Below are 72,089 nucleotides of genomic sequence, written 5' to 3'. Positions count from 1 at the left end.
TTGAGATAGGCCCGTAAGGTGGTAATCTCCTCCTGTGAGTCAGTGCACACAGGTTTTCCTCAGTGTGTTGAGCCTCAGACTCTGACCTGGCTTTTGGAGTCTGTGAGATGAGGTACTGAAGGGATACACTATTTCACAGCGTATGCTGCAAACATTGGCAGAAATGTAATTGACTCTTCCCATGTGGCTGCATCACAAGCAGATAAAAAATGAGAAAACAAATCCAAGTGCTGGAACCCCTGTGGCTGTACCTTCACATGTATGTCTGAGGTGACCACTGTGCTATGTATTGACCTCCTGCAAGCAGCTGCTCTAAGAATCACTCCTGTTCTCTGTGCTCACCATACTATAGCCCCACACTAAGAAAACAAGCTGTCAATCTTTTGGGCTTGTGTTGACACCTGCAGGTTCAGAGACTTATTATTTGTTTGTTTGTTTTCCTTGTTCTCAATGCATACCTGGCCACATTGCATTCATGTTTTCTCTTCCTTACAGCTTTCTACGAGGCATTAGTCACAACTGGAGACTGGACTAATTTGCTGATGTTGTACGAGGAATTGTGTCTACCAGGGATCTGGCTGATGTGATCAGAACTCACAAATGGTATCGGACCAAAGGTCCATTCAGGCAAGTGGTTCTCTTTATTTTGGCTCAGGACATTGCTGTTCCCTTTTCCTTGTCATGTCTTCTGCCTCCCTTGCCATGCACATCTTTTTTCCTCTATCTTTTGAGTTGTTGGCTCCTTGCCCGCAGATCTAGGATGGCATGCCTTTCACGCATCAGCTCCACAGTTTGAGGGGTGTGGGTGAAGAGGGTCATATTAACTTGTATCTAATATGCTGTCATGATTTGCTTTCCTTTTCTGCTACCTCCTTTCGACAACAGCTACACCTTGGAGGCCAAGCAAAGAAACAAGTCCAAGTGGATTGCTTTGCTCACCCTCCCTTTCTGGTTAAAGATATTGTGAGGGGTTGCATGTGGACTCTTGTTTTTCATAGCCACTGGTGGTTCCACCATCTGTGAAATTGTCTTATCCCAATAGAAGTTATTGACCTTGACTTAAAATTATTCCCTGCTCCGTTTGTAATGGCTGCTGGCAAAGCTGCTCTTCTCCTGATGGATTTTGTTGGGTCTAAGTTTGATAGTTTACTTATGACAAAGGCCAGTAATCTGTTAAAACAGAATCATCTCTACATTTAATCCTTCTCTGCCCTCAAACCTCATTTATTCTAAGTATTAAACATAATTCACAATGTTGTAAAAAGCATTTGCTGTTTGCAATATTAGGAGGAAAAAGTCATAGGAAATAATGGATAAAAAGGAAGTACCAAACATCAGCATCTGTGGTTGTTGTATATTGATAAAGGATAAAATAACTGCTGTCTCATGCCCTCCTCCTGAAGCTTTCCCTTCTTGAAAAAGTGGCATATAGGATGGTGAATTTCTATCGTCCGTATCTTATCTGTGGACCTACAGATTTCTTGTATTTGTGCTGTTATTTACAAGTAAAATGTTTCCAGGTGTTATTCTTGGCCTTTCCCTGTATTGAGTGTATCTTCTTCTGTCGTTTATCGGTACTCTGGATTTTCCAAAAGCTGGTGCCCCCAGGGTAAACCTTTAAACAATGTCCTACTCTGACAAAATCCTGCTTGATCAGCAAACCATGTTGTGCATATTTCTGTCATTGTTTTGCAAATTGAAATTACAAAGTAGTTTTGCATTTAAACAGGATCCCTCTGACCTGAGAGACAGTAAAATTTATGTTGAGGAGGGCACAGTAACTTGATGCTCTGACCTACCCTAAATAGCTGGAATTGTTTCACTTGGGCAAATTATATATTTATAACAACCTATTATGTCATCAGAATAATTCAGCAGAGATGCTGCAGCTCCAACTTACATGAATATTCTTTTGAAGGGCTAATCAGAAGAGATATACCATCAAGATTACACGCCTTAAAAATACAGTTCTAGACAGCACTGTCCAAACTGGGCAGCAATAATTAACCAGTTCTAAATTACTCAGATCATATAGATCCTTGCTACTCACCAGTTCTCCATGATCTTGGTTCAGATTAAAGTTTAGGCTGGAGAGCTTAATTTTGTGCTGGTGTTTGAAAATCAAAATCCTTTCTCCAGGTCATATAAAATTGATGCTCATGAAGTGCCTTACTTACTGAAAGCACTAGGATATACTTGAGGATTTCAGCTTAAGTACCTTCTTTAAGTATCTTCCCCAGGCCCTTCCTCCCTATGTGCCCATATGTAGCTAACAAGCTACATAAGAATATCTCATTTTCATTAAGTAGTCTTTATGCTTCAGGGACCAGGTAGTGATCTCCTAAGTGTCCAGGAGATGAACCAAATAGATTTTGAAAATAAAACCAGCTCCATGTGCTACAGTCAGGGGAGAAGGCAATGGCAGTATATGGTGACTGCTGTTCTGAGTTACTCCTGCCTCTTTCCATTGAGCAAGACGACAGCTGAAATTCTTTGGTGGGCTGGAAGTGGAGGTTCAGGGACAACATACTGTATCATGAAACAGGAAGATTCAGTGCAACCTGTCTTGTTGGGTGAAGGTATAGGAGGTTGTAGAAACTGCATGTTGCATGTAACTAAGCAGAGATTAATTTCCATGAGGGTTTATTCAGATACTTTCATGGTTGTTGAGATAAAATGTAAATCAAGAGAACAGATGACTTAGAAGAAAATAAAATATTTTAAAAATCAGAGGTGCTCCTCAATGCTTTTCAAGGGAAATGCCTGGTGATGCATTCCACAGTAGTATGGCAACTGTAGGCATTACTCTGTAGCTTCTGCTCTAGAAGAGATAAATGGTACGTGCTGACGCAATAGGGCAGGAAGGTGTATGCCAGCGTATCTGCATGCTAAGTATCTTCCGATCTTTCCCTCTCATTTTGCAGTCAGTGTGTGAGGAAACGCCCCTTCAGTGGGAAGTCTGTCTGGAGAAGGCACATATGCACTGAACTATGTTCATTTGTCTGTCTGCTCAGTTAAATGGGGCTAGAGCCATTGCTGTTTTGAATCTCTTTGCTTGGCTATTTGTACTTTTGGAAAACAAGGGGAGAAATAGCTTTAATGCTTGTTTCTTCTTTTCCTAGAGCCATGTTTCCATGACCAGATTTGCAATCAGAGTCCAGTGTGTTCCAGATTTCCTTTGATAACTTAGCAGAACAGCATGGTGCACAATTTTACCTTTCCCTCTTTTTCCCTTTTAACAGTCTTTAGTGCCTCATTGTATGTTAGGAACATCTCTCATTAGGATTAAAGTAACCTGGTCCCTCTGTTTGCTTTGGTTATGCAGGTGGCACTTCCTGAACCTCAGCAATTCTCTTTCTGAAATTCTGCTAATGAAAAGCTGGTCATAGAAGGAGGTATTTTATACTTGTAAATCCATGGCACAGGGAGGATATTACTGTATTTCTTCCCTTCTGCTGTCACTGAGGTCACTGTTCTGGCACAGAGTGAGACATGAACAGCTGCAGAAATCCAGTGATGGCCCTGCTATTGCTTTCTGGAGGGATGCATGTGGAAATAAATGTCAGGAAAAGGAAATTGCTAGCCATGTTCTCTGTCCCAACCACTTGCTTGTGAGAAAGGGCTGGCAGGTGGCCCCCATTTCTTTCATGGAGGGTGCAATTATATATAGATTTTTTTTTTTTTCTATATGTTAAGCCTCTGCCCAGACAAAACTGCCATAAAATACTTTCACACATTATTACTGACCCCACCCTCGCTCAGGTCTGACCTTTTTCCCACTCCATGGTCCTGTGAAGGCTGCAAATTTTGAGGACTTCCTCCAGAAGCTGCACCCAGAAACCTTTTCTGCCCCTTTTGCTAATGAGTGAAGGCTGCTTTACAAACCAGAACCATCTGGCTTGGCCCTAATGATGTCCCGTGTTCACTGTGCAGCTAAATGCATGTGCTAATGTTCATATTATGTAGAGGAGTTACGAATGTGAGGGACAGGCGTGGTTCATGACCTGAGAAACAGTATATACATGTGTGAGGGAATTTGTTCTGTGTACTGTGTGCACTCCCTGTGTGGGGCACTGACTCTCTGGTAAACTTCTGTTGGCAAAATGGTCTTCAAAGAACAGTTAAAAGCCAGCACGTTATGACAGGCTTCATGGAGAGGGTGAAGGTGACTGCCCATCACCAGCTGCTCTGATGGAAGTGAGTCACAGCAGAGAGCTGGGGCCAGGAGGGACAGCACTTGCCTGTTGGCCACTGGAAAGACTGATTTTTCAGAGCTGTGTCTTTAGACCTTTACAATCCAAGTAAAGTGAAGAAATATATCATTGTGTACAGTTGTCATCTTTCCCCTCCAAGCACCAGCCAAAGAGTTTAAATATAGCTAAACCACTGTATTTCCTCAGAATAAACACTCAAATACTCAAAATAAATTCCTAGGTCCTGGTATTACAGGAAAGATTTATAAACCAATTATACTGGGAATTTTATTCTCCATTGTAACACTGATAGGTTATGGGTCAATTAGGTGGTTTACCCCTGTAGGGACACATCCTCATTCTGCCATAAAATGTCTGAACTTGGCATACTAGCATTGGTTCTGTCCATCTTGCAAAACACCTCCATCTTGTGGAAAAACTATTTGAATCATTCTGCCAAGGGGCCAGGTCTGTAATTTTTACTCTATTTTGTCTCTGTTTACTGCTGAGGGCATTAGCAGGAATGCAGAGAGTTTCTTTCTGCTAAATAATCTTTCTTCATGCAATCTTGACCTCTTTGGTCTTCTCATCAGTCTTGAGATGTGCAGATGATGATCATGGTGCAGCTGAGTCTGCAAGTAATTAGCCATTGAAGAATGGTATCTTTGAGCCTTCAGAATAGCTTGACAGCACTGGTACTGGGTCTGAGGAGCAGCAGCTATGGACTGTCCCCAAAGAAATCTATCTATAAAGCGTGAGTGGATGGAAATCGTAGGAACATAAGATTAGCAATACCGGTACAGAGCATCTAGGACAGTACCCTGTCTCCAGCAGGGGCATTAAGCAGACACCCGGTGAAGAATAAGAATAGGTCAAACATGTTTAATCTTCCTCCATAACATTTTCTACTCTCTGAGTATATTCAGCTCAGAATTTCCCAAGATTGATGGGATTCTCAGTAAGCCACACTGGGTTTCTCTTGCATCTGCTTATCCAATCTGTCCTTGAACATCAACAATTCTAGCATCATTCTGAACCAAGCACATTATCTTGTACAGCAAAACCTGTTATCCTCTACAGTGGTGCAAAACCACAGTTCCTCTAAAGCCTTTAGCTGTCATTTTTTATTGATGAAATCTAAAAAAAAAAAAAAAGATAATTTGATTGAGACAGTTAATAAGTATAAAAGAGAAAATTTAGGGGGGAACCAGTTTTATAATTATGTCTTTAATATCCTGCACCACTTTAGCAATGCAAATTGATTAGTGCATTTTAATTCTCTTGTTAAAATGGACTTTTCCACTCCTGCATGTTATTTATGTCAATATAAGCCAGAAAGGACATCCAGCCCAAGGGTTTTGTATCATCTTTGAATCTGCTTCTCCTCCTTTTTTGCAAATTAGAATAACAATGTCAGAGTCTTGAATAACATTGTATTTTTCTACTCTTATAAGCTACAGTCATCTTTTCGAGCCATAGGGAGACTGAAGCTAAAAGAGAAACAAAATCCAATCCCACTTTTCTACTATGGTGATGTAAGACTTGAGGCAGATGGTTTTGGTATTCTGATGCCCAGTCTTTTTTATTTCCTGGCTGTGGCTCAGCATCCTGGAGTTGCTTACATTAAGTTGTGTACATTGAGCAAGCCTTTTCCTCAGAATGCCTGATTCTCCTTGTTGCTTTTCTTTCCATATTTTGATTACCTAACATATGAGTACAAAAACATTGCAATAATTAGGACATCATATGGCATTCAGAAATTATTATGGAGCAATTCCAGAATTGATGGGATGGATAAGTAGTCTGAAAGAATAAAATAAGCAATGCTACTTGTGTGAGCTGAAGGTCACTAAAGTCAGTGTACTCACATAAAAAATAAACACCAAGTGTATGTACATGCTGGACTTTGAGAACTTTTTTAGCTTTGTTTTCATTCAATGGCACCACAGGTTAGAACGCTGCATTGAACTCATCTACAGAGATGGATGCCCTTCATGGTATATTTCTCTGAAGATGATCTTTATTACATTTGGCTTCTCTCAGTTGGGCTAGAAGTTGTCTAATATTTGCCTGCCTAGTATTGTAATGCCATTTACTAGTTATAATGAGTATATTTGGTGTTTTCAATTATTTAATGCTTCACTGAAAACACAACAGTCGTTTGAGGCATTAAGGGATTCTTAGTCAATTCACTAAATAATAAAAAGAAACAGAGAGCATGTATAAACTATGAGATTTTGCTGGCCTGGCTGTCAGCTGGGAATGTGAGAAAATCATACCCACTAGCCGTCATAGTCACGCTAGCAAAAGCTTTGAGACACATGCAAAAATGCAGATAATCAAAACGTTTGGGTAGTGTCTCTGGAGAAATATTATAGCTGGGCTTGGAGAAGAGTCTTCTGGTGATGTAAACTGCATGTCCTTTATGGATGGTTACTCATATACACAGCGTCAAGAATTTTAGTGTAGACAACCCCATTTAGTATTTTCTCCCTGATAATATGTTTCCTTCCAAATTAAATACTTGAAAATTGTCTTTCGGACTAAATATCTGGCTTCATATTTTCACTAAACATTTTTAAATGATGTGGAATAGGCACGATGGAGGCCACAGAAGGAAGAACAAGTTATGCAGAGAAGGTTAATGCGTGACCTCCCAGGATGTCAGCTTCTCCACAAGAAGCCCCAGGACACCTTTTTCTTTGTTTCTACAGAGCAAATGCAAAGCAACGAACCCCTTTCTTTCCTGAGGACAAATCACTTCCAAGTACATCTGGGTGAGCATGAAGAATGAGGATATGAATACAGACAATTATGATGGAGCAGAGGCCTTGTAAATTTATACCCAAACTTACCCCCTGGTAACTCATTCATCTGCAGGTCTTGACAGGATGCATGTGAAATAGTGGGACAATAAAAGCTTTTGTTATGCTGAAAGATGTTAATAGCTGGCCTCAGGGTGAGCTGGGTTTCCAAGACAATCACAGACAACACAGATGACACAGAAACTCTGTAGTCTCAGGAGAATGAACACTCAAGCCTTTATTTTGTAAAATAACAGAGACATGGGCTATCTCAGAGTGAGGCTTGTCTAAAGGTATAGATTTGACAGGATCTTATTTTCATGGAAAAGTACTTCGTGGGACAGCGGGGTACCTGAACTGCTGGTTACTCACATGGAAACAGCCATCAAATATAATGATAGAGGACTATTCCTCAGCAGGTGAGGGTCTAGAGAGGGCACTGGGTATCAGAGGGCACTGGGCATTGGCCCCTTCTGCACCTTCTGCAATTCAGTCTTCAGCCTGTCTGCCAGGCTACAGCACCACGCTGGGAACAAAAGGAGATGCCTGACAAAGAAATTTCACATGTAACTACTTTGGTATCTTTTGGATGGTTAGATGGGTAGAGATGATTCAAAAAAGCTTGCTTAGAATTCAGTCTTTCAGAAAGGGAGTTCACAATACAGATCCGTCCTCATCAAGGAACAGTGAAAGTCCTTTTCTGCCTCCTTTCTGTCTCTTTTTGCTGATTGTCTCTACACAATCTGCTGTCTCACAGGGAAGACAGTATCGTAATCACAGAACTAGCTGGGAGCATATGTTCTTAGGGCTGTGGGTGTTTTCTGATAGTTCCTGAGTCTAAATCTGGATCAGCTTGGTTTGTCTGAAAATAATGTCCTTTCCAAGGTGATGCTTTTGTGAAAAGACTTGGGAATAAACAACTAGAATGGATCCACTCCAATGTGCACAGGCAAACATACAAAGATGTTCTGAGTGTATTCCACTTAGTCTAAATGTAACTGTCTAAAAGTTGGTTTTTAGTCTAAACAAGTGTATAGATTTGCTCTGTAGTTATAGCAATGGAAAGACCCTTTCAGAAACTAATCCCATTTCTCTTGGGCAATCATTTTAGGATGTGACAAATGGGCCTTGGGAAGTGTTTCTCTCTCCAGTGACTACAATAGAAACCAATATATCTTGCAGGTCAGCTGCCTAACTAAGCTCAGTAGAGAAGAATTCCATCCAGAGTTCAGCAGCACTGACAGAAGGTTTGCTCCATGTTCCCTTATATACTTACAAGCTAAAAAATCTTTCCAGAGCCTACACCACAGCTGTAAAGCACAAACCCCACAACTACTCTCTGCCAGAAGAAGAAAAAAAGGATATCCTGAGAGAAAATATGTAAAGGATCCTAAGAAATGCTTACTTGTGCTCAGTTTGGACATATGACTAGTGGCAAAATCACAGGTGTGCAAACAAGAAACATGAACTTTCTAAGGCAGTGCTAGTTGTCATAGCTGAGACCCACTGATGTGATGAGGCAAACTGGTAACAACGTATCAGAAAATCTGAAGGGATAAACACACTTCAGAAATGCCAGTCCCAAAAGTTGCACAAGTGACTAACAAATGTGGAACAGTACATATTTTGGTCTTGGCATCCATAAGTAGAGCCATTTATTTATTTTAGCTTTCATGTTCTTGCCCTTCTGTCCTCAAGATAGCTTAGATCAAGTCACTTAAATCCATGCTGAAACAAAACGTGCTTTTGTGATTAATACCTCATATTGACATGGTAATAAAATTGTAAAGGTTCCGGTTGCTTCAGGGAAATCCAGTTGCATTCACTTTCTTGTCAGAGTAATGAGGTCTTTGTTTTGTGGTTAATGCATTTGATGCAGGTAGAATGATTTTCAAGTCATAGGGATGTCTTTGGAAAGAGACAAGAAGTAAAAGGTTTTTTTAAAATTTCTGGTTCTTATATACCCACATGACACACCATTATGGATTAAGTGTCCATAAAATGTTGATGCTTTGTAATTCCATATTATGCTCGAGAGATAGCAAAACATTCCATGGCACAGCCCTAAGACCATTGTTCCTTTATAGTTACCCTGGATAGCACATGCAATTTTCTGTAACATAGGTTCAGAGAGCAGTTGAGTGCATATGTTCTTTGAATGTTGATCCCACTGACGTTAATAGATACATCATTAGTGACATTAACTTCAAGGATTTGGGTTTTATGTACTTTGTGATTTTGGCTTCAGTTTTCATTGTCTAATGACTATGAACAGAGGGAAAAGTTATTTGTAATGAAATATCAGAAATATCTTAGCTGATGTAGGGGTCAGAGAAAGCTTCCACTCTCCTTATCATTACACTTTTTGTTCATACTGAGCACATTACATCACCATCACATTATATTGACTGATTCCTGATGGTGAGTTGCTGGGACTGACTGTTGCTGTTTTGGAAGAGAACATATTCACATTTTTGGACAAAGCAGAGATGAAGCTGGATAAACATAAATGTACTGAGGGCTGATGTTTCAGATGAGGTGAAGGATTTCAGGAAATTCACTGAATGTTCCTTGTGCTTCAGTTCACCCAGAGGGAAAACTTAAGCAAAAAGTAGCAGTCACACTGAGAAACAGATGCCAGCTTTTGTAGCAGGGCAAGCAAAGGACAACAAATACAAAATGATGTGAGACAGAGAGCATCTAATGGGTGATGGACAGTTGCTTTGAGGATGGCCGAGCATGTTGTGTTTCTAAAGTAGTACTTAGTCTTGAGTGGTCTCTTCCCATTACTGAGCAAAGTGAGCATGAGTTCTGCCATGCTCTGTCATCCAAGGAGGAAGACATTATAATATTCAACCATCTGAAACAGCAAACATGAGATGTATTGCAAGATCATTGAGTTCTAGTCAGATTGTTGAATATGCAGCAATTTACACTGTAGAGTGAAGTGCTGTTGTATCCCTGTATATGAGCTGAGGGGAGATAGGTCCCCGTGGCAAAACTGGGGGCCCTTTAGTTCTTTCCCACCCCGAATCTCTACTCCCTCCTTCCCTGAGCACTCACTGTCAGAGCTGAAGCAACGAGAACTTTCCACTGAGTTAGGAGAGGGATTAATCTCTTTACAGACAGTAGGAGAATCATAGTAGGAATGGCAGAAAGAAAGGAGAAGGGTGCAAGGTGTGTGGATCCCACTGAGTAGAGATTGACAGGTATCAACAGACTGCAGAATTTAAGATCATGGTACTGAGATTGATCTCACCTCATTTCAGGTATCTAATCATCTGTCCTGATTTAGATTTTTACTTTAGGGTAAGATGAATCACAGTCTAGAAACATCCTTTTTTCTCCACTGACTCCAGCCGGTGTCTGGTGCAGATGAAGTTGTCTGCACTGTAGCTATCATTGTCTAGTGAGCTGGAGCTGGCCCCATATGAGTGAGAGTAAATTTGCCTGTGCAAATCCCAGTTTGAGCATTTGAGTATTTCTTCCTCTTTCAGTGCAACCTGCCTGCATAGTCATTTCTACACTCCCAGCTGACTAATTATTACAAAAATTCTCTGTCATTGCTTTGCAACGGTCCATAGCTTAACTAATTTAAAAATGCAAATGAATGCTAAATTGCAGTTGAATCTGAACCATCTCCTTCTTTCTATCTCTTCCCTCTCTTTCTTTCATTCTTCTTTTTTTTTTTTTTTTTTTTTGTCTGTGCTGGAAAAAGAAAGATACAGCAGACATTAAATGCTGATGGTGAAATCAATCTTTCAGATTTGAGGTAATTTTGAATTAAGTCTCAGTGCCAGGGATAGTGACATCACCAGAGCTGCTCAATTGATCCATGATTTGAAGAGAAACAGTTTGGACTTAATCCTCCCTTTGTCCTTACAGAGAGACAGAAATGTTGCAGTCTTCAGCTCTTTCCACTGTTAAACTTCCATACTCAAATGATCTCAAATGTTGAGGTGTTCAGAAAGAACATAAGCAAATGCACGAGCTGAAACACATCCCTTTGTACTGCCACTGTGCTGATGTGTAAAGCTAGAGCTCTGGTTTGCAATCATGTGTGAGTGAAGTGCCCAGGTGGTTGTGAAGAATCAGCTGAAGGGGTGTTATCTTTTTAGCCTCTGTAACTAGCTGGTTAACGCTAGTTAAGCTGTTGGTAATTCAGACGCTATAGCACCCATCAAGGTTGTCTCATCATCTCATGGTCCCCATCTATCTTTACCTACTGAAATTAACTTTTCTCTGAGATAATAACTTCTTTGAGGAAGAGGCTATGCCATAGCTACGTGTTTGAGGGGGACATGAACAATGTCTAGCACCGTGATTTGTGGTCTTCAGCTGCAGGATCATGTGCATAACAGTAATGACCATTCATAGACACTCTTGTTGCTTTCCTAATGCCAGCACTGCACTGTAGCTTCATCACTGAGATGGTGTTCAGAATAGTACTCTTGACAATTTAGAGAGCCACTGATAGGCTCAAAGTGAGATACTGAGACTGCTTTCCTCCATGGATGGCATATGGCATGAGAGTTTGATAATCCAAACCACTTACCACTCTCTTGACCATGGATCCTCTTGTGGTGTAGCTGAGTTAGGTACCTAGAGGAGGATACCTGAAACTCCAATCCCACTATGTCCACTGGTTTTGTGCAGTCCCATGACATTTGCTGGGCTGATGTTGATAAGAGGAAAACATGGTTCTTTGGAGTTGTGAACCTCCTTGTCACCATAAGCAGATGCTCACAGACACACACTTCTCCTCTTCCAGATCACAGACCAGCACAACGTGTGGGAAGGACCAGCTATCAATTAGGATTCAAACATCACAATGATAGAGTCCTCCTAATCCTTCTACAAAGGTGCGTGTGGTTAATCAAATGGTAATGACTCAGGCTCTGGGTAGTTTTATTTACCATGAGCTTAGTGACAAATCTCCTGGGACGTGTTCACCCGTTCAGGATGTGCAGCATGCTTCCAGCACTCCAGGGGCTGTTCTTGGCTGTACAGCAGATGTAGCTGTTGTGTTGCCTAATGTGGCCTCTTGATAGCTGCTGAGAGGAAGAGGAGCCCTTGGACTTCTCTTCTGTGCAGAAGAGCATTAACCATATTGGTCTGGGAGCAGACGTGCTTGTGAGAAATCACAAACCATTGTCTACGTGGAACAACTGCATTCAAAGAGGGAGAGAGGGGGAAAGGGGAACACGAAAGATTTTTGCTTTCCTGCATTTGCCTGGAGGGAGGTGGTTCTTCTACCCTGGGTTACCCCAGGGATTATAGCTAGGTGGTAGTTGTGCCAGCCTAAGGTTTGCTGGCTTTCTGTTTTCTGGGAGCATGTCAGCGCACATTTACAGAAACTATTGTCTAGTCAGGTTTTGTTTTAGTCATGCTCTATTTTCCTGTGTTCTTGAGGGAGAGGAGAGTAATTGTTCAAAAGCCTGGGTCTCTCTAGCAACAGGCTGGCAGTTTTTGTAACCTAAGCAAGAACCTTTCTGACGTTTTCCTGTATATGTCTGTTGAAGCCCTCAGGAGAATTGCGGCGACTGGGGATCACCAGCACATGGTGAAGGCATGGCCTTGTGAATTTTTCTAGACGCTCCTCTGACCTCGTGTGCAGATGTAAGGTGACAGAGGAGCTGTTATCCAGGCTGCAGAAGTTCTAATGGCCAGTCATGCTTGTTGTTGTAGAGATTTGCATTATCAGAGATGCTTTTGCAGGAGCCTTTATAGCCATATATGGCAGTCTTAATTTTGGATGCATATACAAGGTCTAATCCTGATTTAGATGACACTAGTATAAAACTGAAATTTATTATTATATTCATTTCCAAGTAAGCTCTAGGCCGTAGTAATGAGAACAGAATCTGACCAAAGATCCCCTTCTGGGTGGAGGGAGAAAATGTATTCTTTGCAGTGGAAGGGTATGAGGAGGAAAACCGCGTATCCTACCACAGTCCCTCAGTGTGTGGCCCAGAGTGCTGCAGGTCTGTGTGTATTTTCTTCACGTGTGCTTATGTTTGTGCTTGTGAGAGACAGTCTGTCTCCATGAGTCACAACAACTTCTCACTACATGCACGGCTCTGTCTCTTCAGTCTAGATAGATAGCTGTGCCTAAAGCTGTGTGCAAGTGTGCCTGTGTGGACCATAACAACCCGTCAGCATGCACTGAATCCATCCCTTGAGCATGAAAGCTTATGTCCCTTATGCCTCAGAGTGTTTGGGGTTGAAAGACTGAAATAGATTTTTCTCTGTGGGCATGTGTCAGAATACCATAGATATGTGTTTGCATAAACACACACACACACATATATATATATATATATATATTTGTGTTTCCAGATTATCTGAGGGTGGTTTTTCTGTGATTCTGGGCTAGTAGACCCAAAAGCAGTACTGAAGATTAATTCAATTTAATTTTAGCTATAAAGAACATTGAGTCACAAGAGGTTTGCCATCAGTGTTGGAGGACATTAAGTATTTGGGGTTTTTTAGTTGCAAGATAATAATGCTCTGGTGTAAATGTTTTATAATTATCTCATGAATTATTCACAGTTAACTTGATAAACTGATGTTTTATGGGATATTGTCTCTAGAGAGCAAGGAGGGAGGGAAAATTTAAAAATAAATAAATGTGAAGACAGGACCCAGCTGCAACAATGAAAAAGCACTGATTTATTTTCTGTCTGCACTGAAGAGTGGTTTCATTCTTTTATTTATACTTTTGTGGTGATGAGCCACAGTATGTGAGTAATTGGATGAGGTTATTTTCTATATATATAGAAGAAAAAGAAAAACTGGGAAAGAAATCAAACTCCCTTCACTGTTTTTTAATCTGAAAGTGGTGCTTGAATTATTTCACCTATTGTTCTGCAGCTCAGAGGTTCTGTTATTGTTGATGCCATTTTCATCTGCTGAAGCATTAGTGAAAACCAGTGTGGATTATTCTTTATGCATATTTCTGGGCCTTTTTAATCCCTTTCCCTTCCCTTCCCCTTCCCATTATCCCCTCCTTTTTCATCCTAATTTGCATTACATTTCTTTATTAATTCCCCCCCCCCCCCCCCCCCCCCCTTCAATTCTTGTCTCTCTTCCTCTGGGTTTGTCTTTTTTTCCCTCACTTCTCTCTGATTCTTTCACCACTTCTCATCTTTCCATGTTTTTTTTCTGTCTTCACTTCCCTCTTTGTTCTCTCTATTGCTCACAGGATCTGAATGCTATCTGCTGAAGTTCATGAGCCTTAACCCAAATCAACTGAATGAAGAATCAGACCCAAAGAAGAGTTCGTGCAATTTAGTGAAACATGGTGACAGCTTCTGGAAGAAGTGTTGAAACTTACATCTGGACACCCAGTCCGAATGTCTGTCAGCCTTGATAACCAAAATGGTCTGGAAAGAAATGCAGTAACTTCCATGCCATATCCCAGAGATCAATGGCACAAAACACCTGAAGAAGTTTCCCAGATTGCCAGATATCTGTGAATCCAAATAGAAAAGAGCACATGGCACATGGGGCTTAATCCCAGTGTGAGCAAAGGCTGCCCTCGTACCCAGAGAAACAACGGATAGTTAATATGGGACTGAGACCTCCCGGGAGCTTCCAGGAGGAATGTCTCCTCTGTGGAAGACAAAAGCTTGGGACAAACTCCAAGGTCTTCTCTGGGCAGCGGGAAGGGAACAGTGTAATGTTTAGGACCACCTGAATTAGCTGGCATCCAGGTGCTTTGCTGTGTTGAGGTTTATTGCACTGGAGTTTTCCATAAAGTTTTCATCCATCAGGAATGCACGTACTTTTTCAGAGAAACTCAGGGATTCTGCAGAGCCTGAAGGATACGCTTATAAATTTAAAAGTGGCAATTTGAAGGGCAATTTGGAGGGTAGCTGGCAAGACAAGAGCTATTGTAGAAAGATGAATTCACAGGCAGGACTTTTTAGAGAATGAAAGAGTGATTTCACCAACACGCTTCATTCATTTATTTAAATTTATGCTATGAAATGAACAACAGAGGCAAGCCAAACCTTGCACTGATGATTTTTCTTTTTTTTTTCTTTTTTTTTTTTTTCCCCCAAACTTCTTTTATTTATTAAACTGCTTCATACACCTTTCAAAAGACTTTTGTGGTGTTTGGGTTTTTTTTTTTTTTTTTGGCTCACTGTTTGTTATAGCTTCATCAGCCTTGAAATGGGAGCAGCAGGCAGCTTGATAAATGGATTGAAAAGCTGCTTCTGCCAGAATCAAACTAACAAAACCCCCTCAATATCCATAAACCCTTTTGGTTTAGCATTTCTAAAACAAACACTATTTTCCTCAGAGCATCACTGAGGAGTGACACACCAGTATCCCTCAGTGTTTCAGGAAAGGGATTTCTTTATCCCGTTGTACCCAGGGCAGAATTTTGTCACTAGGTCATGAACAGGACCTGCAGCATTGGAGAGCAAGGGCAGCTGGGGTATGGTAGAGGGAGAGAGAGAGACAGTCCTAGGAATGCTGGGCGAATCTTTGCTGGGCAAATCAATGGACTGAACAAGCCAAGATGTATGAAGTTGGGTCCTGCTCCCAAAGACTAGCAGCTGCCCTCCTTCCATACAGCTATTTTTTACCTACATGCTTTCTAAACTCTCCCTTTCCTTCCAATCCTTCTTTAAATATGGACAGCTAAATATGTTAATGGTTCAAACCTTTTGTTTTCAGCATGCTTACTAAGTTCCACAGTTGGACTAGCCTGGCAGTAAACTGAGGCTTAAGCTACTGTGATTTATTGATAGAGGTAAGTGGATCGGTTCCATCTGTGAAGTATAAAATGTTCATAAGAAAATAAAGACCCCATAAGAAAGCGGTAATGGACCATCAGTTGCAAAGCTCTCAAACAGCCAGGTGAAGATATGTTATGTTTCCTGCTGTAATAAATATCACAGACGTTGCAGCAAAAGATGAGGGGGAAAAAAAAAAAGAAACACCAAAACAACAAAAAGAACCCTAAAACACAAAAAGGAATGAAAATGTCTGACTTCTGAGAAGAGGAAGGACCAGTGGTGAATCCTGAGGGCAAAATGACACTAATCTTGTTTCACCTCTACATGCAAAGCTGATTAATATGCAAAGCAAAGGATGCAAATGTCCCCTTGACCTAAGCACATTGGTATGTAATTTGCCAGTATGGGTCACTGAGCACAGTTCATCCTGTGCTCCTAACATTTTCCAATATGCAGCAAGATGGCAGCACCCAAAGGCTGCTGCAGGCATGTCTGATATAAAAATGGGCTCTGCCAAAAGCAGCAGTTGTCTTGTCTCTGTTCCTACCCATTGCTTGCCTGTTTTCTGACTGTCTGTGTCATCACTGGGCTGCCAAGCTCCTGGGCTAGTTAGGGTCATGTCTTCCAAGTAATGACTCCAGTGCCATGGCCATACAGTGGGCTTGTTTCCAAATTATGGAGAGCCAATATTACTGAGTTATTGCAGTGGCCCCACCCTGTCTCCTTTTTCCATCTGTTCCAGTCCCTTTTAAGAACTGTCTGGCTTCAGAAAAAACTTTGCTGTTTCTTAAGGCAGGAGGTGAGTACCAGCGGAGGACAGAGAGATGGAGACTGCCTTTCTCTTGCTGGACAGATGTGACGTGCACAAGGCCATGCAGACAGGAATACTGGTGGGAATAGGAGGTAAGAGATCAGAGGTGCCTTGACCTGTGGGATTCTCTGGTTGTTTAGAATGTATAATTGCCGTTTATTTAACACCAAAGGATAACTGATCATTCACAGGAAAGAAGCCAACGGTGGGGATCAGTATTTCTATTGTTGTGGTAGAAAAATAGCAGAACATGATCGGCTCTTTATCTATTACAGCAAAGCAGAGGAAATAGATACTTACGGTTTCTTGTAGAAGGGGCCAACAGAGAGTTTATTCAATGCTGGCTGTCATTTGAGTCTGGAGCATCAGTGAATTTGTGTGAATGATATGTATCCTGCACTTCAGATGTGGCCTGACTGGAGGCAGAGCATAGGACACGTCTGCCATCCTTGATCTAGAGAGAAAAATTAAGTCACCATGAAGGTGAAATAAGGAATACCTGGGCCCACAGACGGAAGTGTGGAATAGTAACCTGAGAAGATCGCAACTGAGCACTTCAATCTCCATTTTTATATAGATGTATAAGTTGCCAAGAGCTGACTTCACTTGGCAGAGTCAGAGTGGAGTTTGCACTGGCACCTGTGGGATCCTGCATAAAACCACAGATTTTTTTCTTCAGGGGAAAAAACCCTGTTTTATCAAAATGTTTAGTTGAAGGATATTGTTTCCCATCAAATACTTGTTGAGCCCCTCTTGGAGGGTCTCATAGACGGAGTGGTAGGAGGTAGGATTAAATGTAGAAAATCTGAATTATTGGCACACTGGCAAGGAATTTGGCTCTGATTTAGTGTATCTGGACTTCTATTGTGTTGGTCATGCATCAATATCCTGATCTCTCATCCACAGGGTGCAATCTGTAAATAATTAATGATGCCACTCCCCTGTGAAACAAAACCAAAAGACTAAGAATTGCCCTGAAACAAGCATATTTTTCAGGCCAGCTTGGATGAGCAGGCCCAGCCTGACTCACCAGCTATGTGGTGCCACCGCACACATTTGCTTGGACCTGTGGAGCATCCTGGTTTTCTGTGATCCTGCACTCTGCTGATTGAACAGCATCTCCCTTGCTAAGCTTCTTCAGCAACAGACCCCTGGATACTTTTGAGCAAGGAAAAAAAGAAATAAAACCATGAAAAATCTGTAAATCATAAATCAACACTGAGGGAACGGGAACAGATTCTCTCTTGGGGCATCTTGTACACTGCACACGCTGGCCTAGAGCCCAGGGCTGCTGGACACCACAGAGCACCCCACTACCTGCCTCCCCACACAGGTTTTCATGGCACAAGACTGACCTCCAGTGGACATTGACTAGTGTCGTTGGTCTGTAAATCTGGGGAAGATGCGTACAAATGATCTTTAGAGGCCACACGTTCGGATTTCAGGGCAGATATTTGCTCCTTGGCTTCTTCAGGCCTTTTTGGTCTAAAAACAAAACTTAGGAACAGTCTCCTGCTGAGATGATAAATACAACGTGGTTACACTGAGATGGGTAATTCTGAAAATGTCTTAGTGAAGCCGGGAGGAATTATCCTACCTATGACCTGTCTCCCTACAGAGCAGAGAGGAACACAGCAAAGTGATGAGCAAGCAAGAGGCAACAGAGAAAGGGAAGACCCTGGAGCTTCTGGGGCAGGAAGAGTTTAATTCTGAATGAGGCTCTATCCAGGACTAGGACCTGACTGCAGTTCAGGTGGTACAGTCTCCTCACAGTATTTTGCGTTGTTCCCATAAACTGCATTGGCCAGTCAGCAGAGCCTCAGGAAGGCTGTTTTCTAGCTGCACTGCTACCAGTGTTTAAGTTAGTTAACTCAAGTATACGTGCATGATTTGCAACTCTACCTTTGTAGGATGAGGGGACACACATTCCAGTTTAACCTAACAAAGAGCTGGACAGAAGTGCTTATCTAAATGAGGAGGAACCATCTTGCATAAAGAATCAGCAGAGTTCTCCTTTCCCAGAGACCTTTCCCAGGTGTAGTCTTCCAACAGTAGAACTACAGCTCTCTGATTCGTCTTATAACTGCCACAAAACCCTCTCTGCCTTTTATGTCTCTGGTGGGAGGTTTTTTCTCCTTTCTCTACACCATTAAATGGCTTCATAGTATTTCACATGCCCTCAACACAAGTCTGTTGGTTTCTATGTCAGAGCTCTTCCCTCACTGTATGAAATCAGATCCTCTCTTCATTATTCTCAAAGCAGCATCCTGTTCCTACCAGTGAGGAATCACTGACACCATGACAAAACTTGATAGACTTAGGAAGAGTTGCCCTGGCTGGGTAATAGTTATTTGAGCTCCAGCAGAAAGAAGAAAAAATTTCTTCTGCCAGTGGAGAACTTTTGTGAACGGTAAGCTACAGCAGTGCAACCTTACCTACTAGAAGCTGGGAAGCCCATCAACTGCTGGAGATAGATCCTGCTCCTTTTTTTTTTTTTCCCAAGAAAAGCTGTTATCACCAGCTAGGGAGAGGGTGAGGTATGAGGGGCTGCCCTGCATCTAGTCCACTTAGTGTGTTTTTATCTCGGAGGGAGATTTTCAAGGCGAGAGCTATCATCAGTAAATGAGTTTTAGGCAACCAGAGCTGCATTAATCAAGAGAGATCTTTGTCCTACCAAATGTACCAGTAATAGGAGGTCAACCTGGACTGAGTACATCCAGTGTTCATACCCTATGAGTCGGGTTTAGCTCAGATTTGCAGCCATGGCAGATTCCAATAGGCACAGACTTTGAACCCAGGCCCTTTCCACCTATCTGAATATGGTGGAAAGATCTCAGTGCCCTTGGCATCTGCAGGAGAGAAGCATTCACCTGTCAGTTTACACAGATGTCTACTATGGAGCTCAGTGGTTGTGATGAACTTGAGTAGGCTGTAAAATGGATAGAGGAAATGCCTCACTTAAAAGCAGCTCAAAGGAACAGCAGAAGCTCCGAGCAATTTAGAGACATCTCTGGAGGGAGCAGGACAGACACAGCTGAGCTGCCTTTCCCAGAGCCTACTTAACATAGGCCAAGGCCCTCATTTACTATTGACTGGAGGGATGTTTTACAAGTGCCCCTTCTGGGTAGAGAGATATGAAATCTGTCTGTAATTAAGTTAATATGGAGTTGAACATGGACAAAGACAATGAGCTGGAAATAACAGAAGAAAAGTAAGAAAGAGGAGAAGGAGTTGATAAGAAACAGATCTATTGCACTAAATCATGCCCCCCCCCCCAATCAAATAAACCATTTTTAGGATGGCTGAGTGATGGGGCAGACAGAGGACAGGCATGGAAATGACTGCAGTATCAAGAGTTCTAAAGAATGAAGGAGTTGGGAGAATGATGACTTGGAGAACCAAGAAAGCCAAAAAGAGAGAGGAAAACGTTTTCTTTTGCAGGTGGCAACTGTGGCCAGTATAGTGGCGGAGCAGTGGCTTTGGGATCAGCAGGGTGATGTCCTGTGCCTGACTTGCATTCCTGGTCTGAGAGAACCCTTTCAATGCTCTGAGCCTCCCCTGGGAAGTGCTCTGGGACTGGCTACCACTATGTCTTCTTATCAAAAAGCAGCAAATAGCCCCTCTCCAAGCACAAGGCTTTTACCTTCTCCAGTATTTGACTCTGGTGAGAGCTCTCACTGCAGTCAAGCACCAGAGTGAAGACTTAAGACTGTTTCTCCACAGCTTTTAGAAATGATATAAAAAGTAGCGCGTTCAATCCAAAAGGAGGATGGAAAATAGGTCTGCAGAAAGGACCAGAATACTTAGCAGTCAGCAAAGCATAAGTAAATAGGCAAGTTATGATCAATGAGTTTGTTTGAATTTGACAGAGCTTTCCTGCAAACATGGGGGGGGAGGAGGGTGAAGCATTCCCCGTCAGTGTAAGATGTAATAAAGGACCTGCTATTTTCTGATTCTCACTCTCTGTGAAAATTGAAAAGGTTAGCCAGGTAATTGAAATCGGGACTGGAATACAAATACGATGTGAAAACCCTACAGCTGGCAAATAAAGTTGCAGGGAAAAGACTCAATCCTCAGTGGAATTTCTCAGCAGTGAAAAGACAAGGGTGGATGGGGAGGAGAGATGATTCTTCACTATACCTGTTCCTTATGGGAGGGGAGATAGGGGAAGAAATGAGACCTGAAGCAACCAGACTGAGGCTAATGTATGAGTGCTCCTTGTTGTCAGTGTGAGAGACACAGTAAAAAAGTGGAGAGTGCTAAGGCTGAATCATGTGTGGCAGTCATTGCTGCCTCTTGGAGTAACGTAGCAGGTTTACTGGGAATTGGGAGGTTGCCATGTGAGTCCCAACTCTGGGACTATTTCTTGTTATATGCAGAAAGAGAGAGCCCCACACAACTCCGCTCCTTGTCTGGGGGCTGAGATACATAGGCAAACTAGATGCAAGTGGACTGATGTCAACTGCCTCTTCATCTTCATTGTATGCAGGAACACAAACTGATTTGCATTACTTTAGGCTAAGAGCATGGAAATAGATGGGTACTGTGAACCAGCTAAGGAACGGTCCTTGTTACCCCACCGTGTTCTCTGTGTGTCTCAGTCCCAGTGGAGGGTCCTGTCTTCGCTACCGTAATGTAAATTTTTATGTGTTGCTGTATCTGTGGTCTGTTTTTCTGCAGGAACAGGTAACTTGAGCTGGGAGGAAATAGTGGTGCAGGGCTTGGGGGAAGCTGGGGTTTGTGGTATTAACCAGGTTCATTCACGTTCAAAAAACCCCTCTGCGTGTAGTATTCCCCTAGCACCAAGCCAACTAACAGAAACTCCAGTCTGTACATCGTTAAATAAACAATAACTATACCTCCAAGTTCCTGTGTTAGTGTTTTATTTCCTTCCTCATGGAAAGGCTGGGGAGTTCTATTTCCCAAAACTGTGATGCTTGTAGTTTTTTGCTGCAGTTGCTTAGTGCTGCCCAACCCACCTGCACTGCAGTCACAGCAGCATGAAAATACTTCCCTTTGGAGCCCTTCCATTGAGTTTAGGCAGCTATTTAGCACATTCTGTGGCAGGACAAATATCTTTCCTGCACTCACCAGCTCCTGTAGAAGTAAGGGAAGGAAAACCACAAGCTTGTAAATAAATGCTGCCAACCCCACAAGTGGCAGAGCTTTGTCTGAATTTCCCCAGCTTGTGAGAGCATTGTCCAGGTGTTGCAGAGGCACCAGCCCCAGAACAAAATGGTAGGTGAGCCCCTGAGGATGCTGTTCTCCAAGTGTTTTGTGGTGTGTTACAGTTGTTAGCCATTTGTTTTGCTCACTTGGAGCATGATGTTCCTACTGAGTCATTTCTAAGGGGGGTCTCCTGGGTTCTAAAGAAATGAAAAAATTGAAAGGGACTGACAAACATACCTGCTCTGCAACAAGGAACAGACAGTGTTTCAAGATGACCTGTACTTAGCTACCTAGCTTTGTTTTTCAGTTGTAGAAGATATGCATAAAAAGTACCTATAAAACACCTAAGGTAGATGACTGAAATAGGTCAGATAAATTGATTTTAGCACAGCTTTTTTTCCCCCCTTCAGCTATAAAAGGAATCTAGATTTCCTCTGATGGAGCTCTTCATATTGTAGAAGTTTGGATCTAAGGGTCTTTTGAAAAACCCACTCCTAGTCAAAAAAAGCAGACAAAACCCTTTTCCTCTGGGAAGGAACTTTACTGCATTTCACAACATGGCATAAGCTGAAAAAAGTTATTTGGGCTTTTACAATAGACTTCTGTATTTCATTCATGAATTAGCTATCCTAGTGGGAAGCAAATTATTCCAACAGCTCCCATACTCCTAAAATTAAATCTTCTTTAAAAATTAAGTGGATTTAAGATAATTTGCCTTTAAAACAACAGCTGCAACTTTTCACAAAGTCTACACGGTAACAAAAGGTCTTCTACTTCTGGTGGCAAGTGAGCTTAGCTCTGCCTCTGTGTCTGGGGTATGACCAAAGCAGGCTGTTGACTAGCCAAAATGTGAAATGGGAAGAAGTGTGGAAGAAAATCAGCAGCCTCCAGGTGAGGTACTTACATTATGGCCCATGCCTATTTTACACATGGCAAATTCCTTTTCTGAAGTCAGGGAAACCAGCCCTGAACCACGTGCAAGATGGTCACTGTCTTTTGGTGCATGAGCCCTTATGGCTTGTGATCTAACCTAACAACTTCCGAAGTGTTTATTTCCCTGAGCAGGGAAATCTGCAAGGCCCAAATTGGGCAATTCTCTGCTGTTTCTTTTTAAACTCTTTTATCCCCCAGCTCATTCTGAAGAACATTTGCCACCATTGCATCAGCTTGGACCAAATTTTAAAACCATCATTTAATCCTTGCGAGAGTTCCTGGTTGTTTGATTTCTTGTCCTTTCCCCTTATTATTCCTCAGTTTATTATAGAAAGAAGTCCAGATTATTATTCTGTTTTCATTACCATATTTTTCCTTACTTTAATATCCATTTGATATGGAAATGCTACAGCTCAGCAATTTGCTGTAGATTTGCTAGTCTGTAGAACAAGAAACCTCAGTGGGGAAAAACCTAGCAAGTGTCATAATGAACAGCAGAGAAAATGAGGCAAAAGATTGCAGGAAAACAGGGAGGGAGAGCAGATGTGGCTGTTACGCAGACTGGGAAGCAGCACTTTTTGCTTTGGGATCTTCTCCTGGTTATGACAACCAACGCTGCCCAGTTTTTAGCCTCCTCCCCTGAAGAAGCACTCTTGCACAGCACTTGGATGCAACAAACCACACTGGGGTTAGTGCTGTATTTTCATGCATATATACCAGCTGAATTAATCAGCTTTTTTTTTAAAAAAAAAAAAAGTACTGTGATGTGTAGTAAGTCCTTAGTGTCCTGCACTTGGTGTTGGCTGAATATCCAGGGAATTTCCATCTTCTGCTATTCATGTGACATAAGAGGGAGAAACAGAAAACACAAAGGTTGCTGGAGGATGGACCAGACATAGGAAGAGACACTCTAATATATTTATTTTCATGTTACACACAGATACATATAACCAGCTCTGCAGCTGAGTGTATGTTTAGTTTTGCTGATAAGCCATGGTTTAAACACTTCAAAACACAGCACTGTCCAAAACTTCATCATCTAAACGTAACAGAATTGTCCACTTGCCGTCATGATGTTTTTTCTAATACTTAACCTGGGATTAGATCTGAGTATCACTCATTGGCAATGCAAACAATTCTTCTCTCCTTTAAGTGCTTCCTTGCAGCACATTTCAAACTGCCCATGTTTTGTTCACAGTGCTGGAGCATTGCCCCTGCTCTCCACACATTCTGCTCACACACTTGCATGTTTCCCAGAAGGAAACAGAAGCAGAGAAATAAATCAATAGACAGTTCTGTCTAGGAAGTCATGCTTGATTTCAAATGAATATATTTTTATCACACAAGACCACTTTGGGGGAAAATGAGCTGTTCTGTTTTCTTGCAACAGGAGTTTTTCTCAGCCGGTTGCCAACATTTTTCAGCGCTTGGCTATGAAAGCTGCTAAATGTATAAACAAAGGAATATCATCGGCTCTCATGACATCTCTATCCATCTTCCTTGTATTTTCATGTTTGGATCCAGCTTCCAACGTTCAGCCAGGTAAATATCAGAGCAGAGGGATAAATAACTCAAGCACTGACCTTATAGGAAGAAAAGTGTCCAGTGGACAGTGACTACTTTCTAGCGATTCCTCCTCAGGAACGAGGGGGTCCTGAGCTGGGCTGTCACAGGTAACTTAACTCAGAGTACCCAACCTCAAGCCAGCCCACATTTGTTTCACTGCATTTATTTTATTTTTAACAGAATTTAGAAGAATTTTGACATGTCTCCCCCATTAACACTTTCACAAAAGGTTTGACTTGGTGCAAGACTAAATGTTTTCAGCTTTGCTTTTGATGTTTGACAAAAAAAAAGCCCAGGAATTTTTGGTTATGAGTGCCCCTTCTTTTGACTGATGCCAAACTAAATGTGAGGAAAACTGCTTTAAGACAAAAAATGTTGTTAGTTCAGAACTGGAGACTAGTTCCTGGTCATTCCTGGTCACTATTTCTCTTCTAAAATTTCCCCATCCATGCATACTTTTTCCCTCCACCACTTCGCCTTCCTCAGAAAACACTTTGTCTTCCCTAGGAACAAAAATTTGGCCATTTTGTTTAAGATCACACAAAATCTTCACCCTACAGCTTCACACCCCAACCTTGAGTGCAAGTCTGTGTGCTCATCTGCAAGCCAAGAGATGCATTTAACAACTCCAGCTTTGCTGCCAAGGTTGCAATTCTCTCATGAAGGGAGGAGAAGAGAGCGACATCACCCATGGATGGCTCTGTCTGTGCACCAGCACAAGATGCTGTCTGATCCTAAATGTATAAAATGCATTCAAAGAACCACAAAAACATGCAGAGGAATGTCTCCATCATATGGTGGATGTGTGAGTGTGTCAAACTAACCGTATGACCTGCTTTCATTGGCACACAGCTGGGATAAAGAGGGTAACCCCCTGAGCTCAGTTAGGGAGTTGCACAAGTGAGGCACAAGGTGAGGGAAGAAATCTCTGCCCAGGCAGTGCCCAGCCCCTCAGCTGGGACACAGAGCTCAGTGTCCTGCACAGAGTGCAGGAGCAGGGACCTGGGCAGCTCGCAGACAGCAAGTCATTACCGGCACAGCTAATCCGGAGGGAAAACATACTTTAATGTCTGCTGGAGGGAAAAACAAGAACAAAACTGGTTAGGAATGTGTCACTGATAAATCTCAAGTGTCCACTTGGGGGTGGCAAAGTATTTCAGTTGTGTCTTCAGGGAGCAGGAATTGCCTTTTCTCTCCAGGGCCTTGTGTTTATCTGTTGCTCTCTTCATGGCTTTTTTCTCAGTGTTGCAGCTGGTAAAATGTGTCTGGCAAAAAACATGGGCTGAAATTCCACTTGTGCTGCAGTAAAGGGTGACTTCCGAGCTGTCATGAGCCCCCCAGGTCTTGCCTCGCCTACGAGTCCCACAGTGAGAGGCAAAGCAGAAGACTTTGGGAACGACAAGGTAAAAGCCCATTGTAGCAGGAATATAACCCCTTCCTCCTGTGGTGGGAAACGTCATCTGGATCCCCAGTGACCAGACTGGAATAAGCCTTTATGCACACAGTATATCATCTTTCAGGAACTAACATTCTTATTCATTACGGCAGCTCTGTGTACTCTGACTATGTAAGTAAGTCCCAGCCCCTTGATGACACACGTTGGGTGATTTTCTGTGGCAGCGTGTGCCAAGCCTGAGCCCCATGTGGTAGCTAAACCTAGCCCTGCGTCGTGAGGCACAAGGGAGGCATTTCTCTGAAACACAAGCAGGCTTTGAAACCTGGGACACAGAGATATATAAAATTCTCTGATATGTAATGGATTCACTCTGTTCTCCCTTTACAAAACTCCGTAGGGTCCTGACCTTGCAGATGAGCTCAGGAACTCATCAACTTGGATGTAAGTGTACTGTCTTCAGGATCCATTTGCATGACTGGGATGTGGGACATTTTCCCAGACCTTATATTGTGGTTTGTGCCAAAATCTGAATTCAGCAGATGCAAAATCACCGAGAAACTCTCTTTTTCATTGCCTATCAGCTTCTCTGATCCTGCAGGTTTCTCTCAATTCCATTGTGAATAGTTTCCAGCCTCATTCCTGGTGGTTGCTAACACCATGTAGATCTCTGACTTCTGCAGTCCACCTGGTATGGGCAGGTGTGAAGTCTACTGAAGTATGATCGCAGGGCTTCACTGGCAGAGACAACAAGTAAGTATCTGAAGTTCAAGCAATGGCAAAAAGCTGTTGCAAGCTGCAGGACATGGGGAATAGCAGAGACCTACCACAGTCCATTTGTACATGGTCAGGCTCAGTCCAGGCAGATGGGCAAAAGTGAAGCTCTCCAATTCAAAGGATAAGCCTGCAAAGACTGCAGACATTCCACATTCTCAGGGCAGATATCCCCTACTTAGCTGAATTTGGGGCAAAGGTGTCACACCAGAAACATCCTCAGCTCCCAGCGGTGGCTATTTCCCAGGTGATGTAGATGAATTTGTGGCATGCACATGCCATTTCAGCACTGAGTAGATATTGTCAGACATTAGTATGAGGAGATATGGAGTAATGTTGGGACTTGTTAAAAATCACTCACTAAGGGGTAGGTTTTTTGACAAAGTGATTCAAGGCATTAATCAGCATCCCCACTCAAATCTTCACCTAGCTCAGAAAGCAAGTTTGCTTTTCATAAATATTGGATCCCTAGTTCTTCTGACCCAGAAAAATAGCTACTGCTGGTGTCTGATGTCCGTTAGCCCAGCTCAGAGCTGCTCTTGTTCATGCCTACTTGCTTATGTTGCCAAGAGAGGCCTGAGAAGATTGTAGGGGAGAGAAGTGAGACTGGCTTGCCTAAAGCTAGAAGTGGGTAGACAAAGCTTGTGCAACAAGTTGCCCTGTTTCAAAATAAGTAAACTGAAGTTCAGACTGGTGCATAAAAAGCCCTTTGGTAAGATTTGGATAAGCTGTGTCTCTCTCCTGTGCTGGTAATACAGGGAGTCGGTCTCATTTTTGTAAAGCAGCTCTTTGCTGGTATAGCTTGCAGCCAGTAAGCTGAGATTTCCAGCCCTCCTATTAATTTGAGAGTAAAACAATACTTTTCAACCACCTGCTAATTACAGTCTCCTCCCTCATTCATTCAAAAAGACATGTCTGTGAGCTCTTCTTGCTGAAATCACTGACCCACCCTTTAGGAGGGTCTTTTCTCTTTTTGTTTCTTAAAGTAATATTCTTTAGCGTTTTTCTCACCTGGATTACAACATGGAAAGTCACAGACCAGTGGAGAGCTGAGAACTGCTGACAGATGTCCTGTGGGTGCCAGGGAGACTTGTGTCTTCAGCAGAGTCCACAAGGTTGTGGTCCTCAACCACAAAGATGCTCTGCTGGGCAGGAATCCTGCTGGTGGGATGGTTAGGGGCCCAGTGCTTGCAGCAAGGAGAGATAACACTGAGGAAAGCCATCCTGAAGCGCTGGGACAACAGATTGTAAATTATAGGGTTCACGGCAGAGCTCAGATAGAATAGAACACCTAGGAGAACAAGGGTGGGGGAAAGGAGAGAAAGACAATTTTTGTGTAGGATGATCTCAGAAGAGGAAAAATCTTTTCATTGCCTATAGTGCTCCACCAAACTTGGGTGCAAGGGTGGAAGCAGCAACAGCACATCTCTGCCCTGCTAAAATCCAGGCAGAGGGATGTCTCGCCAAAGGTAGCTCAGGCACAGCAAGAGAGAGGGAAAGGAAAGTGGGAGAGAGTATTAACTGGAGCTCACTGTCTCCAGCTGTTCGGAAACCAGCTCTCTCTTGAGCTGTAGTGACCTGCCTCCAGCACAGCCCTCATCCCCACAGCAGGATTTGCACAGCTGGTACCTCCATCAAAGCTGTCAGAGGATAACTTCCAGCTGAGGGGAGCTAATTTCTTACAACACACCAGGACAATTGCATGAGATTGGATTTGTCTGAGCTGCCTAATGGCCACATTCAGTGTTTTCCCATGGCAGACTGAAAATAAGATTCCTCTTCGAAAAAGCCTTCATTTTATGGTTGGCAGGTTGGCATAAACATTTTGGTTTTATCACCCAGTTCTGAGCAGTATGTAAGACTTTTGTCTTGACATTCGGTCAGGCTTCCTATATGCCTCAGAGACCCTCTGGAGGATGATGCCTGCTGCTGTGTGTTCATTAAAAGCAGCTGAATGACAGCAGACTTCATTTCGGAACATTCCTAAGAAGGAAAAGCAGCTGGTAATGATGCATGATATCCTTTTTTTTTTTTTTTTTTTTTTTTTCTTCCCCCTTCTTTGTGAGTGTTCAGACAACTGTATTGGACAACATGCCTAGATCTTGAAAGCTGCAGAAACTTGCATACAGCTTTTATTTCAGGCATGATTCTCATCACTTTCCACCAAACTGCAAGAAGTTTTTCCATGCATGTCTCATGTCACTTACAAAATAAATGTCTACATATTTCAAGTAAACCACTCACAAATACTTTTTTTTTTTTTGCCAGTCCTTGTCCAAGTGGAAGAAGAAAGCTTTACCTGACACCACATGAATTAGGTTGAATATATTAGCCAAAGGCTCAGTCCATTCCACAACAAAGCTGAAGAAAAGTCGATCTATATGGAATGGAGCCCAGCAGACAGCAAAAACCATCACGAGGACAACTAGCGTGGAGAAAAGGGAGAAGAAAAACAAGTAAATTATGGAGGGATATGGTTCACTAGCCTGCACAGGCGAGACATAGTTCAGAAAGCTGGGTGAAAGACTAACTATACAAATTTTATTCATTGTTTCAAATCTTTTGTCATCCTTTCTGTCTTGCAATTACCAGCTAAAAGAACAAACTTTCCACTGATTTCTACATTGTATAACTCAATACACGCACACACAGTGACATTCAAACAGAGCAGGCAACAGACAGGTAACGTTGTAGTGTGTACAGAGCCTAACGAAGAAACTGCCAGCGAGACATCTGGATTCATCTGTGGTACCTGGGACACACTGACTGCATTGTGCCTTGGGGTTAATTTCCTCCACATCCTCTTTGTGCATCACACAGCAGGATCAGGCAATAGGAACCATGTGTGCTGATAAGTCTGTCTGGGTGCACTGCTCAGCATGGAAGAAAAAGACTTTGCCTCCATGAACAACTTGTCCTGTGCTGGCTCTGGAAGGATTCTTGCAAAGCCATTCCAGACTTGGTTCTATCTGTCATCATAGTAATTGGGCACAGAAAATCAGGCTGAATTCAAAGTACGATTTCCTAGTTCAGATGGTGACTTAAGGTGCCTAAAAGAATAATGTTTTTGTGGGAAATATTGAAGGTGATTTATTCTTCCTGCGTAAACACCATCTCAGCAGCAAGGTGATCTTTACCTTAAAGACAGCTCTAAATTGGGAAGTGATGTGAGTGCTTTCAGGGTGATTGGAGCACAGATTCTACTGAATGCTATAAAATGCGCAAGTCTGCCTAGGTTCTACTTTTTCTTGGGAAGGTTTAAGTGGTTAAATCAGCAGTAGGTGATGTAAGTGGTTTGGCTGGACCTTCCTGTTCATGAGCAGAGCTCGTGGTGTGATGCAAAACATTCTTTAAAAATGTGCAATATAGACTATTTGTACTCTGAGCAAGAGGAATCCTCCCTAGAAGGCTGCAAGAATCAGGTCTGGAGTGAGGGATATTAGAGTTGCCATGCAAGCATCTGTCACGTAGGTTTGCTTAACTCCTCTCGTGCCGGGGAGGAAAATTTGCCTTCTGAGTCTTTTGATAGTTAGTCGTAGTGTTTCACTCCCATGACCTCTAAGTCCAGATAAAATAGCAATAAGCTTTTTTTTTTTTTTTTTTGATCACAGCTACTCATGTCATCTCATAACTCTTGTATCCAGTGAATTTGCTTGATACCCTTCACGGCCTGACCACCCTCTTGTCCATGGTAAATAAAATACAGAAGTACTTACTACTTACACAACATCTTGGTAACTGATTTCCTGGATGGTCTCTGAACATTCACAGCCATTTCCTCCACTTCCAAAGATCTGTCTCCTCTCAACTGGCAAAAGAAGGAAAACCAAAGGAGAGATTAGACAGCAGATGACATCCCCACCAGACATAGCCCTTTGATATTTTGATAGCTGTAGTTTGAGAAGACAGAATTTGGGACAGCTCAGGACTCACTGAAAAAAATCTACTTTTAAATTTCAGTTTTAGCGTAGGGAAACATTGAAGCTTTAGTTTCAAAACAATGTGCAGTTTTTATGCATCTGAGGTTGCTTATTTACAGGAAATTTGTATTTTGGTTCCCCACTTGTCCTTTCTCAATGAGTCAATATTTGGTTCACAGTTTGTGTTCAATTGCAACAGTATTTTGCTAGGCATTACTTTCTCTTCTAGCAAAATATTGTTTGTTTATTTTCCTAAAAGTGTTCTCCACAATTAAGCACAAACCAATGATCCAAAAAATACCCAGAGAGGCCTTAGTGAAACACAGCTGTAATCACTGGAAAAATTCCTGTAAAATTCAAGCGAGTTTGTTTCATGCCCTGAGTGTTTGGACTAATTGTTATTCAATCCATCTAATGAACAAAACCCATATATGCTCTCTTGCAGACAGCCGGTGCGCATGATATGCACACCTTCAGCCACATACTGCTCAATTACAACAAGGTGGGGTTTTTTCTCCAGTAGTTTTTCCCTGACTTCTAAATGGACTTAAAGAATAATGATCTGATCCTTCCTGAAATGCTTCTCCAATGTACTTACAGCAGGAGCACTGGTGCTTTGGTGATAAAAAGAACAGGTCTAGATAAACAGGAAAATTTATTTGATTATAATGGAGAGCGCATAACTGGACACAGCTTCCTGAAGTGGGAACTTCTGATTAGTCAGCAGATTTGGAGTGACGCTTTTTTCAACTGAGAGAAACTGGAAACAAAACTTTTAATTACATGAGAATATCAGAAATGAGAAAGAAGATAGAAATCAATCTGGATTTGTAAAAAAACTTCTGAAAGCATGCTAGTTGTGCCATTTTCTTTATCCTTTTACACTATGACTTGCTTTCTGACTTTTGATTAATACTTTTCTGTAAGGATGATCAAATGAGACCTTCTTTAAATGTTCTATTTAGTCATAAAACCTATAAAAGGGAAACACATGTAAATCAAATGATATTCGATTATAGTGTAATTCAGCCTCTCATGTTTTACATTATTCCCTTTGTAGCTTTTAGTCATAACCACAGTTGCTTAAGGAAGAGACTCAGTTGATTTGAAACACATCTAGCGATAAATGTCTGCTCAGATTGATTAAAATCCCTAGTTTCCCTTCAGCGGTTTTCAGTTTCAACAGTAATCTATTCCGGGCGTATTCCAAAGCCTCAGAGAATACAGTGTTCTGATGCTGTAATAAACCAGAGACATACATATCTTTATTTTTCACCTTTCTCCTGTCATTTTGATGATACTATAAGGTTTCTCTTTAGCCTCAAGTGATAATAGATGGAGGTGCAACTAGTAAGAATAACTCAGCAGTTGCAACTTAATAAAACAGTGAGTTATGACAAAGAGGAAAAAAAAAAAAAAAAGGAAATGAATCCATGGCAAAGGTTGTAACTTGAATTCATGCCAATGGTTTGACAGAGGGACAGCCCTAGCCAAGGTAGTGGTTACTTTTACATCGCTATGGATATATGAGGCTATGTAGGGTTGCCTGAAGATGAATGTTACCCATTCTCTGCAAGAGAATTAAAGTGTCTGGAGAAAGAAGCTGAAAATTGGATTTTCCCACCACATCTTACTACTACAGCATTTCATACTAGAAATCAAAAGGCAGAGTGAAATTAGGGCCTCACCTATCCCCAGGCAAACCTAGTGAAGCCACTCAGGAAACTCAGGAGAACTGTTTTCTGTAAGCTCTTTGGCCTGACACGAGTGGTGACCAAACTTTCTCTCCAGCTGATGGAAAAATAGATATTTAAAATCCACACGGCTTGTGTTAAAGCATGCAGTCCTACTTCAGTGGTCTGTCTGAAGCAGTTGCCGCCTCTCTGCTGAACTGCAGCCCAGGTGTACTCTTAGCTCACCCCCATTGCAAAGGGAAATGTGTTAGTGGGCACAAGGTTTGCTGAACACTGTCCATGGAAAGGGGACACACTCCTCCAGGAGCGTGCTGGGCTCTGCAGAAATTATCCAAAGGCAGTCACTGTCTGCAGAGGATTCTGGTTTTAACAACGGGGCATTTAGGCGACAAAACAGACTCTGATGAAAAAATCTGGACCAGCTGTGCATTGGCAAGAATAAATTGTCTTGATTTAAAGACAGCTGAAATAAAAATTACCAGTGTTTCCAATGTGTTACTGAGGGGAAGTGACACTAAGAGAAGTGTTGGACTCAGCAGAAGAATCATCCTGCCTAGGTACGGTCAATCTAGTTTCATCTGGTCATCTAGATCCCCTCACTGATGTCTGAGGTAGGTGGGATAAATAAGTCTTTGGAGTCTCCAATCACTTCATTCACTGTCAAAAATCCTTATTAAATGGAACCTGACTTTTAGACAACTAGGGATAACCACTCATCCCTGTGTCCTTTTAGAGATTGGTTTGAAAGAAACGGTCAGGGACCTTGCACTGAATCCTGCTGCGACGTAGACTTCTTCCCAAGCAATGCCACCCCACCTCTACCTGCACTGCAGGGATTAGCTTCTACAACAGCCATTTCCTAATGTTCTCGTTTTCTCCCTGTCCTCTTCCTCCTCAGCTTTGGGGCTAAAGGTTGCAACCAGTAGCTCCACAGCTGAACTGGGTTTAAAGAAGAGCCTGGCTGATTTAGGGATTAGTCCTAAAGGCACCTGTGATGAGGACCCAACGAAACAGGCAGAAAGAAGCGTCCACAGTCAAATCTAATGAGACTACAGTGTTATCTTCTTTACACTAATGTTGGAACTATCTACTGACCATAACACTGTACTGTTAAAACACCAAGCCTTAAAATTATATCCAGGTAGATCATAAGGTAATTAATTGATCAGGAGGTAATCAACCTGATGGCTTTGCTGGCAATAAATTTCTTTGCGTAAAACAAACATATTTTTGCATTTTTCCAAGGAATAAAATTTAAAATTAACTCAGTTACTATATGACCCATTTTTGCTGCCTTCTCACAAATGCTTAACATGTCACACGTGATTTCTGTCACACAGTGCTTTCCTGAGCACTGGCAAAGCCTGAGGGAAAAACTTTGGTGAGGAAATGCCCATTTCACAAAGCCTGGACTTGGGAAGGCTATGGCTCTCTTTGCTGAATTTGAGCTGTTGTACAACCTCTGGATCTACTCTGAGTTTTTCCACTACAGTCTATGAGCAATACATGGCACTCAGGAGACTCTGGAGTGTTGCTAAAGCTTTACAGATTTCACCCCCTGTGAGTACATGAAAAGTGTCTTCTCTTGAAAAATTAGATATATTTACACCATTCTTCTATCGTTTCTGTTGAAAAAATGAAATTATCTTGCCTAGTGCAGTTTGGAGCACAGTGCAGACATAGCCAGGATGGATGTTCTTAAAATTTGTTAGTCTGAGCCGGATATACAGAAAAGCAGAGACATAAACAATGATCAGTGCAGCCCTTAGGGAAGACAGCTTGAACATATCTGTGAACATACAGAAGTCCTGGGGGAGAAACCCTTGTCTGGTACGTAGTTTCTCTTCTGGGATGAGGATTAGGAATATTTGATGCCACAAATAGAAATTATTGCAATTTTCAAGACTTCTTTTGATTAGTTTCATGGATGTCTCTATTTCTTTTTGTGACTGATGCATTTTCAGCACTTTTTCCTCCCTTCAGGTCTTATTTTGCAAAATTTTCAATGAAACTATGTAAAGACCCCACAACAGCCACTGGGCAGTGGGGATAATTTAACCTATTCATTGCTTCAAAGATCTGCTGTGTGCTATGGATTTCTGGCACTTCATCCTCGTGTATTTTCCTGGTTAAGGAAAAACTGCTTCTCTGTAGTTTCAGATAACAGTAAATGTCAGCCAGCACAACAAAATGATAAACACACCAGCAGAGATTTTGTTGAAATTCTTGCACGTTATTCGGTAAATTCACTCATCTCTAGTAGCATATTGCATCCCTTTCCTGCTATATGATCAGACAGCTTTTTAAACTTTAAGTTATGTTCGGTGAAATGAGATAGGATTTATATTTTCAAAATATATGTAATGTAAGAGAACAAAAAAGTCATCGACTCGCTATGATTAGCAGTGTATTTTAGTGTTGTGCTACACAGTTTTATAATACTTGTTTCATCCATGTATTTAAATAATGAATACTTGGTAAAACTAGTCTATTTTCAGAAGAGAGAATGAATATGAGCTCTAAGGTAGCTTTAATCAATGGTGAAACGATGCCATCGCTATATAAAGAAATGATTTCTGAATTTGCTAGCTGCAACAATAAGGTAGCATTTCAGTTTATGACAGCTTGGTGAGTTTTAACAACTGAATATTATCACCATCTCCAGGGAAGGAGAAAAATAAAGTAATACAATGGAAACTCCACAGTCACAAGTAGAGGGAAAACAAATAATATACAAGATCCAATCACTAGCCTGCTCCTTTTTATTCTTTTCACATTTTCCTTTTGTTCTATTTCCTTCTGGTCCCTACTGCAAAAGTGAGAATCTCTGAGAGGCTGAAATCAATATGCAGTCTTGGTGTTTAAGTAACATTCAAATGTGAGCAGCAGTGATGGTAGGGTTTTAAAAAAAGATTGGGGTAAATTATTCCTCAACATAGCTATATTGATTTCAGAATGGGATTACACCAAAGAAGAAGTTGGATCCACAGTTTTCAGAGGTTTGAAATACTTTTGCTTTTTGGGGGGAAAACAGATGGGCAAGAAAAAAGGTGCGATCACTTAAAAGACATATACAGACACAAACACACAAGAATGAGCTAAGGACACACTGAGCACACCCGGAGTAGGACTTACTCTTAGCCCCATCAGATAGTACAGCACACTTATTACCCCCATGGGCAGCACATAGAAGAGAAAAGAAGTAATCTGGACAATACAGTTGTAGATCCACATGGGCATGACTACAGTGCAGGTAGCAGAGCCAGGGACCAGGGTGCCATTGGGGAAATACTGCAGCATGATGCCATGGGTGCCCGTGTTGGGGAGGGCGAAAAGGACAGAGAAGACCCAGAGCACCACGATGGTCCTCAGGGCACGCCTGCGAGTCCTCTCCAGCTTGGCACGGAAAGGATGGAGGATGGCAATGTATCTCTCCACGCTGACCGTGGTCACGCTGAGGATGGAGGCAAAACACACCGTCTCAAAGAGTGCTGTCTTCAGATAGCAGCCAACGGGCCCAAACAAGAAGGGGTAGTTGCTCCACATCTCGTAGACTTCAAGTGGCATCCCAAAAAGCAGCACGAGGAGGTCTGAGACAGCAAGACTGAAGAGATAGTAATTGGTTGGGGTCTTCATGTTCCGGTGCTTGAGGATTACCAGGCAAACTAAGAAGTTACCTACCACCCCAACAACAAAGATCAGGGTGTACACTAAAGCCATAGGCAAGAACAGATGGCTCCGTCTGGGCCCACACAGGAAGGCTAAGTAATCCTCAGTGCTGTTTAAGTACCTCCTAAAATGTTCTTCATGTAGAGCAAAGTGATTAAACCAGGAGATATTACTGCTGATCCAGGCCATTACTGGATCTTCTGAAACGTTTCACAGCTGAGATCAGGTCTTCTTTAAGATTCTCTGTGCTAGTTTGCTCACTTTTTGCAGAGAGAGGAAGGGAGGAGGGGTCCTGTCTTGCCAGACCTAGATGCTCAAAGCCACTGAGAGATGTGAGTGAGTGTGTTTGCCTGGCTTCGGTTATGGTTTTGCTGTTGTAACAGCTGTTCTCCTGCAAGGAGTCCCTTAGCCAGAAAGCCCCTCCTTTCACACATATTCATTGGCTTGCTAAGTGCATTAGATTATAGAGTAAGGGAAGAGGTTCCTGCTACTTGTATCAGCTCCTGTAGCAGATGCATTTACAGAAACAGAAATGTGAGATTTAGAGAGCTGGGAATCTGAAATACAGGATGTGAGACACCCTACAAGATGTTTGTATCTGTCAGAGGGTGAGAAACCAGACAAAAAGCCCCTGAAAACTCAGTCCAAAAAGCTTTTACAAAATTAAATTGATGCTACATCGTTATGAGACACAAACAAAAAAAAATCTGGCGTGATTTTATTTTTCAGATCTCTGCTGATTTTTATTTTCTGTTGTCTATGGCAGCAAGTACTTAGAAACAGAGTTTGACCCATAGAAAGCCAATGTGGTTTTGTAGTCATTCATGTGGAATCAGACTACTACAATGTTTCTACCTTCTTTAAAACAGTATATATATATTTTTTTTTTCTCCTGAAATCTGACATAGGATTTTAATTGCTCTTCTTATTGATTACAAAATATTTTCCCACTTTCCTAGTATGGTGGAATCTGAACCTATATTCTTAGATAGCCTTGTATTGGGAATCTTTCTTAGGATTGTATTATTCCAAAGACATTTTTATTGCCTCAGGGATTAAATTTACATGATTTTTTTTTTATAAACTCTTATTTCTTCCTGAATGACAATCATTCTGCAAACACACTTTCTGAGACAAAAAAAAATGTATCCTGCAAAGATGATGGCTGTGTCAAAATAGATCATTTACCTCCTTATAAAAGCTTGATTCCTTACTGAATTTCTCTAAAACAAAAAAGCTTTAAAGTGTATGGGTGTCATCTTCTGAGATTCAGAGAAAGTTTGGCTTTTTGGAATCAAAGAGGTGCAAAGGCTGAGTGCTAGTTTAGGGGATTTTGTCAGCATGATGTGCGATTTGTCTGCCTAGTACCTCTCGCTAGTTCTCACTTTTGAGTACCTGCCCAGTTCCTCTCCTTGAAGCTGTGTAGACAGTTTACATCCCTAACATCCTTTGGCAAGGACTGCCTTGGGTCTACTATCTGTGTGGGAAAAAACACCTTCTTTTTTCTGTTTGACCCTTTAGCTGAGTCTTCCTGGCTACTAACCCAAGACTGCATATTTTTAAACATCCAGGAGACAAAGAACAGCTCTTCTGGCTGTCACGTCCTCCAAAATCATGACAAAAGCAAGTTTTCCAAGGAAGTTGCAACTACTCCACCATAAGTGGCTAGACAGTAAACTGATTCCACACAAAACTTGTTTTCTGACTTAAGAATTGAGGCTGTCTTAAAACCTGTTGTCTTTATTTCTTCCCTCTTTAACTTCTTCTGGTTTAGTAGTGGTCCAATAACCTTGCAAAAAAAAAAAAAACCCAAACCTGTAATAAGCACAGACTGCCTCCAAAAATAACAGCAAGAGGTAAAAAACCAAGGTTTGGTCCCACAGAGGCATATTCAATGTGTGGAGCCTGAGGATTACTCTTAATTTAAAATGTTGGAGTCATGGAAGGTACCACAACAATTATACTAAAAGACAGAAGCATATCTTTTGTGATGACTTTTGGACCTGCTGGAGTTTTCTCACACATGAATGCTCCATCAGAAAGACCCTACTCATTTATTTTAGCATCACACAGAGGTATTTCAGTCAGCAGATGGAGGTTTTATTGGATTGGTGAGATACAGGCGTGCTCTTTTGACCTATTTCTTCCTTCTTTAAGGACTCATCTTAAAGAGATCCCTTTCATTTTAACAATGCTGAGAGAAAGTGAATTTGATTTTGATCTACTGTTGGTCTAAGAAGTGGGAACAGAGGAATCATCAGTTGGGTGCCTGCTCAAGACAGGATCGACTGTTTCAGAGCACAGTAGGAGACAGGTATTTGAGAATCTGTGCAGGACTAAACACTTACTTTACCTCTGCTTATCTTTCAGGGGGTTTATTCTCTTTAACCTCTCAACAGTATTTCATTTCTTTACATTTCTTTGCTCTCCAGTAAGTCCCACTACTCTCTATGCTGCATCATAACTGAGGTGAGTAAACACTTCTGAAGTAGCTACCAAATTGGTCTGCATTTTTCTTCTCACACATTAACCTCTGCAAAGAAACTGAAAAAGAAATGTGAGGTCTGCTCAGCTTGAACTCAATCTTACAGAAAAGTTAACCAAAAGGGATTGAGTTATTTACCAAAAAGCCAACAGGGCAGCCCTATCCATCACAATCTCTATGAGTGAGAGGAAAGCTGTAGAAACACATCAGGTCACTTGAAAGCGTGGATGTGCCAGGCCCACCTGTGTCCACTTCCACTTTTCTCCCTCCTCCATCCTTTCTGATCCTGCTGGGCTCAGGTGCTGACAAACTGTAAGAATAGAATCACAGAAGAAAAACTGGTCTATTTATCTAGCAGGTCACTCCTGGAACCATGTCGCTATGACCACGATTAAGTGGCAGATGGAGAGGACAAGGAGAGTGGAAAATATATTTCATTTCATTTCTAAAACCTTTATTCGGTGTTCTTTATCATACCTGTCTCAGTAACGATAGGAGAGTGTATCTAACCAAAGACTAGCTCTAGCTCTATATGACTGGAAAGATTTTATTTTTTCAACTGAGACAGAAAATAAAAACAGATGTTCCTTTTAAAAGTAATATTAAAGCTTTTGGTATTTTTCATTATAAAGCACACTTCATTGGTGCTTGCTGTAATACACTCAAAGAGAGATGGTGTCCTGCATGCTGGCCTTAGAATTGTGCAGTTTTATCTAATAGTAATGTAAATAATGTAATATTTACATTAATATACACTATGTAATGTGTGTTACTGTAGTGTATTATATGGCAAAATTAACTCAGACAAGGATTTTTGGCACACTAAGTGTCACTACTAGTCAGAGTGTGGCATTATCTCCTTAGGCACTGACTATGCCTTATGCTAGTGGTTATGTCTTGTAGCACACTTCCATTGTGGAATCTCTCCCTTAGCCAACATAATGTGCTACAGCACATTCCTGTGTTCCACTGAAAGCAGCAAAGTGTACATTTGAAAAGAGGTAAATTCAAGTGCCTTCATGTTTCCTAAGGCCCTTGTAAGGACACCCATTAGCGACTATATGTCCATAAATGGTGAATAATTTATATTTTAGGGAAAATTGGACACATTCATCAAGAGACGGAACAGTGGATGTAATCCAGAGTAATCCTCCACTGGTCATGCTTACAGAGGGATGTACTTTGAATAACTATGGGCCATTATGATGGTCTGCTCTGAATACTTGCTCTTCTCAGAGTGTAGAATTTTATTCATGCAAAACAAGCTTTTAAGGATATTTGTATCTATGTGGTGAGACAAGGACGTTTCTCATCCAGCTTCATATGGTCTTTCTGCGGAACTGGAAGTAACATAGCTGTGCTAATGCCATGGTGTGCCACGCTAACTCATTCTGTTGATTAGCTGAGAAACAATACTACCCTGGTATGTCCACGTGGCATCCGGGACTGGAGCTGACATCTCTGAGCAACCCTGCATGGCATGTTGCTCAGTGTTTGCAAGAAAGTGCTGTAATGCTTACTGTACACATAATTTTAGAAAGATAACCTACTTCTTTGGAAGGGCTGGAAGAAGTATTAGGTTTGCCATAATTTTTGGCAAACGTGCACTAATTTTTATCTTCAACAATTGCAACCTGCCCTTTAATTTCTGATTTCTAATTTCCATTTGCAGCCATCATTTTCTGTTGTTTCAGTGGTTTCACCCTCTCTCCAATTTATACATGCTGAAGGTAGGTGTAAAATCCTTTTGAAATTCTGTGTGAGGGGACTGCTATCCAGCCTGTTTGAGTCTGCTTTCCTTACTCCTTTCATGGAGCCTTCCAGAGCTGGCCATGGAGCCATACTGCTTTTTGAATTGCAGGTTCAAACTCACTGTTCTAATCCTTTGAGAACTTGTCAGTACCAAGTATCTCTGTTCCATAGGGATGCAAAGAAGAGGATGCAAATAAGTGGGCACAGAGCTGGTAAGCAGAAATATTTGGCCATACTACACTGAATATGTTAACACATTGGTAGAAAAATATACCCTCATTCCTTATAAATTACTGAGCTATAGTTATAGATCATGGATTTGCCTTTTTTTTTTTTTTTCCTTTGAAAGGTTTGTTTGATTCACTACAGTAGCTAGAATGTGAGTCCTTGTTTTTCTAAGTATGTTCAGTATAACATTAAAGATGCCATCAAATGCATAGATACATTTTGTGTATTTTCTCTCCCTCCAGGCTGGAGGAGTGAGCTGCGCTATAATAAAAGCTGGATCTGCAGTAGCCTTTCCATGCCTTATTTTAAGTCATTTTGCAATTATCTAGGCTTTTTGCAGACAGCTTTTCCATGGCTGTGCATAATATCTGAAGTCCCCAGGATAGCAATCAACACATACAAGAAGTGGATTTTATGACTACGGTACAAAATACCAAGGAGGACACCTCACTGCTTGGAACAGCTGGCAACCTACACAGACAGTGCAGACAGAGGCCACTTCAAGATTGGAACTCATTTTGCCTAACTTTAGTGATTAAAACCAGCAAATGAGTCTACACAGATTTTTCAGGCTCCTACATTAGTCAATAACAGAAAGAGAAACCTCCAGAAGGGGATTTGTCCTCAAGCACAGCATAAGGTAAGAGATATGAAATGGAGGATCTTAATTTTTCTTATCATCTGCAGAGGGAAAGTGGGTAATAAGGTTTAACAGCAAGGTTGTTAAATAGCTGAGATGAATTTAGACCCCAATTTTGTGCAATCTTATCCATCCTTCTCCCATCAGGACCAGTCTTTAGAGGGAGCCATGTGCAGGCTTCACCGCTGAGAAGCTGTTGGGGTAGCTGAGAAGAAGGCCAGAGTGCCAGCCAAGTCGAGAATGAGGACAGTTCAGTGCTAAAAATCACTCCCTAGTCCTCTCTTGTTTATCAGGGTGGGTGTACCAGTTGACATGGCTTTCAGCAATGGGTTGCTTTGTTAGTGTTGATTCCAGAAATTAGCTGGAATTATGTTCTTCCTTTTTAGTAACTGTTTTGTGTGATGTTTGTTTGTGTGCGTGCTCATGCTTTGAAGAGGCAGTGGGTGACAAGTAAGGGTGTAGTTCAGGCTTGACATGCAGGGAAGCAGCAGAAAGAGCTGAAAAAACCCTCTGATACAGGAAATCTTGTCATACTGAATGTGTCCATTGTGACAAAGTGACTTGGATTTACATAGGGGAAGATGAAAGGTTTGTCATGGCAGAAAATGTATTGAAGTCACAAGAATGGTACAGAATGAGTCAGATTCTCTGAATCAGGAGGGATCTGGTACCACAAGACTCAAATTTATGCAGAAAGAATCAGATCATTCAGCATCTCTCTATGGCTTTCTGCATCTTATTACAGTATTGATACTCCACTGCAGTTCCTTCCTCTCCTTGTGTATATGTTCCTTGGGAGAGCTCGGCTCACTTAATTGTCTGACCCAAAAGAAACTTAACTACTTCCCCTGATATGACTCATCAATATTCATTTTCAATTCACATCCATTTGGCTTCTGTTCCATATCCTGGGATCTGGGTAAGGGTTTCTCTGCACCGTAAAAAAATCCATCCATATCATAGCCTGCGTAGTGCCTGTATATGTATTAGACATATGCACTGATGAGACAGAGGGGATCACAGTGACAAGTCTTAACAAATTCCAAGAAGGGCAGTGACACATTGTATTATTGGAGGTGGTAGAATCATAATTTTTTATAGGAGAACTGAATCTGACAATGAAAATGATAAATGGGACACATGGAATTTACATAGCACATATCATAGATAAAGCTAACAGTAAGAGAAATGTTAAGAGCATCCCCTTTCTTAACACTTCTTTCTTTAAGAGTTGGTGTGGAGGTAGCCTTGCTGTAAGAATAATAAAGTTAATTTGAAAAATTTTTCTCCTATTGAAAAACTATATACACTCTTTCCCCAGAAATGCAGGGATGTGTTAGTTTATACTCTATGAAACAGTTTGTTCAGAGCTACTTACATAATAATAATAATAATAATAATAATAATAATGCAATTTAAGAAACTTGAAATTAGACAGCATTTTTTCCTCTTGTTATTTCAGAAAAGGCTTGTTTAAATTATCTCTGTGTGTTTCAATTTTGTTGGCTCTAGTGAAAGCATAATTCTTCTGCTCGTAAGGGTGATTCTTTGGCAAAAACACTTGTCAAGAGTTTCTGTTCTCTCCTGCCTCCGCTGCTGTTCAGATTGCTTTGTAAGTTGGATTACAGTGATCACCTGTCTTTTTGTCACATTGAGAATCAATATTATTTGACTTGGAATTAATGAAACCATCGTTATGAAGAAGGATGTGCATAATTTGGAACATTAATATGCTGGCAGACGATGTTCTCTTCCTGCTCTTTTCCCCATTAGACTATCCCCAGGAGTCATAGCTTGGTTTAGTTAAATGCAGCAAGGGATGGTACTATTCATTTGAATGTCTCCTTCTACAAGGTTAGAGAGAAAGAAAACTCTAGACATAACAGTGATGAAAAAGATGCATTCCAGAGGGATAATTTACCAGTTTTCAAATAACCTAATAGGCCTTAGGCATGCGAAATAAACTGTGTTAACTTATTAAAAACCTTGTTTCAGATTGTAGTGTACATGTGAAAAGCATTTTTGTGCTTTACATCCCACTCATTAGTGAGATGATCTCAGGCAGCACTGCAAAATAAGGTAAAATAACCCATCCATGCCCTCCAAACTTGAGGAGCAGAGCAAGTAAGAGTCCCTGCACAATGAGACCAGCTCTCCTATGCAGGACTGGGGTGTGGGGTTAGGTGGCCTGAGCACCCCTGTGACCCGGTCACTCTGGATTCAGTGGCTTTACTAGGTCAGTTCCTCTCCACCAGGACAGATCAGTCTGCCAGTTTGGGAGCCTTATTCTCCTTGCTGAAACTGAAGGTGAGTGTGAGGCTCAGGAGCTTTTCACACAGACCCCTGCAAACAGACAAGGGAATGAAGGTTGTGCCTTCTTCATTTCAGATACCAAAAAATGCTATTTGGACATTTCATTATACCATGGGCACTGAGGCCACAGCTGCTGCAATGCATCTTTCTTTATTCTTCCTCAGTGCTAATTGTACAGTGGCTGTACAAATTTGGCTTAGTCCACTTCTCTTTACTGGGAGGCCAGTTCAGCATCCAGACTGATAGATATTTTGCCTAGCCAAGACACCTTCATTACCTGCTCACAGATAATGTGATCCACAATTAGATCTGAGCTGACCCAGAACTCCATTGATTTGCTCTCTTTGTACTAAATGCTAAACATATCTTGTATCGACGAACATCTGAACGTATTCTACAATAGCTTTAATAAAACAAGTATCTGCATCAGAGAGAAATTAGTCAAATCTGAGTCAAGTTATTCTCTCAATACAGCAAGCTGTACTTAAATGGGTAGTAATAATAACTCTGAAATGGCTTCAGAAACAGGTTAGGTAAGGAAAACAGAACTAAAAAGTCTGATGCTTTATTTTTCAATTCTCTTTAAAGATCACTGGCTAGAGATTAATGCTTCTTGAAACAAGAAAATCTTAATGATGGCTGGCAGGACAAAGGATGAAATCAAATGGAGGAGGAGAAGACCTCACAACCTTGAAACAATAAACTGTTAGGAAGATAAACAAACACTGGGGATTGGAAGTGAAAAAGGACAAAATGAACTTCAGACAGGGCAATGAACAGAATACACCAGATGAAAAACATACATAAAGGTAAAGACCGAGATGAGGAAGGGAGACAGAAAAATAAAGTAGCAGCAAGTAATCTGTACAGAAACAGGATCACAAGATCATAGGCTAATGCAGTCTGGAAGGGACCTCTGGAGGTCTTTTGTCAAACTCCTGCTTAGATCAGGGTCTGCTGCAGTCAGACCGTAGGGTGGACCATGGGGTGATCTCCCCTAGGTGCTGCAGAGGCTGCTGTGAGGCCCCTTGAAGCCTCCTCGTTCCCAGGTGAAACCAGAACAGTTCTCAGCATCTCTTCAAGAGCAAGCGCTCCTGCCTCAAACATCTCGGTGACCTCTCCTAAACTTGCTGCAGTGTCATTCTTACACTGGGGGAACCAGAATGGGCTGCAGTATTCTAGATATGGGTTAATGAGTGCTGATCTGAGGGGGATAACCACCTCTGTCTGTCTGCTGGCGATGTTGCTATTAACACAGCCTGCTGCTGCTGCCAGACACACAGCTGGCTCATGCTCAGACTTGTACCAACACCCTCAGGTCCTTTTCAACAGACATGCTCCCCATCCAGCTTTACTTTAGTATGCACTTGTATGCCCTTCCCAGCATTCCTCTGCATGGAAGCTGTTACTAGAATTTGAGGAATTACTCTTTAGCATTACTATTTCCAAGATAACACTGTGTATAAACCCGATTAGTCCCACATTGTTATTCATTATTCTCTCTTCTGCTGTTTGAAATGATTCAGTCATCCCCAAAGAGAAAGGAAACAGTATCCTCGGTCCAGATTTATGAGGTGTCTGGGAGCTCAAGTCTCTCTGGTACTCGTGAGATTTCAAATCTTAAAGGCTGTTCAGAGCCTTGGTTCCTAGCCTTATGTTACCAGTAACGGAAGAGAAATACTATAACAGATAATTTCCCAGCACTGAGAATGTCCTACTTAAATATCTACCTTGCCATTTTCCTGAAGGATATAAGGCATGATGAGTTGGTACTGGATAGTCTGCTAACACTAATAAATGGCCTATAGAAAACATTCAGGACTTTTTCTCAAAGCACAAAAGAGTTCCAGAGTTAGAACCAAAGGTTTCCAGGCTCCTCACTCTAAGCCTTGTTGTCTGCCCTTGCATCACCATAGCATTGATCAGTAAGTTTTCTAAAACTTCGGGGTGTCCCACAGCTGCAGAATCCTCCAGCATCACTGTAGTGGTCCTTCATTTCACCAAAAGATGCTATGCTTTCTCTTTTTGGTTGACAATCACCATATTTTGAAATGCATGGTCTTACACAACACCCATTTGAATCAAAGTCTCGGATCTGACATGCAAGTGATTTAACACAAAACACAGTTGAAAGGGAAGACATGGCAGGTAGTACTTTGTGCATCTCTCATATTTCCTAATAGTTTTATTGGGTCCCTAGAACAGTGAAGATGATCAGTCAGGCTGACAGATCTGTATTTGCCTCCAAGTTAATGGAAAAACAGACATTTTGCTCATATTTGTGAAGGTACAAGAATTAAATGATACCTAATAGTCAGATAGAAAAGAAGATGATCCACCCTTACTGGCAGGGTGGAAAAAGGTTCACACCAGAATGCAGGGCAGTAACCTGCACATCTCTGGTCCCCTTTGAGAAACATTTATTCACAGACCTAAATGAGACTTCCTATGGTGAGTGAGCAGCTCACACTGTCTCTGTGCTAAATAGGTACTTTTCAGATGAAGTGTACAGGCCATGATTTTGCCTTCAAGATGTGAGAATCAGAGCCTATGCATTTTGCCAGTGATTCTTTCAGAAGTATTTTACAATGCAATGCAGATGGTGCTTCACAGTGTTAAAAAGTCTGTGCTCAGTGGGGAAAAAGCTCATCTTCCTGAGCACTTCTACCCTTGCCTTGCTATAAAATTTCCCATGAGATTTTCAAGTGCTTTATAGACATGAATAGCCCAGCCCTTCAAAGCAAGATTGTCTCTCTCTCCCAGAGAGATACAGAGGAAGTATAAAGTTCTACAAAAAAATGCTTTTTAGCATTTGGCCCTGTGCTATACGAGCGACCCAGTGGAGGAAGAACATGAGGCATTTTTGTCTGTTTCCAAAGGAAATGTTGTCTTCTCTTCCATCCTTTTGGGAGCGTGATGTAGATTCTGCTTTGAGAGACATCATGTCTTTCTCCAACAACAATTACAATAATGTCAAGAGCCTTGGAGTACTTTAAAGCCCATTTGAATCTGCTGTATGCTATTTTGAAAATTTTTAGATCACTACCAGATTTTGTATGTTAACCTGAAGGCTTTTTCTTCAGACCTTATACATACCTATAGTGAAGAGGGTGCTTTTTCTAACTGCTTTCAGCATCTTTAAAATACAGGCCACAGGAGGTGTTCTCTTATTGTATCTTCACATTAAAGAAAATGGTGAAAATAGGAAAATATGTACTTTCATGCAACAGCCATGCTGTTGTAGAAAAGAACCTAATGTATTGTTCTGTTGCAGCTAGGCTTCTGAGATCTGAAGTCAACTGTAAGATGAAAACTGGGCCCAAAAGACCATAAAATTAAATAGCCTTTAGTCAAAAAAGCTCATCTGAATAGTGCAAAGAGGTATTATGTGGAGTATGCTAAAGTATGTGCATCACACCAAATTGGAGCACAAAGGGCTAAGTATCATGGAAGCACGTGAAAGAACCTCCTGAAGAGCAGAATGAAAAATCTGAAGAACCAAACAGCTGAATGCACTTTTGAAACCACATTATTTTCTAACAGTACATATGTTAATTCTGGTGAACAGCTGTTTACCCAGTTAGCTGGGCAAAAAAGTTGTTTCTACTTTTCCGCTTTAATTTCAAAGATTTGCTGCTGAGTTCAGATGTGCTTTAATCTATACTGGAACACTCAAGATAGCCACAAAACCACCTGAAAGCAGCTCGGCCAAATGAACCTGCAGTGTCACCAAAGAGCAGTAAAGACCCATTTCCCTTTCCCACTCTTGATGAAGAGGGGTCCCCAGGTATGGAGCCTGTGCTGCAGCCCATCAGAGCTGTTTCCATTTCTAGTTTCAGTGGGACTAGAATTGAGAGTTGACTGGGCAGTGCCCCTTTATGGTGGATAGCATCAACCCCACACCTCAGTGAATTCAAGTTCAAATTGTTAGTGAGCACGTTGCTATGGGTTGCTGCATGTCTGTGTGAATCTTGAGCAGCATGGGATCAAACACTGGTGATATTTAATCATTTTTCAATGCAATGAAGACATTTGCTTCTACCTGCTTTGTCTTCCTCTGCCATTCTCTTGCAAAACCTTCCTGGCAGCATGGAAACTCTGTCTGCTCCTGATCTTCTCCTTTGACAATTCATGGTGAACTAGTTGGTCTAGACATTTGTGACTCCATCGTAAGCTTACAAATGCCTGTATAGAAGTTAAAATAATTAAATTCTTGGTAGGAATCACCTCTAGTTATAAGCCTGTGGCTAAAACAGCTTTCTTTTGGGAAATAATGTTCTGATGAAAACCAGAGGATTTTGTCCCTCATGAGATGCTACTGATTTTAATGAAATTACTCCCCTCCAGAAAACTTCTGAAAGCGAAATGTGATCTGCTTTGGCAATGTCAAAATAAAGGTTTTAATATTTAAAAAAATAATTTTCAGGTCATAAATATTACTCACTAGGCTTTGTTAAGAACATGTCAAGTTACAGTGTGAAATACAGCCAGACATAGCATGACATTTACATATTTTCTAACCTTTTAAAATAAGTTTTAAGTACAGTTACTACTGAGTAGAGATTGAACAGGAAAAAAGTAACGCTAAGTCTTTCAGAGCGTTTCTGATTTAATCAAGAAGACAAGACCAGCACTGAAAATATTACCCAGGGAATAGCTGTTTTCAATGGCACTGTGTTAACTTGGAATAATTTTTTCAATATATACAAAATGATATTGTTTTATAAAAACTATTGGAATTTTGGACATTTTTCACTGAGCAAAAGATTTCAGGATTACAGATATTCCTCCTAATTCAGAAAGAAAATGAGTCTTCAAGCATTAATGTTTCCAGTGAACCCAGAGTTCTGACAAACTTTAATAACTATCAATTTTCTTTTTTTCAGATAGGTTACGTGCATATCTGACGTCTGAAAAGTTCAACAGTCACCTTCACAAAATAGGATCAGGAGATTTTAGGTAGGCAACCTTGCATTTATATACAGAGCAGACAAGCTTTTAAGGGACTCATCATCAGACACTTCATTTTCATACAAAACAGACAAGCTGTGAGGCAAGACCTCACTTATACACAGAAGAGAGGGCAGGAAAAGCAGGGCTCAATTCAGAGATAACCTGTTAAACTGTTAGCATAAATTAAGGACATTCTGGACTTCTGTATGTGTGCACTTATATGTGTGTATGTAGATAATACAAAGGGTAGCTATGAAACTATATATGGAAAGTTTTCCTTTTCATGTGGTTTACCCTAGTTCTAAACATAAAAAGTCTTTAAATCGATTAAAAAATAAATATATAGATAGCCTGACACTTGTTTTTAAGGATTTTGTATTACTCTAAAAAGGTCAAAGTATTGTTGTGGTTTGAAAGCAAATCAATGCCTCCTATTCTCCATTTGCATTTTCATTGCATTTTTAAGTATGTGAGAAGACATGTGATGTTTTCTGGGGATGTATCTGCCCGACTTTCACCGAATACAACTAATCAATTCTAGGGATTTTGGGAATAGCATTTTAAGCACAGTTTTTGCAGAGCTCACAATATCTACTGCTTAAGATTGCAGTCTTAAATGTATTTAGTGCAGGAAAAAAAAAGCAATACTCCCTTATGGTGCTTGAAGGCAGGTAAATACAAATCCTTTCCCCCTTAATGGAATTTTCCAACTCAGTGGGATAGTGGCTGAAGATTTTGGAATAATTTTGCAGTCTTGCACAGGTAACAACTGGGGACAGTGTAGCGTAGGAACCCAAAGCAGCGAGGGGAAGGGATGCGGAATGCATTAGACCTAATTACAGAATTTATTCAACTGGTAATTTTTTTCCAGTAGAAAGAGAACCGTTATAAGAAAATGTCAAGCTGTTGCACTCAAAACCTTTGACGTGAATGCACTCATTTTAAATACTGAACAGGCAAGCATTTCTGTGGTTCAGGGTGGGTTTCTCAGAAGCACGCCGAAGGACTTTGTTCTTTTCCAAGAAAAGCCGATAGCCCAGTGCTTTGGGTATTACCCCATCATGTGCGATATCAGGTTCAACTCTCCATTCCTACACATTTGTTCAATTAATTCCAAAGTAGCTAAAAGCCCGGTGCTTAAACTCTTTCTGTGGTGAACAGATACAGATGTCTGATCTGGAGCTGTCAGAGCGGAGGATTGAGCCTGACTGGGATTCACCATCATGCTGAGTGAGCTCCTACCTGTAGGCTAGTACTCACATATGCTCAGAGTTTTCCCAAGGTAACATTCATATAGTCTTTGTTTTAACTAGAAACTGGCCTTAAAGTATTAATGTGGTAGAGGAGGCATTTCTTAAGATCTGAAATTTATTTCAGAAGGTTGCTAAGATTCAGTGAAATTCTGGTGAGGATACACACCCACCAAGCACGAGCAAATGCAGAAAACGGAGAGAGCTTTGAAATTTTTCCAAAGAACAAGTAAAAATATTTTTTCCTCCTTTCTTCTCACTTACATGACAAAGGCCATTAATAACAACAAATGTAATGTAAAAACTTCTGTGACTTGCCTAGGGCTGGGAAAATGGGTCAGTAATTCAACTTCTATAAGAATGCAACATTTATGGTTCCCAGCTGCCTCTTTGCCTCCCTAGATTGTTATTTGTTTCCCTTGTAGGCTGAAAATGCCCTAAAGTACAAAGAGGAACTTTTAAGAACCACATGTGATTACATAATGACAAAAATGGGATTGTTTAGAATAATTTTGAAATTACTAACTGAGCTATGGATAAAAATTATTTCCTAATTTTGTTGATAGAGTGTGATAGTTCAGAAATATACCTTCAGCAATGAAACCATTGCAGCTTGAAAAGGGAAAATGTAAGCATTTTTGCAAAGCTAAAGTTAGGCAGTTTAAAGCAAATAAAAAAGCAGTGTCATCTAATTTGCACCTGAATTACACACAAACAAACCAAAATGTTACATGCATTTTTTTTTTAAATTTTTTTGCATATTTAGAAATATGTTCCAGTAATTTTACTTGGAAATTTAGTTCAAGCAATGAAATATTGTATTAATATCTGGTATCTACATACTTTTCAGCACAGCTGCTCCCATTTTTAAAAACAATCGTCATCACAGCTCGAATGCATCAGGAAAACAAAAGTCCAATTCATGAAAATATACTTGCACATGTTTCAATATGCTTACATCAAAGTCAGGATCATATTTAAGACCTTCTTTGGACCAGATCTTTTCTATGTATAGTTCAGGATGCAGATTTCTCAAAGGAAAAAGAGAAGTCTAGCAAGAGAAGCCCAGCAAAATGAAAGTGATAAATAACCAAACTTCTGCAGATATGACTCTGACTTGGTTTTGCCTCTGACTCTGTTCAGGAGCTGATTACTCCTGCTTTTCCTCTGAACTCATTGACAAGTACCTTGTTTTAATGAATCTATTTACTTCCTTATTATAGCAAAAATGACAAAAACTAAAACCAAACAGGACTGCATTTAGGAAAAATCACAAATTACTTAACTGCATCCTTATAATGTCAGCCACAGGACTGTGCATACAAAAGAGAGAGGAAGACTAACCAGAATGAAGAGTGCTGCACAGAATATCAATAAATGTTCTGTTACAGAGATGCACTTAGGACCAATAACCATGCAAGGATGGGAAAATGAATGGTGGAAGAAGACCTCAGAGATAATAATTTGAAAAAAGTCCTGGCTAAATTACCTAAACCAAAGCATCAGAAGTCAGAAACTTCTGATAGAAGAGGAAGAGGCAAATAGGAGCAAAGATTAAAATCTCAGTTTTACAGTATTTGAACCAAGCAGTATTAATCTGCTGTGAAAGTTGTGATATAGAGCAAAAGGCACTCATGCTTTTGTGTGTGTGTGTTGAAGAGGATGGTAATCGGGTTTTTCCCTAGCCAAAGGTAACCAGAAATATCGCAGAAAACTGTCTTCTTAATGGAGTCATGTCTGAAAAAAGAATGTCATTCCATATTCCTTCCACCCTTCTGTGCATCTGCTATGCACCTCTAGCATCTCCCTAAGTGAACCTACTACCTCTCTTTTCCTTGTTCATGTCTTGGTTTCCCTTTGCTGCTATTCTTTCATTCTATAGACCAAACTAGAAATCTAAGATCCTACCAACATAACTTGTGTCCACACTTCCACGTCTCCATGCAGGATGTCCAGCACCATGTCAGGACAGGGAGGAAATGTTGGAAAGCTCTTCCTGCACTGCAGGGAGATGGGGATGGCTGGGTTTCGCCTGTGTTGCTGTACTGCTGCAGTCCTGTGACAGAGTTCCAGCTGCTGAAACCTGCAGCAGTGAAGTGTCTCACTACTCTGAAGTTATCTATTCCTATGTTACCTTCTGTTGGATGTGTGCTTGACATTTGCACAGCCTCTCTGTCTCAGGTGTTGCTAGGAATCAAATAACACCTGCCATACAAAGTGTATTAAGTCCATTTGCTATACTAACATTGATATCCATCTCCCATTAGCCTTGCCTGACATATGTGTGTGTGTGTGTAAACATGCTATAAACCCAAGGGGATTAGAACTAACTATTTATGTATTATGATATATTATGACACCAAGAAAGTGGAGCTTAAGGACTAAAGATGCTGATCCATCATTGCTAAAAAATAATATTCTGAGCCTTCTTCCCTCAGAGATGGCCTTTTCACTTTCTAAGCATTCATCTCTCACTTGCTTATTTTTGTGCAGATGTCTTCCATCATTTAATATCTTTGACAGAAGAATATATGTAGAGTTTATTATTGGTGTGTCTTGGAAATGCAGACCAACATGCCCAGAGCAGAAGTCGTTTGTTTACTATCTAAAGGCAAAGTGGTTGAATTCTAAAAAGGGCACTGATTATTTAAAGACAAGCATTAAGCAGGCAGTGGAGAGAAACAACCTATTCAAAATTCCACACTCTCTGTGAGACAGTAACAACCTTCAGCCACAGTAGAGAAACAGAAGTAATTAATGCTTTCAAATTCCAGTTAGAAACAGCATCCATTTCCTTCCATCCCTGTCACTGTTTAATACCACAAGGCAATATCCAAGCAGGCAGAATGCCAAGTCCTGGGACAATTTCCATGGAAAGGTGATGGAATTGCTGTGATGAAGTTCTGTAGTGGCAAGACAAATGTCTGTGGTAGCAAAATGCCAACCCATCCTGAGTCGACATTGGTTAATTCAGTAGTTCCTCAGCTTTGTGTAAAGAAAGGATCTGACTTTTCAGAGAAAAAATGAAAAAATTTAATCGTGCAGAGACGAGGAAATGTGAGAGCTTTTTGGAAATTAAATCTTTGCAAACACTGCCCGCCAAATCTATTAGGTTTTTTTATTGCAGAAAATACTCTTAGGAACAGTGCCTCAATTTCATATAACCCTATAAATAAGGACCATTACTGTTCAGTGAATTTCTCCCTCTGGTGGAGACAATGTGATAAACAGAAGATAGTATTTCCATCAGAAGATAATCTTTCTGTAGCCATAAAACTAAGACCTGGAAAATCCTATTGCTCAGACATGAGCTTCTCTGAACGAGCTGCCCAGTGTGAGGCTGTACGCTTTGTAACTTGAGGGCAGAGAGATCCACAGCCTCTGTGTGTACAAACATTGCAAATATGTTCTTTCCTAACCATCCCCAAGAAGGTAGGTCTCACTTTTCCAGCCTAATTGGTGCTAAAAAATAGAATGCCTTTCTTCTCTGGAAAAAAAGGGAACAATGCCACAGTTTCTCTTTCTTCAAGTTTTCTTTAATTTTGACTGAACAAAGTGATATTTTACTTAGATTTTGGGGCACAACTTCAATCCCACCACCTTGTGACCGTTTAAACTTCAAGAAGGAGCAATGCATGGACTTGATACTCTGAAGAGGATAGCACACAGGCAACCATGCCTAGGAGTCCGGTTAGCACGAGGAACCACCTACTTCTTCAGGACCATGTTCTTTTACACGGAGCAAGGGTGCCTGCTCTGCCACCCTTCATGGGATGTATTTCAAAGTTGTCAACTGCTTGACAGGATACAGAGGTGCTATTTGGGCCATTTAGCAGACAGCTCATCAACCAGTATTTTTTTTAAATGGGGTCATTTTGCAGGAGTCATTTGTGAAATAGCACATTTGTGCAATCAGAAGGAAATGGGGCTCATTTCGACCATCCCCAAAATTCTCAGTATAACACTCATCAGCAGAGTACCAGAGCAACTTGCAGCATCTGTGGCCACCAGGCAGGCATGTAGATTTTCATGGCGAGGTGTGCCAGAGGACATGCTACAGCATCTCAGATGCCTTTGGCTGGCTACTTTTATCTGCACATGCCCACACATGGATGTTTCGCAGCAATGAAGGTTTTACTGCACATGCACAAATTGAGTAACCTCACAGCATGTGCCACGGGAGGAGGATTTACTTTACTGGTGATAACTGTCTCCCACCAAGCACGGAGCAGGAGTTTCAGGACCAATATTCTGGATATTGGTGCATATTTTCAATATGTCCCTAAGTGACATGTCCAGTACACATCCCAGTAAATAGCAGGACTTTGAAAGTAATTTCTCAACCAATATAAAATAGCTTTTCATGTAAAAACTCCAAAAAAGTTAACAACTAACAGTTGTTATAATAAATATTATTTAACTTCTGCCTCCCGAATTACACCTAATTATAGAGACAAGGAGAACAGAAAGGAAGAAAACATAAAGATTACAGTCTGGTAAGAAAATTATTCCAGCAATTTTTAGAAGTGACATCAGAAAAGACAGGAAATAACACACTTGGACCCTCTTTGAATTTTCTGTCTAGGTGAGTCTAAGTAATCAACTCTCACAACATTCATAAAGTCTCTGGGAATGAATTTCAGTCTTGTGAATTCATACTGTAAGAAAAGCACCACAAACAAACTCCCAGAATAATGATTTTTTCTGCAGAGGGCCAGACCATGGGGAAATGTCATAAAATGAGATGAAGACGGGGCCCGAACTCTAACAGGCTATAATTTTCCCAAATTTGCTCTATGTGCCATCAAACAATAACTTCAGATGCTGTTTAAATAGGACTGTATTGATCTGGCTAGTGCTAATCCCCCAAATCCCTTCTTCAATTGCATGTTACTTGACAGCTTAGTGGCTCCAAGTCATTTCTCTGCAAGGGAGACTCAGCAAACGACTGTTTCATTGCAGCAAGGTAAAATATATTGCATTATTCATGGGTTAGTTTATCTGAAGCCAGCACAACTGTGGCAGGCACGGAGTGCCTATGAGGTTGATCCTGTCACCCATGTCTTCCCTTTCATCCATGTGCCTCTTACCAGTGCCAGGCCAATAGGCCAGTCCGTGTCATGGCAGGTTTGGGGGCTGTTTTCATAGTTTACCAGTGCACCTTGTGAATGGAGTGCACTTTAGTGTGTAAGGGAAGATACAGAAAGTTGGCTCAGAGGTTCACCCACTCCTCCCCAGCTGGGTGGGCACATGGGAACCTCCTGTAAAAAAGTCTTCGCACACTGCCACATGCAGAGTAAAGAGAGCACTGGGAGAAGGAGTGCGACCAGAAGCCCAGATGAATGCTTTATAACCTTTCACATGCAGCAAAAGAAGCAGTTCAAGCTCAAACTGAGACAAACACTACCCTCCCTCCATGACTGACTGGCTTTCTGAGACGCAGCTTTTGTCCTTATTTACTCCTGGAGGTTGGTACCTTCTTTCCTTGTAAAGCTTGCCATTGCCTGATCGGTAAATGTATACAAAACCGTGTTGCATTCTGACTGTCTAGAAAACAAAGATTATTTCTGATACTTATTTAGCAACACACTGTCTCAGGGCATATAGAATTTCCCTGGAACTGTTGCACACACCATCTCCTTCTCCTTCTTCAGTACTTGCCAGATTTTTCAAGATGAACAAGCACATGGGTGCTGTTGAGGGAGGAGGCACTGCCTGCCTGCTCCCCTGCGTCCCAGCCAGGCAGTGAAGGTGAGTGTACCCAGACTGAGGTGACAGATCGAGGCCCCTGGGACCATTCCAGCTGACCACCCTGAGAGCATTCACATTTTTTCTTACCATTAGCAGACCAGGGATGGAAATCAAATTAAGCATTGGTAACTGTACAGTTGCATATTTTAGCCTCGATTCAATAAGGAAATGAATTTTTCACTGACTGTTCCCATCTTGGTGAATTTGAATTAATTGATTTCAACCACATTTCAAAGTCTGAAAAAGTAATTGAGATTTCACGTGTTTGAGAGAGTTAGCAGCTAAACAGAAGAGTCAAATTATTGGTCCCACTGAAGGAAAAAGCACATCTTTTGTTGCCCACTTTGCTGTCCACAAGCACATTGCCTCCTGCCTGACTGGGTCAGACAAAGCTCCAGTACACAGCTGGCCTGTAGAGGTTGTTCCTCTCAGGATTCATTGCAAGAGCTGTGGTTACCATCACATGAATGGGGAACTGGGGGGAAAAGGACACAGATCTATGCAAGTGCAGTTTTCGTTAGGTATGCTTTTCTTGGAGCTACCCTATTTGGCTGGAATGCCACAGACTTTGGGGTTGTTGATTATTACTTTTATGAGGGGAAATAATATTTTTCATGATCCTGAAAAGCCTTTAATGTGATGTTCAAACTACATTAACAAATTCATAGTGTTACAGTTTTGTAGTTAAGGATGACTCATCTTTATCATCCAGGTAGCTGTAAACAATAAAAACCTGTTTGGGTGACTTTTACTTCAAGGTGGGTCATGTGCTCTTCTGCTGCATTTCATAAGAACTTTTCACAAAGGATCCTGTTTGCATGCATGACAAGTTGGAATGATCTGCAGTGCTGGATCTTTTATTCAAGGAGCTTTTCACCTTCATGTGGCATCCAATAATTACTGGAGGGAGAAAAGATTTTAAAACAGGGGTTTAGATGTTGTTCTGATTCAACAGGCACATGATTTCATATTCACCTCATGGGATATCTGTAGATTTATTTATTGAGACTGGTTGGTCTGAAATGTTTGCACAATCAGATTATTTTAACATCACAGCCATGGGCTCTTCTGATGAATTTGTATCCCACATGCCTCAGAAAATCAAGGCTTTCCTAGGAATATTTACTCCTTTGAATTGCTTAAGTACATTTTGATGGCCTTTCATTCCACTTAGCCTCACGCTATCTTCAGTGTCTTAAGTTCTTTTCAAATACGGCACTTAACAATTTTAGGGTAGGTTTTATTTGGTCCATTTCAAGAAAATCAACATTGAGTTTGTCCTTTTGTAGTGACCACTGTAGTGGGAATTTGTATGATTTGGTGTTTTTATTGTAAAAGCTAGACTGGATAAGTTAGAGTTCAGGTTACAGGGGGAATATATTGTACAATAATTCAAGCACAGAAAGCCACTTTCACAGTGTGCTCTGCAAAATACCAGTTAGTTCTGATGTTTTTGTTCCATACACAAACTTCTAAGCAAGAGTTGTTATCTCTGAATTAGAGGTGGGGGGGAAAGTGGTAAACCATCTTACAAATAAGCAATATTTGCCTAATATATATCTCCCAAATATTTCTCAGCTTTCAATCCTGTTCCTATTCTACAGGGAGAGAAATGTGAAGTCTCAAAAAGATGGTCAAAATGAATTCTAGAGCAAAAGTGCATACCTTGTTTTGGGGAAATGTAGTCTTGGTTCCTTCTTTGTTATTTCCCCGCGTGTCACACAGGTGACATACACACCATTTTCTGGTGTGAGATGTGACACAACTGACAAACTGTCAAGATCTGGGCATCCTCAGCGGACTGGAGAACACAAATCTTCACAAGTTTTTTTGCTGTGATCATGGTCAGGCAACAGGCCATATGAGTAGGAAGGCTCTGTTGCCAAGCACTGGTTAACTAAAATGGACAATAATTTCAGCTGACAACGTCATTCACTTGCTTCTCCAAGGTATGTTCTCTATGGCTCTTCATTGTGATAGCAAGAGAAAAATTTTTAAATGAAAAAATAAAAGCCAGTACAAATGAAGTTGCATCAGTAGTTCCACTTCTGTGGGAAAGTATAAAGGAGCTGGCAGTTCATGTGAGGGATCCTGCAGAACTACAGTGACTGCCTTATTCGCTCTGTGGATAAACACTGATCAGAAATGAAGTTCATCAGTTTTCATATATTCCAGCAAAGCTAATTTCCTAGAAAAATGTCGGTCTTGTTTTCTTGGTGAATAGTCCAGTGTATTAAATTTCATAAATTATTTATAATTTTAAATCTTTGTAATTTGCTACTTGCTCAGCCACTTACCAGAGAGATTTAGTATCTCTGCATATTTTTCAAAAGCTCTGCTACAGCTGCTTGGTCTGTTTTGCACTGAAACACAATTACAGATTGTCACAAACCTTCTGCAGAAGTCTGGGATTCATCTGCACTATCCATGTCTTTGCTACGGGGCAGAAGTTTCTTTTCCTCTCAGAGCCCTGTGTTACTAGGTCTCAGGACAGGAATTTGGGTGAGCACTCAGTAACAGTGTAGACACGTTAAGCCAAAAGCAATGAGTATTTCTTTTACCAAATCCAAGTAGGAAATACTGTATAAAAAGATCTATAGAGATATAGCTGTCCAGAAAAAAAAAGAAGCAAAAAATTTACCTAGCACCTTTAGACTGACGTTATTGATACAAACAGTTCAGTTGATAGATTGGCAGGTCCTTCACGTGCTTCCTTCAGCATGTGTCTAGTCCTCATGCATCTCTTACCAAAGACTTGTTTTCACAGAAGGCAATCTTGCCTGGCAAGACATTTTTATCTTCCAATGTGAGTACCCCTCTAAGATGCTTGCGTCAGGTCATCCTTCTTCAAGGGCTTGATTTATCTCAGTTCAGCTTAAATTTATTCGTATCTTGCAACAGACACATTAGCCTCAAAATATGGCCTAGTCTCTCCCACCAGCCTAAAGCATAACCAGGAATAGCTACCAGGAATAATTGGAACATTAATTATTCTTCAAAAACTCCAGTGCTGAAGAATCTCAGATGTCCCTTGACATTGTCTAAAGCTTGAGTTTCCTTAGTCAGATTTTTTATTTTTCTTAATATCTCAGTTAAATGTCTTTGGCTTAATATTAAGCCCCATATTTGTGAATGTGGTGAAGCACAGATTACTGCTCATGTAGAAAAAACCTTACATGGATTTGGAGGTTGATCAGACTTTCTTTCCACTTTCCTTTTGTAGAAGATACAGTTTAATTTCTTTCAACTTTATATTGTAGCTTGTGTTTCCCAAAAACGATATGATTTTCATTTTCATAGCCTTTAGTTGTTAATAGCTCTTCTGTAATTATTGCAATTTATAAACTGCTCCCTGGTAATCAACCCCTGATGTGGTAATAAAGGGCAGTTATATGTACTCTCAATTAAAATTTTAATAATATTTCAGAAGACCTTCTGTGGACAGCAATATTAGAGTAAAAAACATTGTCATTTCAGTCATGGAACTTTAAAAAAATGTTTTATGAATCTAATTTCATGTCTAAGTACTAACCATGGTATGGTATGAATTTGATATGTTATATAGCTAATGTTAAGGGATTCTGAGCTTAACAGCAACACTTTCTGAAACAGAAAAGGTCTGGGAAAAGCATAGATTTGATCTCCTTGTGCTGAAATGACAATTTTACCAAGCAACTGATTTATCTTGGAAATTCTAGATTGCTGGAAAGTTTGAAAAGTGTTAACTTCAAAAATAAAAATAAAAATATAATAATTCTTTTTACTGATTTGATCTAGTTACAGTCACTCACAACCTTGGGGCTTAGGTGTTCTCTCTCACTTGATGCTGACTTCATTTGGTAGAATAGCATACAAAGCAAGTCAAATCCAAGTGGTCTGACCCCCTTCTGACAAAACCAATTAGAAGTCCTGGGGTTAGTCTTGTTATTTTTGTCGAATTTTCACTCAGATGACTCTGTTCAGCTCATTCATCAAACTCTGTTGAAAGTCCTGAGGAGGAAAGGACTGGCTCTACACTCATAACAGAATGACAAGGACCCTTGCGCTTGAAGAGGGAATGAGCTATAGGATTTTCTGAACAGCTGATTATTACCACGTAAAACCCAGGAAGAAATCGTTGCTTGCCCAGTAACTGCATAGCTAACCCTGTCCACTTTCATGGTCTACTCAGAGATCATGGGATGGAATTGGCAAAGAGGAGGTTTACCTTCCAGTTCATCCTTTCCCTGGGCAGAAAGTGGATGTACCAGTGAGGATTTGGCTATGTCCCCATTTTCATCTGTGATGCAAATGAACAAAGAGTTTCTTTCAGTCTCTGTATCCAGGCACTACACTCCAGAGAAGCAAGAACTATCTCAAGATACCTGGGGCCCTAATAAAAGCATTGGCAAATTACAGATTCTTTTACAGATCTTACTTGGTTCCAAGAGTCTGTCTAACCAGAATAAATAAAACCCCAAACAAATGAACAAAAAAAACCCCCAAACAACCACGCAAACAAACCCAGAAAAGCCGGGGAACAACACCAGCCATTTTTGGAGCTGAAAACATTTGCAAATTCCTGCATGCCTATCAAAATCTTTAGGCAAGACACCTTTCCTGGAGCTGTGGTGCCCCAGTCTTTAGTTGTACTCTACTGACCTTTCCATGTGCTAAGTTCTTCAGAGAAGTTAAGTTCTCCAGGATGAATAGAAGAAAAAAAATATATGTGTTCCCTGAGTGCCTTCAGATGAAAATAAAATGTGCCTTAAGTTGCAGCTAAATTAATTATTTTAAAAACAAAAATCCACAGAATGAGAAAGCTCAGGCAATGACTCAGCCCTAAGGAGCAGGGCTGGGAGGGATGGTGCAGGGGGCCGTGGTCCGGCACACCGACACGCTGTCAGCTGCGCTGGGGACTGCCTGCATCTCTCCAGCTGGAATTGCACCAGAGCAAGCCTTGGGCAAGCGAAGGAGAAATTAAATGATAATGAGCAGATTGCCCTGAATTACTCTGGTTTAAACAGACTGTAAATCTGGCCAGCTGAGGCCTCCCAGGTGCACACAGCAATTGTTCGAAACGGAGCAAGACAGAGATGCTTGTGGTGCAGAGAGGAACATGGCTGGAACAGGTTTTAGGGTACCCTTTCCATCCTGGAAGGTACTGTGTGATTTAAAATGCTTTGGAACTATTTTAAGGAAGGAAATTGTATTAAAAAAAAAAAAAAAAAAAAGTAAAATATTCCAGACAGAATGTTATTTGGGAATGTATCTGTTAATTGTGTAACTACTGTGAAATGTGTGTTTCCAGATGAGACAGTGCCCTACAGCCAACACAGTAAGTCTGTTTATAGTGCAATAGTGTTTTCAGAAAATATTAGCTGGGCTGCTGCTGTGAAGTTCAGATTTTTTTTTTATCAGCAAATCGTTTTCTCCCAGTAGTTTGCTGTCGTGCCAAATTGTGGTGCTCAATCTGAAGAAAATGATCCTGGCACTACATGTGTGAATTGGAAATTCAAGGCTTCCAGTCTCAGTTAATTTCTTGATCCATCTGTGATACTTCTGGCAGAACAAAAACAGGATATTATAAAGCTGTGGTGATTCAGAGTCGGTACAGAGTGAGCACAATTTCTTTTTCAAGTACACCACCCCCGGACTTACCCATGTAACACAGGGCAGTTTACTGCCTGTATTGCTAATAAACATGGCCCTATCGCAAAGATGAATATCTACCATTAGAGCTAAATCATACAGTGGGTCTCGCTGAAAGTCTAATTTAATCTGGCTACTCTTCTCACCATTAGTGGACATGCAAACTGACAGACTAACAATTATCCAGGGATCGTTGCTTTAAAACCTGGTACAAGTATGATTTTGTTTGATTCAAACTGAAATATATATTTCTTTCTCACTAGAAACAACAACAAAAGAGGTTTTTCATATTTTCTAATTTTAGAGATTTAGGAAACAAACAGTAGGAACTAAAAGCTAGAGATCAGCTCCATCTCAAATCCAGCAGGAGCAGCTCTTCTTTTCTTCAACACAGAGGCTATTTTCTTAGTCCAGTTCAACTCCCACATCTTCCTGAGACAGTCTGATCCAACACCTCCTGCTTCCACAGCCTGTGAAATATTCCTTAATGAGCCTTTTCCAGTCTAAACTTCTAAACCCCTCCCATTTTCCATAGACTATTGCAACATTATTTATAGCAGGAGCAGCTGCTCACAACATCTCCCTGTTGAGCAGATGTCTTCTTTCTTTGACTATGTAGGCAAAAGCACTTTTAAAAGGAAAAAAATAAATAAATCTCTCTTTAATAATTTAGAGAACAACCCATCGTTTTTAGATCACCAAAATGGATATAAAAATTTCAGTTTGCCACAAAACAAACCAAAACATTTCACATCTTATTTTCCTTTTCATAAAGAAAAAAAAACAAACTTTGGTGTAATAGAGGCAGATTTCACTGTAAGGGAACAGGTAATAATGGACGCATTCTTGATTGTCTAAGGCCATACATCCCCTTCCCTTTCCCCACTTTATTATTACATCCATACAGAAGGTTCATCAGTTTTTTCAGAGTCTTCGATCAGGCTGTTATGTTGTTCTAAAGTTGAAAATTTGGGCCATAGAGGTGCTGCTTCATGGTCGCTTCAGACCCAAACACAATCCAACTCTTCCTCTGTTCAGGAACCTTACAGGATTTCTACCTTATTTATTTTATAACAAATAGATATTTGGCCTTAAAATTAACTTTTCCTAGCTCAGGTCTTTCTTAACTAGGCAATATTAACACTTAGTGACAACTATATTAACAGCAAAGTAAACTCTGTATTTCTTAGAAGAAAGAATCTTTTTTAAAGCTTTGCCCAAAGGCACAAAAGTTGCTGGTGGAAAAATATTTTAAACATTTTGTCCTGGGAAAACGGAAATTACTAAACGTTTTCATCAGTCATAAATCCAGGACTGCAGTGGGGTCATTCACAACTCAGCAAGCCTCCCACTTACACCTTTGGTCTGTGAATTAATTTCAGATTGCTGCTGAATGTGAGAATACAGCTAGGAAGAGTGATGCAGAAAGGGACAGAGGCTGGTGCCCAGGTTTTGCGCAGGCAAGTGTTAGAGTTCAGGTACTGCATTCACAACGCAGCTGAACTAAACCTTCATTTTCCACGAAAGATGATTTAGCTGGTTGCAGAGGGTGAATGACCACCCTGGGTAGCTCAGCTGCTCTAGCTTGGCTCAACATACACACAGAAGAAATAAATTCAGCCCACAGAGTAGAAAACGATTGGACTGGTTGGGGTTCCTTCTGGCTTTTCTTCCACCTGCAGCAGTCTGGTGTGTTATCTGCGGTTTCTGTTTGTTTCTCACCTTTCTTGCTAAAACCTCTGACTCCTACTCACTATCTGGACATTATTTGAAAAGAATGGCTTTTAAAAATTTTATGTGAAGAATTTGATGTTCTGGAAGCCTGAGAACAGCAAGGCTATTGTGCAGTGAAAACACCAGGGAGCAGATGGTGACATTGATGCTGGTTATTGAGAGGGATGAAACCCTCAGTAACTGCTATCTGTGGAGATGAGTGATTTTACATACAAAAAAATCTCTATATACAATCTGTTACCCTTCTGCACGTTCACCTAATTCTATCCAATATCCAACCCCTTCTCCTGTAACTTCCTGAATCTTTTTGCCGTTATTAAAAAATCATTTATAATTGTCTTGTCTCTGTCACTCATATCTGCATGCAGCTGGCTGGTGAAAGAAAACACGCTAAAAGTACAGCACAAAGTATTTCAGTAACACTGACGTAAACGGTGCACAAGTGCCAGGGCTTCTGATTTAGGAAGGGCATTGAAGTCACATAACACACTGTCAGAAACTGGTGCCCTGGTACAAGGTGCTGCAGAAGTGAACGTGTGCTAATCCCTCGGTTGCCCCACACCCTCTCCAGAGGGACCTGGGAGCTGGTACGGCAGCCTGGTGAGCCAGATGTGCAGAGGTGACACACATCTGGCTCTGCCATCTCTCCTAGAGAGACGTAACCTCTGGCATAGGGATAGGTGGGCTGCTGGAGGTGGGAAAGCTGCTAAAAAGTGACAGGGCCCAGTTGTCAAAGCCCTAATCCTGCTCTTGGTCTCTTTGCACCTCAGGAAGTGAAATGTCACACATGAGAAACTACCTGCCAGCCAAGCAGGGCCAGACAAACACCACACTTGGCAATCAATTTGGTTTCAAGTCATATATTTCCTACAAGGAGAGAGGAAGATAGGCAAGTTGAATAAAGGCAACTCCCTTTCAAGAAAAATGAAAACACACTGGGATTGAATTTTAGATCAATGAAAAAGTTTTCAGTGGACTGGAAAGCAAATATTTCATTTCAGGTTGCTTAACCTTCTAATTAGGTTCAAATTTGAATGGAGGACACTGCTTTGCAACAATTTTTTTTAAAAAGCAAAAGGAAACAAAAGTTACAGCTTTTGATGTTGAAGCAAAACACTGTGGCATTTGCCCATGAAACATCCTGGTTCTCCACTCTCCGACCAGCAGACAGCCAGTAGAGCTGGGTTATGGCATCTGCTGCTTGATGGATGTTCATGCATTTAGGATGTTAAGCCATGAAAGAAATTAATTTAGATCCTGATACCTCAGTGGCAAGAATCAACTGCAAATAAGACCAAACATTAAAGTTAAGTATATAAAGCTTAAAAAGATTTTGTGATACTAAGCAGTGAACCCACAGTGCATCCTGAGTAGCCAGGGTTTTCAGCAGAGATCACAGATTGTACTTTCAGTGCCAATAATGAGAAGAAACAGTAGTTTAAGGAGTATAAAGATATTAAGAAAATTATTTTTGATGTGTGAGTCAACAAGGCGTAGAGTATTAACCATATATGATCCTCATGGGCTGACTCTAGGCTTCAGCTCCGAGGGAAAGAATAAGAAAGCACATAATTGCTGGTCCCGGCAGGGAAGCAAAGGAAAAAGAGCTGTAGCAGCAGCAGAGCTATAGGGGTCCCAAATGTATGAGCTACTGTGCATATACCTTCTCTGGGGGGAGCCTGCACAATCCTAGAGCATAAACAGCAACAGCTGTTTATATCCTCATCCTGCTCTGGGTAAGGGGGAGGTCTTTCTTATCCCTAGGAGAAATGTTGATAACTGTATTTATCCCATTTTTTTTCTCAGAAGTTTCCAAAGTTTTAATAGGTCATAAGGAAAAAAAGACCCAAACCAATACCATCAGAACAACACAGTTCTGTTTAGGCTTTTATAAAAACACATATTTGACAAAACCCTCTAGATCTTTTTTTTTTTTTTTTTTTTTTTTTTTTTTTTTTTAGTTTTGAAGTGAAAAAGAAAAATTGTAGAAACAAGCGCCTGTACTAATGATCATTAATACTTCCCCACATTAACTGGTGAACTTCCAAAGCAACAGCCTTTGAGGATCTAGTGAGAAAACATCACAGTGAAGAATTTAGTCTGAAGTCAAACTAACACAACACTCAATTTTAAACATTAATAATGTTGGGCTTGAATATGCTGAGTATCAGACAAATCCAGCCCAGGATAGCTGGATCCTGACTATGACTGAGACCTTTATAGACCAAACTCAGCAGTTCTCATATTTTTTTCCCCAAGAAGTGCAGATTTGGCACTGTTAGCTTCCAAGATTTGATCGATACCTTGCCCACATTAATATGGACCAAAGTCTATGTAATCCATTCATGTTACTCCTTCCACGCTGCAGCCATTATGCGCTCACAGTTTCTTCTTTGAAGGTCTGTTTTCAGAAATCAATTTTAAAAGGCTGTGTCTTGCTGCTGTCTGTGAATGTTTCCCTTGGGCAATTCCCCTTGTGCTATCGACCCAGCATCTCACTGAACAGGACGATGCAGTTATCCTTGTGCAGCTTGTCCAGTACAAACAACCCCAAAAGGGTAAAACCCACCAAAGAGGAGTGCTGAGTTGCCTGTAAAGTTTTGAAAGGAGCTGCTGGCAGTGAGATGTTGAGAGGACAGGCATGGTTTGGGTTCCATCTGGTGGCCGGGAGATCACCTGTGATAGCCACAAGCTCCGCAGTGTTCACCTCAATGGGCACAAAGACTTGCACAAGCAATGAGGGACCACAGGACATGGTCTGACCATGAAGATCTGAGCAGCACTGGAGAGGGGAGGCCCCCACTTCTGCCCTGCAGGCTGTCTTGGATTAGACCAGCACTGGGCATTGCCAACACCTGAGCAGGCACCTCACTGCAGCCAGGAGCAGGGTCACAGTTTTCTTCAGTCAGTCCAAGGTGTCCAGCTCCAGTACAGAGACAACTGAGGGTCATTTGTACCTTCTCTGTCTTTTAGAGCTTTGTCATGGGCTGTGTGGGGGAGACAATCAGCCTTTGGAGGCTTCCCCTGCTGCTGTTGCATGGCTTAGAAGCCCAGGGATCACCCTCTGCAGAGCACTCGACACCCCAACACTCAGTGATGCTCAGTGGCTGCAGCAGAGACGTGCACCCCCCTCCTGAGCACGTTCATCACTTCTGCTGCCAAAATGGGTATGCGGATGGGCTGATCTCTGACAAATCCCAGCATATTCTTGGGTGGAACAGTGGCTGCTCTCAGAATGAAGCAGTACATCTTCCAGATGCAGCAGTGGTTTCTCTGCTGGATGCTCGATCATCAAATCATTCCCAACAAGACAATTAGCTACAGTCACTGGCCCCAAGGAGGGCTTCTGTGCTCTTTAGTAATTGAAAAAGTGTTCTATCTTGCTAATACATTTGCACTGCCACCCCCACCCCCACCCCCACCCCAGTAGAACCCCACCGAATTATTGTTATGGGAAGATTCACCCTTGGGCAACTCTTGGCAGGATACTTGTGCAAGAGCTTCCTCTCAAAGAAAAACAACCACCAGATGTCACTGTAGGATAAATTGTTGAAAAATGCTTTTCACAAAGCACAAAACAAGCTCAGATTATTTCTCTGGTTCTCCAGCAACACCATGCTGGGCACCACTGGGGCCATGTGTCCAGTTTTCCTTCACTCATGAGAGGAACTGGGGAACTTGGATCAAAGCTATAGGCTGGATTTCACAGGAAGTTAAACTCAGACCAACTAGTCACACACTGTACTTAGTTCAAACTCTATTGTTTCTTTGTCAGCATATTTTTTAAAAATTTATTTTTTCCACTTGTATCCGTTGCTCTATGAAACATTGCCCCTGTGTATAGACATTTTGATTCACATCTTGATAGTGCCATGTTTTCAGAACCACTGTGACTCTCAGAAAAATGTACGTTGGTGAAAATGAATGAGTGACATGTAATATCAGCCACTTAATAATAAAATCTTGGCCAAAACCTCATTGCTGCAGGTGAATGCTGATTTTCTTCTCCCCACTCATTTCCAGATACAGTGAGTGGTAGAACCCTTTTCCCACCGTCAGAGTCATTTGACTGTGCTAGAAATAACCATAAAAGTTTACCTACTGTCAGTCACCTCTTCAACATCATCTGACCAGGCATACTAAAGATGGTCATTGCATAGAGTTTCATAGGTATGAATGAATCTTTATTCATGAGATCAGTATGACACAGCAGTCTTCTCTACAGTGGGACCATTGCCCCAAGAATTGTTGAACTTGCCAGAGGTTTTTTTTTTTTACACATTACATGCTAGCCATACTGCAATGATCTCTCCTTCTCCATAAAACACATCATTCCTCCATAAAACACATGGTTCTTCATGTCTCATCTTTCCTTCATGCATGAAAGGTGAAATGCTCCTCTCTGAGCGCCACTGATGTTGCAGAACAGAATACAGCTTTCACCCAGGGCTGTTTCTGCAGAAATGTGGGAATGAAGTCCAGTGGATAGAGAAGGCTTGGCAGCCTTTGGAGACTTGTGTGAGTCATGGTGGCCTTCAGGGCTGTCTAGCAAAGGGCAGTTCTGTCTGTGTCTCCACAGTGCTACCTGCAAAACTTCCTTCCTTCCTTCCTCCAGCCTGAAATTTGGAAGAGGAACCCTAAAAGAGGACCTCATGTTCACCCTATACAGCACCTACTTCAAGAAAATTCCTTATTCATCCCAGCAGAGATTCAGGGAAGCTCTTTAATTGTCATATTTAATCGGCATAACATGACCACAGCACACAAAAGGGGTCCAGTTATAACTCCTGCTCTACCTCCAATAAAACGTCCTTCCCAAATAGCTCCAGCTACTCATTGCAACCCTCCAGCCATGTCCCACAGAATCAGAGATGAGGGATACGTACCGGATCTCCATCCCTCATGTCCCTGTTGTGCTATGCTGACATAAAGCAGCCCGGAGTGCTGACAGACTCCAGTCCATTTGGCTCACAGCTCTGCACCTGAGCTCACGCTCCGTTCTGCTGACTCAGACAGACAGACAGCCGGGCTGAGATAAAAATCAACTTTCTGCACATGGTGCACCACTGCTCACATCTCAGAGCTTCTCCGCCAAGACCTGTACAGCTGCACCGTTTCTAGGCTATGGTTTCCCCAGTAACACAGAAACCTGTTTATTGTATGAAGTGAATGAACATACAGAATTATAAAGTACAAGTGAGAAGTATCCCTGTTTTGTAAGAGCTTGCTTTCTTGGCTGTGCTGGCAATATTCCCGCTCCAAATGTGAGTTTGAATTACTGACCACCAGAGGTCCTTTACAGCCAGCATTTCTCTGGTTCTACTTTTTTCTATTTGTTCCTCTCTTTGTTCAAGGGAAAGAACCAGAAAGCCAGAAATACTATTTTTGGCAGAGAATGAGAACTTCAGTACTTAGGATTTTATGCACGGTATTTTGGATTCTTTTGCAGGTTGAAACCTGTTAACAAGAAGAATGTCAGAGATAGCAATTATCAATATTCATGTGCAGTTATGTAAGTGAATGGGAAAATGCTACTGACGCCTGGCTCTCATGTCCATCACTTTGTGTGTCAGTGAGGGGAGGAGAGGGAAGAGGATTTTTATAATGCTACTGCAGCCACACAAAGGGAACAAAGGAACAGTAAATAATTTGATTCCTTATTGAAAAAAATATTGAGATAGATCTTTGAACTATTCTTATGACTGAGTTTGGGGCTTGGGCCAGGTACTACATGTCCAGGACACTGTTAGGTGTCACCTAATCAGATGTCTCTTTGGCTGCATGTGAAAATCTTTCCAGTTTGGTTTTGACTTTCAAGACATAAAAGCACCACAGGGTTATTCCTAAGTCAGCATGGGCTTTTCCAGTAATAAAAATGTCTTTGTTTTGAATGTTACAGGACATTCATTTTCTCTTCTGGAAGATCTCCCAGAAGGCCTGGGACAATCCTGTGGTTCTCACTTAGTGTATACAGAATTCAACGGAGCATTGCAGATATGGGCAAAGCATCTGTCTCTTGACCTCCAAATCTAAACCCAATAGTGACATGTTGTACATGTGTTGATGTGTGTTGGTTCCTTTTATCAGGTGGCAATATGTTATATACAAACCTTTTTTGCTGACAGTTCCCTTGCAGCTCATCACATCTACTAGGGATCTAGGATGAGGGAATGGCACCTTTTCTAAAATTTCACAGATGGTAACATACCACGACGTTCAAGGAATAAAAATATGTCTTCTCCATTTGAGCTGCCTTGGATCTGGCCTGATCTTATGACATTCATATTTGCATGCCTAAGGTGGAATCAGCTTAGAAATAAACATTGTGATAAATGAATAATACAGCTAAGATATAATTACACACAGAGTCAAAGAAAATTAGAGTTGCAAAATTAAACACTGTGAAGTTAGGAAGTCAGCTCTTTTGGTTCATACTGATATGCATCATCAATTAATTGTGCGATCATGTACTGTTTCTTCCACTGTCTCACAGGATGGATGACATTCACTTAGTAAGCAGCTCTTCCATACTGGGTTTTGTCTTTATTTTTCAGTATGTTGCCCTGCGGATTATTTATTGCAATGCATTACTGATTGGTGCTGAGATGAGGATTATTTTTTTTTCGCCTGAGATCATATAGGGAAAGGACACCTAGAAATCAATCAACCCTCTCCTTTCCTATTTTCCCTCTAAAAGTGAATAACCTAACAACTTTACTTCCATGCCATGAGTCTGCACTCTCATGTCTCTCAAAATTGTCTCATTATTTCCTTATCTGCTTATATCTCTATCTATGCCTTGTGTCCTGGTTCAGACTGTAAATGGCTTGGGATGTAACACCCTTGTGCTTTGAGCTTGCCAAAACCAAGCAGTTCTTCAACAACATTTAATGCTTATAGTTTTCTCTGCTAACAAGTATTTTGTCTTCCTTCTTCCAGGACATTCTTGAGGCTTTTCAGTGAGCTCAGAGGAGCAGCGAGTTGTCAGCAGGATATTACAGTGATGGATGATTTGGAAAACTCCAAGGCAGATCAGTTTTAATGGAGTCACGCTAAGATGCACCAGGCATGGGGTGCCCATATCATCCCAGCATCAAACAGAATTTCTCAAAGGACACCACCACAGAGCTCAGAATCCACAGCCTTATAGACTGATACTGTTTCCATCTTTTTCTGCCTCTGATGCCTGAAATCATTATGTTTATTCATACGGATTGTCCAAACTGGAAACAAAATCAAAAACAAACTCCCCAAATCCTCTCCAAAACCACCACCACAACAAAAACACCCTATCCTCCTGTGAATAAGGAAGCTTGGGGAACAGATAATAAGCAGCTAGACTATCCTGTAGCTCCCGTCTTTAGGGACACATTCACATAAAGTTGCTGTGGCAAACTAATTGCCTGTGCTGACTCATTCACAGAACCATGCAGGCCACAGACTGTAATTATTATGTCATAATTATCACTTCAGTAGCACAAAGAGTGCACTCTTATCTGATATGATAAAATAGTTCAATTAATTTTAAACAGAGGGAAACACTAGTACATCCTTACAGCCTGGCCACAGAGACAAAGCAAGCTGTCAGAATTAGATTATTGATTTCATGTTCTTTTCTGGCTTTATTAATTTTCGTTCATGCATTACAGTCACTATTTTTCATGCATTTAGGAGATTTTAATTTGGCATAATACAGAAAAAAAGGGTGAGATTAGATATAAATTCAGGAGAGAGACAGAGATAATGGAAAGAGAGGTAAACTATGGGTAATATTTACAGTGGAGCTACTGGTGATTTCAGCAAGCAGGAATCCGTTCCCACTGGAAGCAAAAGGTTGCAAGGTGAAAAGAAGAGAGAAATTGCTTATTGTTATCAGTGGTAGGCTTCTATTTCTCTTTACAAATCAAAACAGATTGCTGCAAAATTAAAGCTTATATCTGAAGCAAGGGAATTCTACAACAGAACAGAACAAAAGTACCCTTTAATGACAATACTTCCAATATTTCCAGCTCAATAGCTTTCATAAGCAGTTTCCTTCGGGCTTGTTCCTGTTGTGTGCTCCAGGGGCAAATGCTGTGCAGCATGTCAGAGTGATTCTCTGCAATGTTACCTGATCAGTCAATGAGTTCTCTGCTTTTGCACAACATGGTGAGCCTGGGAATCTCATAGAAAACCTAATGTAAAGGCTGCGGAAAACTAATTCTTTTAGTATCAGAAAACTTTCCAATGAGTGCATTGCGTTACCATGGTTGCAAGACATTTCACTATTCCAGAACTATCGCTTGTCAGCATTGCTCAAAAAGCAATAGAAAAGTCTGAAATAAATAGTTTGGAGAGAAACTGAGGTTAAAGACTTAAGTTTAGGGTTAAAATTAGGGTCAGTGATTCCCCTGTTTTCTAATGAAAAAGGCAGAAAAAGCCTTGTAAGAGGGAAGTTGTATTTAAGAACCACAAAAACCAGAGGATCCCGGGATATATCTGCAGTGCAGATCTTGCCAGCTCCAGGAGGGATAAACCATGCAGCTGCAGAGCTCCACTGACACCCGGGCTGCAGTCACCTCGTTGGGCTCCAGGACTTTTGGCAGCACAGAGGGTGAGAACCTGTGAGAAGGTGGCAGAGGACTGCGATCCCCCCAGCCTCACATGCTACAACCGGGGCTACCTAACAGCAGGTATCCACCCTGTGGGGTAGCCTGTGTTGCTGCAAAACACAAGCTATGGCTGCACTCATCTGCTAGGCTGGAAGAGGAGACTTCCCAGAGTGGATGAAAAGCTTATTTGTGGGGGAGTTATGAGATTTTAGAGGAAGGAAATTTCTGTGGACTGTGGAGACTCAAGGAAATTTCTGTGGAGACCGCACCCACCCGAGGACTTCCAACTGAGCAGAGCCAAATTATTTGAGGAATGAGGGTAAATTAGTTTTGGTTACAAAGTCAGAAGTTAAGTTGTACCCTGAGTCTGTAGTTTATTTTCTCAGAAATCTCAGAAGATGAGCCAAACCCATCCAAATGCCTGTGGCAGGCTCTGCTAATCAAGGTCTCAGCAGGTCTTGGTACAACGAACTCCAGGAACTCCAGTATTTCTTTCAGAGCATAATGAACTTTGCAGTGGCTTGTCTTCCCTCAGCACTCACACTCCACTCCAGCACCTCACAGTCTTGCCTGCAATTATCCTCATAGCATACCTTAGGTGGGCTAAACCTTGTTTTCACAGGTTTCTTCCTATTCACAGGTTGTAGAGAGAGCATACGGCCATTAGGCTTCTTAGATACCCTGTTTAAACATCTAAAGTTTTCTGGGACAGAAGCCAGGTCCGAATGACCTAACCTGAACTTCTGTGGTATAGGGACTTCAACTGAATTTCCCAAAGCTCTAGTAGTTTACTATCATCTCTGTCCTAGAGGATTACCTAGAGATCTGGTGCTGTGCAAAAAAATACCTAGATAAGGTGTACATTTCCTTTTGAAATATGAAGTAAACTTCAGGATGACACAATCAACAAACTAAAGAAGATTTATCTGAGATACCAGTCCCAGCAATTTCTGCTGATGGAGAGTCATGTCCTGCAATATTACACATGTTGGCAGTAATTCCTCAACACTCTTCACTCAAGGGGGAAGCTGACAAACAGTAAGGCCAAGAACTGCCTTCAGCTAGAACACAAGCATGTGGTTTGA

The 72,089-nt window shown here is 41.2% G+C and overlaps 1 protein-coding gene across 1 annotated transcript; it reads right to left on the bottom strand.

The window, feature by feature from the left end:
• Window positions 1-27,424: 27,424 nt before the first annotated feature.
• Window positions 27,425-35,865, bottom strand: NMUR2 (neuromedin U receptor 2). The gene is made up of 4 exons (XM_074916283.1): window positions 35,143-35,865; window positions 30,117-30,201; window positions 28,693-28,818; window positions 27,425-27,684 (listed from the first exon to the last, which is right to left on the bottom strand). The coding sequence occupies exons 1-4, from the start codon at window positions 35,863-35,865 to the stop codon at window positions 27,425-27,427; spliced, it is 1,194 nt and encodes a 397-aa protein (XP_074772384.1).
• Window positions 35,866-72,089: the final 36,224 nt, after the last annotated feature.

Source organism: Athene noctua, chromosome 12 (genome assembly GCF_965140245.1).
Source record: "Athene noctua chromosome 12, bAthNoc1.hap1.1, whole genome shotgun sequence".
Taxonomy (NCBI): domain Eukaryota; kingdom Metazoa; phylum Chordata; class Aves; order Strigiformes; family Strigidae; genus Athene; species Athene noctua.
Note: the sequence above shows the minus strand (reverse complement) of the source record. Positions and strands in the feature narration are given on the sequence as shown.

Coding starts and splice junctions, on each gene's coding strand:
- NMUR2 (XM_074916283.1), bottom strand. CDS start 35,865: ATGGCCTGGATCAGCAGTAATATCTCCTGGTTTAATCACTTTGCTCTA. Junction 30,202..35,142: donor ACTATCTGATGGGGCTAAGA/GTAAGTCCTACT, acceptor TTCTTTTGCCAG/TTGAGAGGAGACAGATCTTT. Junction 28,819..30,116: donor ATCAGTTACCAAGATGTTGT/GTAAGTAGTAAG, acceptor TCTCCACGCTAG/TTGTCCTCGTGATGGTTTTT.